The sequence below is a fragment of the Sceloporus undulatus genome, chromosome 1 (assembly GCF_019175285.1).
Source record: "Sceloporus undulatus isolate JIND9_A2432 ecotype Alabama chromosome 1, SceUnd_v1.1, whole genome shotgun sequence".
NCBI lineage: Eukaryota > Metazoa > Chordata > Lepidosauria > Squamata > Phrynosomatidae > Sceloporus > Sceloporus undulatus.
The window spans coordinates 111,496,970-111,569,058 of NC_056522.1; the positions used below are offsets into that span (position 1 = coordinate 111,496,970).

The 72,089-nt window shown below is 40.5% G+C and overlaps 1 protein-coding gene across 1 annotated transcript; it reads left to right on the top strand.

The window, feature by feature from the left end:
- The first annotated feature begins 3,686 nt into the window (after positions 1-3,686).
- Positions 3,687-52,133, top strand: SEC63 (SEC63 homolog, protein translocation regulator). The gene is given in 22 exon segments (XM_042472694.1): positions 3,687-3,855; positions 13,884-13,983; positions 15,814-15,928; positions 21,382-21,494; positions 23,555-23,616; positions 26,564-26,622; positions 27,416-27,466; positions 29,234-29,342; positions 34,361-34,455; positions 34,545-34,677; positions 37,122-37,138; positions 37,140-37,215; positions 37,687-37,841; positions 39,130-39,277; positions 40,172-40,254; positions 42,073-42,132; positions 43,266-43,436; positions 44,498-44,656; positions 45,451-45,552; positions 48,523-48,621; positions 50,312-50,416; positions 51,723-52,133. Coding segments are annotated over 22 exon segments (2,280 nt in total). The 5' UTR covers positions 3,687-3,731; the 3' UTR covers positions 51,867-52,133.
- The last annotated feature ends 19,956 nt before the right edge of the window (positions 52,134-72,089 follow it).

The following is a 72,089-nucleotide window of genomic DNA, read 5'->3' on the forward strand; positions in this document are numbered from 1 at the left end:
TTATTATTACTTTTATTGAGTTATTAGAATATAATTGATCTATTAATCCCTTTATTTTTTCTCCAATTCCAAATTCTTTCATAATTATTTTTAATGTTGGCCATTCCAAACAGTCAAATGCTTTGAATATATCTAAAGCCATAATTTCAGCTCGTAATTTCATTCATTAAAACAAAACAAAACAATATGTGTGTGTGTGTGTGTGCGTGTGTATGAAACAAGCTCAGGTTGTATTTACTTCAGACATTTTTCAGGTACAGTACTTGGAATGACCACTCATGGCATACTCCTAGGAGAAAATGTGCTATTACCTGTCTACTCTGGTTTGTATAGTTGTGGATTCAGATGCCATTCCATCATTGTAGCTGGTGGTGTCCACTGGATAATGTGTGTGTGTAATTAAAATGTTTCTAACTAGCCCCTCCTTCATTTTGGCATCTTCCAGAATGGTGTGCAATAAAAAATACAATAGAAACAACAACACCTATCCACCTTTCAGAATAATAAGATTAGCAAAACCTGTAAAAAATACTAGGCAGAACTGAAACATAAAACCAATTTAACATGCCTAGGAAAACAGAAGAGTCATGGCCTGGTGTAAAGAGAATAATTGTGTAAGTACCAGTTTCTCTTTTGTGATTAGTATTGTTATTTTGTTTCTGGCAATTGTGTTTTATAACTCTTGGTTTTTGTTTTTTTTAAAATCAATCTTGAGACAATTTGTCCATGATATTCTTTATTGTTTTTGTGTGTGGAAAAGGGAAGGGAGCTACCTCTTTAAAAACCTTCCTGAAGGATATCTCCTTCACTGCTGCATTTGTATCTATTTCACATGTGTGTAGTGAAGATTTGGCCTTTTTAGGGCATTTAAGGCAAGACAGTGTAATTTATGAGGATTATTAGGTCCACTGGGACATTTGGCTGAAGGGATTTAACCTTATGCTAGATGTCTTTGCTTGCTCACTACTGGATACTACACAAGTAGCATAATAGTAGTTGTGAGCCAGAGCGGTATAGGCTCAGCCATGTAAACTCACTGGGTGACCTTGGGCAAGTCACACTCTCTCAGCCTCAATGGCAACCCTCTCGGAAGAAATCTTCCAGGAAAACCCCATGATATGTTCCCCATTGGGTTACTATAATTCAGAAATGACTTGAAGACACACAACAATAACAACAGTGGTTGTATAGTCAACTGGATTTTAAGAATCTGTACTGCTAGCCACACTGAATTTGAATAAACTTCTTGCTGTTTTAGAGTGATGAAAAAAAATTGCTTGTTCAAATAAAATACTGTGGTATTTTAATTCATGCATGCTAAGCCTTAATTGTGTTTGACATACAGGGTGAGTCAAAAAGAATTACACAATATTGAATAAGAACAGCTTTACTTTTCTACCATTTTCTGGTATATTTAATTACTGGATTTCCCTTTTCCCTTTTTATTGTTATAGTTGAAGAATATGTACAGTACTCCTTTGTTGATGACTTTGCTTTCCTCCCAGTCAGTGTTACAACTGAACTTCTGATTATACAAGGTTTCTAAAAGGAGACTTGAAACTGTGCAATGCAGCTGTTACTTAACATGGCCTTGGGACCTCCTTTTTTTAGTCTTTGCTTCCTGACTCTACTTGTTCTTTCATTTCCAAAATCTGCTCTAGCTATACAGGCTTGACCTGGATTCTGCACAGTTTTGACAATTTAATCCCCCATTTGCTATGTTCTTCTCGGACATCATCACCATGGGTAGTGAACAATACTCATTTTATGTGGTCCTTTGTAAACTTGTTTGTAGTTATATCATCACTTTATGCTACATACAGTGCTGAATATTATTTGTTTATCAGCTCACATTTCATTGCTCTGATGGCAAATTTGCTTTCCAGTGCCTGTAAGCAAATGTCACCTGTTAGGCATTTCAAGTGTCCTGGCCATATTGATTATATTCAGAAATACTCAAGAATGCTAGCTGAGAGACACACACCTGATCCAATACTTGTTTATATTTTCCTATGAAGATTTTCTAAGAGCTACTGTGGCAGTTCCAAGAAAGTCCCTGGTATGTATGTTATTTCTGTTATAAGCTCCAACAGATCGGGGGGAAAAACAGCAATGAAGAGAGGGAGAAGGGTCTCGGACAGTACCCTTCCTTTTGTTGTTTGCCTTCAAGTAATTTCCGACTTATGGTGACCCTGTCATGGGATTGTCTTGGCAAGATTTGTTCAGAGGTTTGCCATTGCCTTCCCCTGAGGCTGAGAGCATGTCACTTGCCCAAAGTCACCTGGTGGGTTTCCATGGCTGAGCTGGGAATCCTAGCGCTCTCACCCTTGACACCGAAGTCCACAAGATAATCTGATGGACAAATTACCATCAGGAAATAATTAACTACGATATCACACTACATTTTTATAGCGCTATTATTCTACTTTTACTGCTCTGGCTGCCTCCTGTTGCATTCTGGAATTGGCAGTTTTGTTGTTGTTAACCACTCTTGAGTCGATCTTGACCCTCTTTAATAGAGTCCATCCATCTCGCATGTGGCCTTCCCCTGTCTGCTTCCCTCCATCTTTCCTAGCATCTCAAATGAATTGATTTTCTTCCTATCATCTTTCTTAACTGTCCAACTCTCACATCCATACATGGCAATAGGGAATACAATGGCTTGTGATTCTGACTTTTGTATTCAGGTGTATATCTCTGCATTTTAGCATCTTTTCCCACTCCATGTAACCTACCTCCATCTTTGCAGGCTACTATTATTAATAGTCATTTTAACAGATTGAATTTTAAATTGTATTGTGTTTAATTCCTTTTTTTTTGGGGGGGGGGGCTAACTTATTCTTTCTATTGTTTGGACGTATTGTATACTTTTGATATAAGCCACTTTGATTGCTCCTGTAGCAGGAAAAGTGGGCTACAAATAAAAGGTTATGTATTATTCTTTAGCCTTCTCTGTCAGAAAGAGCTCTGGTGCCACAACAAACCACAGTTCCCAGGATCCCCTAGCACTGAGCCAGGGCAGTTAAAGCGGTCTCAAACTGGGATTATTTCTGAGGGGACTTTTGGACCAGGGTCCCTTTCAGAGATTTTGGCCTTCATTTCCCAGAAGCCTCAGCCTTGGTAGCCAGTAGTCTGGGACTCTGGGAGCTGGAGTCCAAAGAATTCCTTTACAGAGTACAGTTTGGGGACTACTGCTATAATATGAAGGGTTCAGCAATGGTCCTCAAACTGTGGGTCCTTTAATAAGGGATGTTGGACTTCATCTCCCAGAAGCCTCAGCCTTGGTGGCCAAAAGCATACAGTACTCTTAAACTCTCCCTTCTCTTTATTGCGCACGCGCGAAGCTCCCAGCGTCGGTTGGACAGCGGGCGCCTCGCGCAGCCAATCCGAGCACACCGCAGCAAGAGCGCCGCCGTATGACGTCACGATAGTAGTGACGGCGCTTGCGCAGGGACACGTCTCCCCTTTTTTTCTCTTTCTCCCTGGAGAAGGAGGGAAGGAGCTGGGGGAGGGGAAAGCCAGAGAGGACGAGAGCGCGCACGCGCACCCAGCAGCTAATGCTCTCGCGAGATCGGCGGAGAGGCCGCCGCAGCCGCCGCTGCTGTCGGGGCCGAGCTCGAGAGCGAGATTAGGGAGAAGGAGGAGGAGGGGTCTCGAGAGGGCAAGCGCGAGCCGGAGGAGGAGGGGGGCGGGGCGAGGAGGAGGAGGAGGAGGAGGAGGAGGCGGCTGTCATGGCGGGGCAGCAGTTCCAGTACGACCACAGCGGCAACACCTTCTTCTACTTCCTCACCAGCTTCGTGGCCCTCATCGTCATCCCCGCCACCTACTACCTGTGGCCCAGGGACCAGCACGCAGGTGAGCCCCAGGGAGGGAGGCAGGGGAAAGGTAGCCTTCCCTCTCCTCCTCCTCTTCAGCCACTGACCCCCTGTGTCCCCCTCCCTTCCTCCCCTGTAGGCCGGGCTTGGCCCTCCTTTGCCTTGCAGGCCTTTAAACAGGAAAACGAAAAGCACAGATATAGGATGGGTGACACCTGGCTGAATGAAACTACGTGTGAAAGGGATCTAGGAGTCCAAGTAGACCACAAGTTGAACAGGAGTCAACAGTGCGATGCGGCAGCTAAAAAGGCCAATGCGATTTTAGGCTGCATCAATAAAAGTATAGTGTCTAGATCAAGAGAAGTAATAGTGCCACTCTATTCTGCTCTGGTCAGGCTCCACCTGGAATATTGTGTCCAGTTTTGGGAACCACAATTAAAAAAGGATGTGGAGAAACTGGAGCCTGTCCAAAGGAGGGCGACAAAAATGGTGAAGGGTCTGGAAATCATGCCCTATGAAGAACGACTGGGGTTGTTTAGCCTGGAGAAGAGAAGATTAAGAGGTGATATGATAGCCCTGTTTAAATACTTGAAGGGATGCCATATTGAGGAGGGAGCAAGCTTGTTTTCTGCTGCTCCAGAGACTAGGATCTGGAACAATGGATGCAAGCTGCAGGAAAAGAGATTCCACCTCAACATTAGGAGGAACTTCCTGACAGTGAGGGCTGTTCAACAGTGGAACAAACTCCTTCCTCGGAGTGTAGTGGAGTCTCCTTCCTTGGAGGTCTTTAAGCAGAGGCTGGATGGCCATCTGTTGGGGATGCTTTGATGGAGGGTTCCTGAATGGCAGAAAGGGGTTGGACTGGATGGCCCTTGCGGTCTCTTCCAACTCTATTACATTCTATGACCTGCCTTTCATCTCCATCTCTGCTTTTCCTGGCCCAAAACCTCCTCCGTTTTGAGCCTGACAGCCGAGAAGTCAAACAGATGGTTCCTATAGCAGATAAAGCCATCAAGTACAGCAGATCAAGTATTCCCTTTTACCATGCTAGACCTCGTAAAACTAAGAATGGGGAATGTGGCTATGAAAGAACTAGAAAAGATCCTAAAATGTCAAGATATACAACTGAGCACAAAAATTAAAATCATACAAGCCGTTGTATTCCCTATTACCACACACAGATGGTAATAGGGAATAGGTTCAGCTCAGGGTCACCATTTGTCAGAAAGGACTTGAAGGCACACAGCAACAAGAACAACAACAACAGCATAACATGTATAGCACCTTGTGAAGTTGATTTCTGTTTCTCTCTTTTTGCTGCCATCTAGCATGTTGACCCTTTGGGCACTGGAAATCCAGAGAAGTAATACGCTTCTGCCTCAAGAATCAATGTCGTTTTTGTTTTGTTTTCTTTTTGCATGGCTTCTGGATTTTTCATGGAGTCTGTGGTTCATAGTATTATAGCATTTGAAGGGTCTTCTGAGGGTCCCTTTTTGGGTTCAGAGTGGTACTGCATGGTGTATAGGGCCAGTAGGGTCTCCCTCTTCCCTGCAACAGACCAGGGACTGGCACCATAGTTATTATATCTACTGGATACAACTGTTTCTTTCTTTCCAGGAAACTTGTTACAGAGTGGCAGCCAATGGCTCATGAATCACCTCTGGTCCACAGAAAAATGTACTTTGAATAGCATTGCTATTAGAAGGCATAGAAAAATGTATGTGTATAGTTGAGCCTCCCCCCCCCCCCCGTGTAAGGCAAATTTTGCCTATGCTTGAGGCCCATTCAAATAAATGGGCACGGTGATGGGCGCACCCCCTATTCATTCAAATGGAACGTGCCACCCCTTGCGCCCTGTGCGCTCCCCATGGCTTGAGCATGTACGCTCAAAGCCACGTATAATGTGGACACACTGTATGCATAACTGCTTTGAGAGCCAGTTGGCATAGTGGTCTGAGTGTCGAATTACAACTTTGGCGACCAAGGTTCAGTTCCCCACTGGGCCATGAAACCCACTGGGAAAGTCAGACTCTTTCAGCCTTGGAGGAAGGCAATGGCAAACCTCCTCTGAATAAATATTGGCAAGAAAACCCCCATTATAGGTTTGCCTTAGAGTTACCATAAGACAGAAATGACTCAAAGGCACACAACAACAAATGTGTAACTGCTTAGTATGCATACTAAAGCTTCAGGTGAACATAGCACAACCAGTCTGGGTGATACTGTATGTTCAAGACTCTAGTCTGGTCACATATGCTGTGCTTCATTAACCTGGGGAAATATTATCTACCGCAGCTTGGCTTGTAAATTGGATTAGCAGCTTCCATGATGAAAAGAGGATGCCTGCGTTTGTGCTTTCTGACAGTTCAAATCCAATAGAGTTTAAGGGACAGGTAGCCTTCATGTAAATAGCCTTGCCTATGCACCCTGACTCTGCCTAGGGAATATAAGCCTTAGACCTACAGATGTCACACAGATGTAAAGCAGTGATCCATGCCATTTCAAATTGGCTTCCAGAGCATGTGGGATATTGATACAAGCTTTCATTCATTGTAGCCTTTGTATTAGTGAGAAGCAAATGAATGTGCAACTTGATACTAAACCACAGTCTGTGCACTATCACTGGTTTCAATTCCAGGCCCCTAAGAAGCTATTGGGAAAATTCCAAGAAAGCTCTGGAGTAAACAAGCCATGTAGTAAGTAGTCACTGACTCCAGTCATGCTTCTGAAGATCTCTTCTACCTTGTTTTATATCTGTATTTATTTGACTCCTACAAAATGAGTCTCAATCATTATTTTTCACATCTTTGCCACAGTACACCATTGTCAGATGGCTACACACTCTTTTACTGCTATGCCCTGTCATTTCCAAAGGATACGTTTCTCAATGGGCTGCAGCCAATAGTGCTGTTTTCCTACTTCCTCTTATAAGGGGAGTAAGTACAAGCCAGATGGCTGCTCTTTATATTACCTTTATTTTATCATGCTTACTTACTTACACTCACTATTAGCCTTGTATACTCTGTTCTGTAGCTTCTTGTTGATAGGCTGGCTTCCTAGCAGACTCTGTGAAATTGGAAATTTGAGGTAGTTAACTCAGTGTAAGAGGGAGCACAAGCAGCAAGAGATGATATAAAATGAGGTCTTGGAAAAGAAACAAAGAAAGGCATTTTCTTAATATGTTTAAATACATATTATTTCAAAAGCTAGCATGGTGTAGTGGTTTGATCGGTGGGCTATGACCTGAGAGACCAGGGTTTGATTCCCTGCTCAGCCATGGAAATCTACTGGGTGACCTTGGGCAAGTTTCAGATTCAGGGGAAAGGGAGGGCAAAATCCCTCTCAACAAATCTTGGTAAGAAAACCCTGTGGTAGGTTCACTTTACGGTTGCCATAAGTTAGAAATGACTTGAAGGCACAACAACAACAAATAATGTGGTGGGTAGCTATATGCATAATATTCGGTAGCAAAAATTAAGAGCCATCCAAATGGCCTGAATGAGAGTGAGAATAGATATCTGATCTGGGACAGAAATTCCTACAGTTGTGTATTTTGATGGGAAAAAAATTCTCATCTTCCTGTCACCTATTCCTCTGGTGATGAGACTGGAGCAGAGCCTGTCTTAAAGATCAGAGTGAACAGACAGGAGAATGTGGGAGCTTGTAGTTTTTCAGATTACTGTTTCTAAGCTGTTGACAACTGTAAAGTTAACAAAGTCTTGAGTTCAGTTGAAAATAAAAACACACAGTCAGTTCATTGGAGTAGCAGTTAAATTATGTGCTTCATGAAACTGGCTGTTAACTGCAGTATTTTGCATTAATTTACACTTACAGATACATCTCAAAGACAGACTCCAAGTTGCATTAGAGTACTGTACTTGATATAATTAAGGCATATGTGATTATGTCCAGTTCTGTCTGCTGCAGAAATAGATGCAGCTGGGCAAAACTTACCTGATAAAGTTGTCCTGCAAGCTTTCACAGACTTTAAACCTTATTCTTCTGGACGATGCTTCCTTATCCTAAACTGACTATATCACTATCCATGTCTTGGTACTCCCTGTAGATTCCACATGTAGTCCATTATTATTATTATTATTATTATTATTATTATTATTATCATTATTATCATTATTATCATTATTATCATTATTATCATTATTAATATAGCACTGTAGATTTGCATAGCACTGTACATAAAACAATAAATATATAAGAGTAAGCCTGCCTATGGCGTACAATCTAAGAAATAATAGGTAAACTTATTAGGTAAACTCATTAGCTCTTTTGGTTTTTCCTACCATCTGTATGCCAATGACACCCAGTTGTATCTTTCCACCCCTGACCTTTCTCCAAGGCTTGAACAGCAAGTCTCATCTTGTCTCACAGCTGTCTCACAGTGGATGTGCCATCGGCGATTGAAGCTCAACATGTCCAAGACGGAGCTTCTTGTCTTTCCTCCTAAGTCCACCCTTCAACACTCCTTTTCTGTCTCTGTGGACAACATTTCTATTCAACCAGTCCAGCAAGCCCGCAGTCTTGGTTTTATCTTTGACTCTTCCCTGTCGTGTATCCCTCAGATCCAGACCACAGCCAAGGCTTGTAGATTCTTTTTGTACAATATTGCCAAAATCCGACCTTATCTCTCCGTCTCTACTGCCAAGATCCTGGTCCATGCCCTAGTGATCTCACGACTTGATTACTGTAACGTCCTCCTGGCTAGGCTTCCTCTTTCTCACCTCCGTTCTTTAATCTCTGTCCAGCATTCAGCTGCACGCATTATCACTTCCACCCACCGCTCTGACCACATCTCTCCTGTGTTGGCATCCCTTCACTGGCTCCCCCTCCCTTTCCGCATTCAGTATAAGCTCCTGCTGTTGACATTTAAAGCCCTCCATGGACTGGCCCCTCCTTACTTATCAGACCTTCTTTCTCCTCACCTTCCCACCAGGGCCCTCCGTTCTGGTAGTCAAGGTCTGCTGTCTCAGCCCAGGATTTCCTCTGCCCCATCTAGGATTCGCCCCTTTTCACTCGCTGCCCCTCACTCCTGGAACCTTCTTCCCCCACAAGCAAGAGCCATCACTTCTTTAACCAGCTTCAAAACGGAGTTGAAGACCATCCTGTTCAGAGAAGCCTTCCCAGGCATTGCGTGATTGTCACTTGCTATCTGATGTTCTTTTTGTTGTCTGTTTTATTGAACCATTTCCTGTATTGCTATGTGTTTTATTTGTATTATCCTATCATTTCTTAGATTGTATGCCATAGGCAGGTTTACTCTTTTATATATGTTTTTATGTACAGCACTGTGCAAATCTACAGTGCTATATAAATAATAATAATAATAATAATAATAATAATAATAATAATAAATAATTGACTCCTACAGTCTGTCAAGTGTAGTTACAGCTAGCACGTCCCAGTTTTCTGTTAAACTCATTATGTTGCACTTTTTGGTGTTGGATCATTGGCTGACATATGTTTCTGCTACATTATTCTATTTGCATATTGAGTGTGGGGACAAAATCTTTCAAGCACTTGATAGGATGGTACTGCTACTAAGGCAAGCTTCCACTTTTATAAGTGGCTATGTCATTACTGGAATTTGTGTTGTGCATGTATATTTTCCATTTTTTGTTCAAAAGCAATTATAATAATTCATTCATTTGTATCAAGCCTTCCCCAAAACTGGGACTCAGGCTGGCTAACAAAAAAATAATGAAAAAATACAGATAACAACTAAAAATACAAAAAAAAAAAAATTACAATTAAACTATTCATGTAATTAAAACCATTTTTAAAAAGTCTTTAGAGTCATGGTCGTTTTATCTAGAAAAGGGCAATTTATTGTCCACCAAAGTTATGTACCATTTAAATGCAGGATAAAGAGTTACTTTGTCAATATTCATTTATATTATTTTCTTTGGTACAGTATAGGATTTCTTTATGTTCATGTGCACATTTATTTTTCTTTAGCTTTTAGTCCCAGATGATGAAAAAAGACATGGCTTGGTTGGATACTTAGTCTTACCTAATGGCAAGTGAAAATTACTTGTAGTGACCAGGCATGGAAGAGTTCCAAATATTAGAGAATAAGCACATACATTGAGGTTAACAGAGAAGCAAACAATTTTATGGGCCAGAAACTTTTTTGTGTACGTACTATTTCCTTAGGACTTGCACATGACCAAAGTTGAGGTGGTGTTAACATTTGTCAGCATATATAGTATTTGCATGAGTGCATTCACACACAAATGAATATGACATGGTAGTCTTATTTTTCTTAATAAGTGTTGTCAGGAAACCTGTTGAGCCGTCCTGTTGAATTAAACTTCCTTCAAAAATGTGATGGATAGCTAGTTAACAAAAGTAACTAGGAGATTCTGTGGGAAGCAATAATTGTAAAAAGAATAAACATATATTTACAATATATAGTATATTTTTGTTTATTGAAAGTGTTGCTATGAGTTGAGATCGACTCGAGGGCAGTTAACAACAAATTGTATATTGGACTCATTAATTAGCTCAAGCTATAGTTTGGAGGCGGTGCGGACATGACGTCGTAATGGCGACGCCTATGTGGACAGGGCACCGCCATTTTGTACATACTCTGTACGTACTAGGGTTGGGGGCATCTAAAAGAGACGCCCCCAGGCAACCCTAGTACATATGGAGTACGTACAAAACAGCCTGTTTGTGCAGGGCCTAATATTTTCAGGTGTGTGGATAAAAAACAACAACACCTAGGACACTTGACTATGTAGAGAGAGCAAAAATTATGACAAACATGTTAAATGGATACTCCGGTAAAAATTTCAGTCTGGACAACTGCAGATATTAGGGTGTGTTTCTCTTTCATTAATGGAATGACTCTTTGAATCCCTACCCCAGCACAAGGGTAGGAATCATGCAGCTCTCTTGCTGTGTTGTACTGCAAGTCCCAGCATCCTTAGGCAATACAATCAAAGTTGAAGAATGTTGAGAGCTGCATGCCAGCAACCTCAGGAAGGCTACATGATTCCTAACGCTGCTGTAACAAAACCATGTGCTAGTGAAAGAGGTAGGTAAGCTGTTCCTACTACCTGTACCATTTCCACACTGTTCTTCAGGGTCTCTGAAGGGAACTGATGGGTTAAGAGGTGATATGATAGACCTGTTTAAATATTTGAAGGGATGTCATATTATGGGAGCAAGCTTGTTTTCTGCTGCTCCAGAAACTAGGACCTGGTGCAATGGATGCAAGCTACAGGAAAAGAGATTCCACCTCAACATTAGGAGGAACTTCCTAACAGTAAGGGCTGTTGGACAGTGGAACACACTCCCTCGGAATGTAGTGGATTCTCCTTCCTTGGACGTCTTTAAGCAGAGGCTGATGGCCATCTGTCAGGGATGCTTTGATTGAGAGTTCCTGCATGGCAGAGGATTGGACTGGATGGCCCTTGCGGGCTTTTCTGACTCTATGATTCTATGAAATCTCTTTTTCTCCACTTCTGTCAGTAGAAGCATCTGCTAGATTTGTCTTCGCATGAAAGAAAGAGCACTTACTAGGTAGATTGAAAAATGAATGGGAATCTATGATCTTCCAGATGTTTTGGCCCCAACTATTGTTAGCCTTCCCCAGCTGCCTGGGTGCTCAGAGGTAATGGAATTTCTAGTCCAACGTTGCTTGGAAAGTTACACATTCTAGACTGTTCTTCTAAAGTCATCTGCCAACACAATGATAAAAGGACATTTAATTAGGTGAAAACAGAACAGACTACTACATCATGTCCTTTAGGTATACTACCCAACTAGAGTGAAATGTGTGTGTGTGTGTGGGGGGGGGCAATTGTTCAGTCATTTAGCCCTAAGTGGTACTAAGGTCCAAAACACACTGCAGAAATAATTCAGTTTGAGACCAATTTAACTGCCCTGGCTCAATGCTAGGGAATGCCAGGAACTGTAGTTTTGTGAGATGTTTAGCTTTCTCTGGTGCCACAATAAACTATAGTTGCCAGAATTCCCTAGGACTGAGCCAAGGCAATTAAAGCAGTCTCAAGCTGGATTATTTCTGCAGTGTGTTTTGAACCTAAATTAGCAAAAGGGTGCATGATCCCTTGATTCAGAAGCTCTTCAGAGTAAGTCATTTGTATATGCTTGCATATTGCATGCACATTTATTCAGAATTGCAGTATTACTGTTGTATGGATCTACAACAAATGTATTGGTATCGGACATGAAAATAGTGAGATTTTCCTAGCCATCTTCAGTAGTTTAGTTTCAATGGTCTATGGTTTAACAGATTGAATGTCTGTTATTTTCATGTCAGTAAAGATCTTGCATTCAGATGCAGATAATTCTGTGCTTAAGAATTGTGCCCAGAAAATGTTTACAGTTTAATATAAAATCTCATATTTTCTAGTTTGTGCATGTTTGTTCTGAAGGAATATAACTTCTTTGTTGGAACAGCTTCACTGGTTACTGGTCCATTTCTGGTTTGGACTTAGAAATTGCTGGTTTTGACTTACCAAACCCTTTAGGTCCAGACTATTTGAAAACCTTTATCTCTCCATATGAGTCTTACGATCTTAGAAAGAGGGATTTGTTTCCATCCATCCCACCACCCTCCTAGGCTAGGTTGGTAGGGACATGGAGGCAAGTGTTCTTGGTGGCTGCTCTTAGGCCTTCGAACCTCCACTTGACAAGTTTCCATCTGCCTCTTTTCTGTTGTCTTTTTGCCAGCAGCCAAAGAGCTCCTTGTTTAAACAGGCCTTCAGTCTTGGCTGACTGGGGTGGTGTGACGTGTAATGGAGTGTGCTGTTTTAATATGCATTGTGCATTTTAAGCGGTTTAATTGTTTAACATTTTAATGTTTTAAAAATTGTGTTTAAATTGGGGTAGGCAGGATATAAATAGAAGTTACTATTAATATTAAGTTATTATTAATGCTTTTTTTAACTTTTGTACTTCATATTGTTTTAACTGCTTTTTTAGTTTATGCTGTAAGCTGCTTTGAATCCCAATCAGGAGAAATGTGGGAGGATGGTGATGATGATGATGATGATGATGATGATATAAAAGAATGAGCATAAATGGTGTAGTTTGGCATAATGAGTACACTTAAATAATTTTTTCAGCTTTCAGCTGAGATTTATGTCGCAACACTGAAAAGACATTTCAAACTGCATATTTGGCTTAATTTGTAACTTTAATATAAGGCAAGAGGATGAGGTATGAACATGCACCTCTTTTTGGGAAGTAAAAGAATAATTTCTTTGGACTGCTGCTGGGAGAAGTATTTAACCACATAGGAGGCATGAGCTGTGCCGCCCTTTTCACAAACCTGCTGTTCATGTTGACAGAAGAGCAGAAATATTTTCCTTCATAGGTTGCATCCACACTGCAGAAATAATCTAGTTTGACACCACTTTAACTTCCATGGCTCAATGGTATGAAATTCTGGGAATTAAGGGCGGGTTACAGACCGCCATTTGGGACGTCCTTAGGACGTCCCAGTTTAAAAAAGGGGCGTCTCTTATAGACACCCCTACTCCTGTTACGGACTCTGTCCGTAACAAATGGCGGCGGCCGTTCCACACAGCCACCGCCATTTTGACGTCTTGGACGCCTAGCGTCCAGACATGTCACGGCGGAAGTGATGCCGCGAAAGCACGCCTTGCGCTTTGCGGCGCCACTTCCGCGGGCCAGGAAGGAGCGCGATTTCCGCGCTCCTTCCTCGCAGTGTCCGGGAGTCCCGCGGTTTAGAAGCTGCGGCTCCCAGACGCTGCAAGCGGCGCCGACAGCAGGCCACCGCAATTCAGTGGTCTGTAACGCGCCGTAGTTTGTTGTGGCACCAGAGCTCTCTGACAGAGAAGGCTAAATATCTCAGAAAATTACAATTCCCAGAATTCCATAACATTGAGCCATGGCAGTTAAAGTGGTGTCAGACCAGATTATTTCTGCAATGTGACAAAATACAGTACTTTTTTCTTTAAGGTTTCAGCAGATTCAAGACTAGATCCATGTTCACAGGTTGTTCTGCTGCTACCCAACATTAAAATGTTTTTCCTTTCCCTCTTGTTCCATCACCAGAGCAAATTCGCTTGAAAAATTTAAGAAAAGTGTATGGAAGATGCCTGTGGTATCGATTACGGTTGTTAAAACCCCAGCAGAATATAATTCCCACCATAAAGTAAGTATGTTGTAGTATGTAAGATGTAGATTCTTATTTTTTTGATAAGAGCCGTATTAATTTTATATTAAAATTTAAATCAAACGTTCAATAATACTACGCCAGACACTTAATGTTATTACAGGAGTAGGTCCTAGAAGACTTGTGAATGGGCTTTTCAGGTCATAAATGTAAAGAAGCTGAGGAAGATGATCCATACTTCAAAGACTGAGTTTCTAATAATAATATAATTTTACTAGGTGAAAGGTTTTAGGATTCATAAATCTTCTTTAAACAATTGTATTCATAGTCACTTTAAATCTAGTACTGTACTGTAGTTATAGAACTGCTTTGGAGATTCTGGGATTAGGAGCTTTGTGGGTGTTCCCAAGGATAAGTCTTTTCCAGAAGGACAGTTTCTTTACCACTGCTGATAACAGTCATAGAGAAGTAGTGGGTGGATGTATTCTTGTTTGGACTTGTGTGGACTTGGAAACCATTGGCTTAAATTAATAGTAATGTTTACTGTGAAGGTCAGTATTGAGGAATCCACATTGGTTTCAGCATTGCTTTCAGGATTCTACACAATTTAAGGAATAGGGATAAAGAGTTTAAGCAATTAAGATCTTTAGGAGAAACTGCTGTGGAAGCCTAGTTGATGGACAGGCAGAAGAGGACTTTTTGAAATGTGGCTCTCATACTGTTGAATACAGAATACACTCTTCCAGAGTTGCTGTCAGTTTTCCTTTTCATTGCCTTTAGGAAGGGTGTGCAGACAGTGCATCCTTTTAAAATGTTTTAGTATTTATTTTTATGAGGATCTTAATTGTTTTGTTGTTAAATCTTTTTTTAGTGAGGTTGTTAGCAATCTTTTTTAATGGTATGTCTTAATAAATAGAATTTAAAACTGAGAATATATTCTGAACATTTTGGGGACTATCAGTTTATTCAATAGGCAGTGCTGATCTTGTGTAACTGCTTTAAAGATTCTTTTATCGTTGTTGCCTGTAATAAAACACAACATATACTGTGAGAGTAAGCAACTTACCGTATTTTCCGGCGTATAAGACGACTGGGTGTATAAGACGACCCCCAACTTTTTTTTGGTTAAAATATAGAGTTTGGGATATACTCACTGTATAAGACTACCCCTCATCCAAATCCAAGCAGGGAGCAGGCCAGTGGTGCTCGTGCCGGCCGCGCTCCCTCGCGACCTCTGCGGAGGCCTTGGCCTCCTCAGAGGCTGGAAGGAGGGAGCAGCCTGGCTGCGATTGTGGCGATCGCGGCGGCCACACGCTCCTTCCAGGCCCCTGCGGAGGCCTCAGCCTCCTCAGAGGCCAGGAAAGAGGGAGCAGCCTGGCCGCGATCGCGGGGGCCACACACTCCTTCCAGGCCCCTGCGGAGGCCTCAGCCTCCTCGGAGGCCAGGAAGGAGGGAGCAGCCCGTCCGCAACCGCGGGGGCCCTGAGCTCCTTCCAGGCTCCTGCGGAGGCCTCAGTCTCCTCAGAGGCTTGGAAGGAGGGAGCAGCCCAGTGGTGATTGCGGCAGCCACGCGCTCCTTCCAGGCCCCTGCGGAGGCCTTGGCCTCCTCAGAGGACTGGAAGGAGGGAGCAGCCCGGCTGCGATTGCGGTGATCGCGGCGGCCATGCGCTCCTTCCAGGCCCCTGCAGAGGCCTGGGCCTGGGAAGGTGGGAGCAAGCCGGGGCTTAACCCCGCGTACAAGATGACCCCCAACTTTGAAGAACATTTTCATGGGTTAAAAAGTCATCTTGTACGCCGGAAATTACGGTACATTCAGAATTTTAAACATTTAAAAATGGTTCTTTCGAAAAAATCTTTTTCTTTTTCTCAGGAAGGCAATTCTGCTTGCTGGATGGGCACTCTTATTGTTTCTTGCTTACAAAGTTTCCAAAACAGACAGAGAATATCATGAATACAACCCATATGAAGTATTAAGTTTAGACCAAGTAAGTCCTTCACTATTTATTATTTAATTCTGTTTGAAATAAATTCCCAGGTACATTCAAGAGTACATGAAGTAATTAGGCACCATCCAGTGTCATGGGAATAGACTTTCCCTACCTCTCCCCTCCATTGTGCCCCTGTTTGCATCAGATGGTCTAGAGCAGATAAGTGGGGTTGGCTGCAGAAGAACGGGAGAAGTACTGTAGGTCCATTTCAATTGATAAATGCCTTCTAAATTCAGTCCTTTTGGAGGCTAAAGTATTATCAATATGTAGTATTTCTCATTTGAAAACTGGCACAAACTACTTTATGTAAAAAAAATGTATTTTGATGTATGTTAAGCAATTCTAGCTTCTGGGTGTTTTTTTGTTTTACTTAGAGATCCGATGCTGTGGGGAGAAAACTGTCACCCCCATTTTCCCCAAAGCCCCTCTGTTCTGAATCACTAGCTGAATGCAGTGATGATGGACTGTTTATGGGCACAGAAGTTGAGAATTAATATATACAAGACTCTCTCTCTCTCTTTCTCTCTCTCTGTGTGTGTGTGTCTGTGTGTGTGTGTGAGAGAGAGATTTTTGATCTGGGCTTGGACATGTGGGTTGTCTTGGATGAGGTTACATTCCCCTTAAATGATCACATAATCACATCTGTGTTGGATATTGCAGCATGCTCTTCGTGGGACTGTATTTGAAAGTTATTAAGAAACGTAATGGTAAAAATTGTTTGTCAAGTTGTTTCCGACTGTAGTGTGTGGTGCATATCTCTGTCACTAAACCAAGGGAGACAGCGTTGTTAAAGACTACTCTGCGGGATGTGTGGCCAACATGATTGCTTGGAATGCTGTTACTTTCCCACCGAAGTGGTACCTGTTTATCTACTTGCACTTTTACATGCTTTCAAACTGCTAGGTTGGCAGAGGTTGGGTCTAGCAATAGGAACTCACCCCATCATGCAGCACTTGGGTCTCGACCTGCCGATCTTGCAATCAACAGAATTGGCATCTTAATGGCTGAGCCACCACATCTCTTTATTTAAAAACTCAGGGGGGATACAGATGGCTCCATGCCGCCCATTTTTTCCCCTCGTTGGTGCCACGCCAGCCACATGTCACAGCACCAACATGCTCCCTAGCCAGCTTCTTTTTAAGGGCATCATAAGGGCATGTATGGACGCCCAGCCCTACGGAGCCCTAAAATTGGCCCCAGGCTAGCGCAGAATGCCAGTCTGTACCGGGCCTCAATTGATGCAAAAAGTGGAAATTTCAAATGGTTTAAAATATAGCCGTTCCTGGGTTTAATCTTCAGTGTATATTACATGAGCTCTTTTTCATTTCCAGTTCTGATTTGTTTCTGTGGACAAGTCATGATTGATTATTACCTATAAAGCTCTAAGAAAGTTACCTACATGAACATATTTGCATGATACGTTCAACATCTGAGGCCCTGTTACAGGCTTCACCACCTTCAGAGTTGGCTGTGGTGGGGATGTGTGAGTTGTACTCCTTAGTAAGCCTAACATGAACTTGAACTCCTCGTACATCAAAGCAAATATGATATAATAGGCCTCACTGAAACCTGGTGGGATGAGTCTCATGATTGGAATGTAGGAATAGAGGGGTATAACCTTTTAAAGAGAAATAGGCCAAACATCAAAGGAGAAGGAATAGCATTATATGTCAGGGATATTTACACCAGTGCAAAGATCCAGGACATCAATACTGGAAGCCAGGTGGAGAGCGTCTGGATAAAAATTAAAGGGGAGGGAAACAACAGGGATATTATTGTGGGAGTTTTCTACAGAACCCAAGTCAGACAGAGGAATTGGATGATGCCTTTCTAGAACAGATGACCAGAAAGGAGAAATGTAGTAGTGATGGGTAACTTCAGCTATCCTGTTACTTGAGGAAAGTCAAACTAAGCCAAATCCTCAAGGTCTAGCAAATTCCTCACTTGCCTTGAAGACAATTTCATTGTCCAAAAGGTGGAAGAGGCAACAAAGGGGTCAGCTATTTTAGATCTGATCCTAACCAACAGAGATGATTTGGCTAATGGGGTGCAAGTGGTGGGATCATTAGGTGGAAGTGACCATGTTTTCCTGGAGTTTGTTATACAGTGGAAAGAAGAAGCCAGGCATAGTCAGACACGCATTCTAGACTTTAGGAGAGCTGATATCAGTAAACTTAGAGAAATGCTGGGGGTGATCCCGTGGTAAGGAATACTAAAAGAGAAGGGAGTTCAGCACGGATGGGAGTTTCTCAAATGGAAGATACTGAAGGCATAATTTAAAACAGTTCCAGTGAGAAAGAAAAATGGGAGGTGTCTCAAGAAACCAGGATGGATGACTAAGGAACTTTCAACTGAGCTAAGTTTTAAACGGAACATGTATAAGGAATGGGAAAAGGGGGAAATCACGAAAAAGGAATTAAAAGAAATAGCAAGCACGTGTAGGGGTAATGTCAGAAAAGCTAAAGCACAGAATGAACTCAGGCTTGCTAGAGAGGTTAAGAACAATAAAAAGGGCTTTTTTGGATATGTCCGCAGCAAAAGGAAGAAGAAAGAAATGATAGGGCCACTGCATGAAGAAGATGGCAACATGCTAACAGAGGACAGAGAAAAGGCAGAATTACTCAACATCTTCTTAGCCTCAGTGTTCTCAGAAAAGGCAAAGGTGCTGAACCTGAGGATAATGGAGCAGAGGACAGAATAGGGGAAATTCAGCACAGAATAAGCAAAGAGAAAGTACAGGAATACCTGGTTAATCTAAATGAATATAAGTCTCTAGGACCTGATGAACTACATCCAAGATTATTAAAAGAACCGGCAAATGTAATATCGGAGCCATTGCCAAAAATCTTGGAGAACAGGAGAAGTCCCAGCAGACTGGAGGAGGGCTAACATTGTCCCCATCTTCAAAAAGGGGAAAAAATCCCAACAATTATCATCCAGTTAGTCTGACATCAATACCAGGAAAGATTCTAGAGCAGATAATTAAACAGAGAGTCTGTGAACATCTAGAAGGCAATCACAAAAAGTCAGCACGGGTTTCAGAGAAACAAGTCATGCCAAACAAATCTTATCTCTTTTTTTGATAAAAAATAGCAGCTTGGTAGATGAAAGGAATGCTGTGGCTATAGTATATCTTGATTTCAGTAAGGCCCTTGACAAGGTTTCCCATAACATTCTTGCAAACAAGCTTGTAAAATGTGGGCTAGACAAGGCAACTGTTACATGGATTTGTAATTGGTTGTCCAACCGAACACAAAGGATGCTCAGCAATGGTTCCATTTCATCCTGGAGAGAAGTGACCAGTGGGGTCCCACAGGGCTTTGTCCTGGGGCCAGTGCTATTCAACATCTTTATCAATGACTTGGATGACAGAATTGGGGGCATACTTATCAGATTTGCAGATGACACCAAATTAGGAGGAATAACTAATACTCCAGAGGACAGGATGAAAATTCAAAATGACCTGAATAGACAAGAAAGCTGGGCCAAAGCTAACAAAATGATATTCAACACAGAAAAAATGTAAGGTATTGCACTTAGGGCAGAAAAATGAAATGCATAGATATATGATGGGGGATACCTGGCTTTAGGAGACTACATGTGAAAGGGATCTAGGAGTCCAAGTAGACCACAAGTTGAACATGAGTAAACAGTATGATGAGGCAGCTAAAAAGGCCAATGCGACTTTAGGCTGCATCAATAGAAGTATAGTGTCTAGATCAAGGGAAGTAACAGTGCCACTCTATTCTGCTTTGGTGAGGCTTCACCTGGAATACTGTGTCCAGTTCTGGGCAGCACAATTCAAAAAGGACATTGAGAAACTCGAGCATATCCAAAGGAGGGTAACTAAAATCATGAAGGATCTGGAAACCATGCCATATGAGGAATGACTTAAGGAGCTGGGCATGTTTAGCCTGGAGAAGGAAAGGTTAAGAGAAGATGATATGATAGCCCTGTTTAAATATTTGAAGGGATGTCATATTGAGGAGAAACCTCCTGACAGTAAGGGCTGTTCGACAGTGGAGCACACTCCCTCAGAGTGTAGTAGAGTTTCCTTCCTTGGAGGTCTTTAAACAGAGGCTGGATGGCCATCTGTCAGGGATGTTTTGATTGAGAGTTCCTGCATGCCAGGGAGTTGGACTGGATGGCCCTTGTGGTCTCTTCCAGGTCTATGATTCTGTGATTCTATGAACTCAGATTTCAGAACTTTTTCCTGATCCGGGTTCACGTGGACCTCTTGCTCTTCATTTTTAGTGGATGGCAAGACCATGCCGTACATTTAATTTTTTTATCCTCCTGTCTAAGCACTACATTTTAAAGTGAAATTTATGTCTCATGTTGCTATTTAAATAAGGTCATTGGTATATTTGATTATATCAATATTTTGGGGGGGGGGGTATTTAATCCGGATGCCACTGGATACCTTGTGGAATGTCTAAAATGTGAGTAGGTAGTAGGAGATTTTTGTAAAATAAAACATATTATTATTATTAAAACTTAAACTATTCAAGAGCTTAGAAATAGGGGACAGACTAGAATGACTGCATATATATATATATAAAAATGTCTTAATGGGCCTAGACAGACGGGGAGAAAGGTCCTTTCTCCCCCAGATAGAGGTCATAGCAAACAAATGCTGCAGCCTCCGTGAGGCTTAAAAAAAAACCCTGCTCCTGGCGGGTTCTTTTTGCGTCACATGTGGGGCGCCATTGCCGCCCTCGCATGCACCAATGATATATGTGCAGCGCAGCACCTTTGGATGTTGCGCTGCATGTACATCATCATCGTGGTCCCTATGGATGGGGGCGAGCCATGATAGATCCTGGACAGCCAAGTAGGGCCCGGGAGCATGCGAATGCTCCACTCGCCCGAGCCCTAAAATTGGCCCCAGGCCCACGCTTTGCGCCAGTCTGTACCGTGCCAATATTATCCTTCAACAGAGTTTTTAAAATGAGTTACAGAAGCCAGAAAACATAAGAAAATTGAAGTAAATTAAAATAAATATGCATATGCATATCCAAAAGCTGAGAAACAGCAGCAAAAGGTTGCTGTGGCAGCATAGAGGAATATACTTGGCAGGGGGGGGGGATATAGAAGTAGTATCCATTGTGGCACAGTAGTCATGTGAAGGGTTTTTTGTTGTTGTTTAGGTTTTGGCAGCTTGATGTATTTTGCAAATAACAATACAAATTGCAACATACTTTGAGTGGTACAATTGTTACATGCGTTTGATCATCATTACACAAAAATCATTTGAAAAATATTTGTGTATATGAAGCCTGGTATGTCTTTCCTTCAAATATGGTACTGGTGCTGAAGTTCATAGTGCAGTTCCAAACATATCTACTCAGAAGTATTGAATTCAGTAGGAATACATACAAATAAATGGTGTCTTGGATTGGAACTTTAATGTACTTGAGCTAACTAATATGATCCTCTTTCTTGAATAGGGAGCAACTCTGCAAGAAATTAAAAAACAGTATCGTTTGCTGTCACTGAAATACCATCCAGATAAAGGAGGAGATGAAGTTATGTTTATGAGGATTGCAAAGGCTTATGCAGCGTAAGTTTTTTAATAAATTTTCTTCGTGAGAAGAGCAATTGATGCAAGTGAATACACAAAAGATACTAACATCCTGATTGAAATCTTTGAACTAGTTGGTCTGCTTATGGCATCTACCAGTTGCTGTAATTCCAGCCTAATGTTACCTGCATTAATTCTGTATTACCCCAACTCATTTCTATACTTCCTCCTAACATCCTAGTGTGATGATGAGGTGTAGTACTTACATCCATTAACCAGATTAGAGCTAAACTTATTTTTCCCACCAGACTTTTTAAAGATTGTACATATTTGTGGCCAAAATGGTATCTGCATTCATGATAAACAAGGATTCTAGAATGTCTTAGCTTATTGTGAATAAATTGCCTGCTTATCCATTCACTCTCACTTTGTTCCTTCTGTTAGGGTTACATCTAAACAATCTGGCAATGTTTGATTTATGATAGGGGCAGGGAAAATGTTGCCTATGGGCCACATATAGCAAGTAATAGCAAGTACATTTCTATACCACTTATCAATGCACTTAAGCACTCCCTAAGCGGTTTACAAAGTGTAAGCTAATTGCCCCCAACAATCTGGGTACTCATTTTAGTGACCCCAGAAGGATGCAAGCCTACATTGAGCTTGAGCTCTTTTTCTGGTATTGAAATCACAACCTTATGGTTTGTGAGTAAGTGGCTGCAGTACAGGCATTTAACCACTGTGTTACCAGGGCCCCTATTGCAACCCTAGCCTGCAGAAAACTGCTACTAAAATTTTGCATCATACCACTAAAATGCCTTAAAATAAGCAGAAAAGGCTTGCTTTAAATGTTTTTTGGGACCATTTTATGAAAACTGAATAGGAAACGAGGAAAACCCAATTAAACAAGAATCTCCTGCTTGTTTTAATGATCTCTTCCAGTTTGCTGCTAAAATTTGGTAGTACTTAGCAGGTCATAAGATGGTTGTAGTCCCTTAGACCCAGTGAATTTTCCCATCCCTGGTTTAAGCGTACTGTTTGAGCTGGGAATCTTGTTTGGTTGCTTCCTTGATAAGCCAGGGTTTGTAAACCAGTGATAAAAACTGTTTTTTGATTCTGGCTTTTAAAGGCAGCAGCAAACCAAGATTCCAGGTTTGCATAGTACACTAAACAAAACATCAGCTGGGTACATTTAACTGGCATGTTTGCAGGAATGAACAAAGTGTGAACCATGGGCTGAATATTGAATTTTCTGTGCAAACTATACCCCTGAGTTGCAAAATGTATTGCCAGTCATGTGTAAGTGTCTGTTTGGGTAGCTTAAAGCATGTATATTGTAGCAAAGAGAGGATTGCAATGTTGTTGGATTGCTGGTGCCACTATTCTTCACCACTGACCATGCTAGCTAATTCTGAGGGGAGTTACACTCTAGGAGAGCCACATGTTCCTCATTGCTATTTTAGCACGATAGGGCAGTTCAAATGAAATGAGAATTTTTGTTTTGCTAGCATTTACTTTGTGTTCTTTGAACAGACAGTGATCTGCTATAACACTAAATGGTGATTTATTTACATTTACGAAACTCAGAAATATGCACTCCCCCTACTTTAGTGTAATTCTGAGGAGAAAGTTGGAAGCTTTTACTTTACATTTTCCGTGTACTTTATCTTTAGTCTGAATTGAGGATAGCCATCACTGTAGTTTAGTTAAACAAGTCATTTTGATTCAGTACAGTAATTTTATGACAAGTTCTATTTTGGTTTAATTAGAACACAAGGGGACCCCATTCCAACTGATTCAGGCTGCAGCCATAAGCCACTAGAGACCATTTTTCTTTATATAGTAATTATTTTTTAATCTTATATTTTATTATTATTATAATTACAGTGTTACTCTCCTACAGTTAATTCTGAATAAGCTGATTCTGAACTTATATGCATTTTAGCAGTGTTATTGGACCTCCTGTGCCTCTTAAGGATTAACAGTTTAAAAAAAAAAATACCGCAGTCCTTAGGACCAGAATATATGAATGAAAAAGAAAAAGATCACCAAGCAAGGAAACAATCTTTCTAACATGCTGTTCTCTTTTTTTTGGTTAGTTTAACGGATGATGAATCTCGAAAAAACTGGGAAGAATTTGGCAATCCTGATGGTCCACAAGGTAGTCCTGCACATTATTCTATGTATCTCTTTGTTTAATAAGTATCTCAGCCTTTGCCCTGTGGTTTTGTTTTATTGTATTGCTCATTCTCTTTGTTGCAGGTTTACAGTTGCCTTATTTGTTTTGTGTCAGCTAAACACAAATTTATTAGCTATGTTGGCTTGGGATTCTGAGAGCTGAAGTCCAAAATATCTAGATACTAAAGTCTGAGAACTACTGGTTTAGAAGTAGTGATATAGCCCAAAGTTACTTGGGCAAACTGCAGTTTTCTGTTCTGTGCACTGTACTAGGCCTTATTGCTAGATTACCTCTTAAAATAAAAGATTGTTCAAAGAGTATTATACAACAATACATAGGAAATAATTATATGAACATGCACCGAAAGTACAGACACCAATCTGTCACCAAACTATGAAAAACCACATAGATGTACTTCTTCAAGTTTCTTCTTTATAACTTTAGTGGTTACATATAGAATTCTACCTGGCTTGTATCACAGAAACCTGGCTGGGTGTGACTTGGACTAAGGCCCTCCCAGCTGGGTATGCCGTTCAGGAGCAGGTTAGGGAATGTGGGCAAGGGGAGGGAGTTGCCTTGGTCCACAAAAGCACCATCACGTTGACCAGGAGACCTGTCCGGAAAACAGATCATGTTGAGTGTATCTACCTGACTCTGAAAGCTAAGGACAGTCTGGGGATTCTGTTAGCATATCATCCATCCCATTGTCTAACAGACTCCCTGGCCGAGCTGTCACAGCTGGTCTTGGAGCTGGTGTTGGAGCCTCCCAGGCTTCTTGTTCTGGAGGACCTCAACATCCCCTTCAAGGCCGGTTTATCAGATCTGACAGGTGCAGCTCGGGAGTTCATGGTTTCCATGACCACCAGGGTCTGTCCCAATTAGTCTCAGGTCTAACACATTGTGCTGTTAATACACTTGATGTGGTCTTTAGTACAGATCAGGAATATCCGTGAGCTGGGGTAATTCAGTTGATCCAAAACGCTGCAGCCAGACTGGTCACGGGAACATCAAGATCAGACCATATTACTCCAATATTAAAATGTCTTAATTGGCTGCTGATCAGCTTCTGGGTGCAAATCAAAGTGTTGGTCATTACCTTTAAAAGCCTACATGGCTTGGGCCTGAGTTACTACACAATCCGCCCCGCACTCTCAGAACATCAGGGAAGAAATTATTGGAATATACGAAAACTAGACTAATTACAACTTTCCATAGGATTTACAGCTGCGGCCCCTAAACTATGGAACAACTTACCGGAAGAGATCTGTCTTATTACCACCCTAGAGGTCTTTAAGAAGGCACTTAAGACGGATCTCTTCCAGCGGGCCTATCCGTCTGACCTTCTATAGCTGATCTCAAAAAACACTCCCACTTCTGACTTTGATAGCATGGAAAACAGACAACGATTTGGTCATTTTAGTGATTGGTAATAGTTTTGTTGTTTGTTCTATTGACTGTATTTTCAGTTAATACTGTATCTTGTATTTTATTGTTGATTTTATTCTCTATTGTAATCCCGCCTCGATTATTTACACCTTCAGAGCCAACTTTGGGGACCAGTCACAAGCTTTATACAGAGCTAGTGGTATTGCCTCCATTGCTTGAACAGATCCATTACACTCTCACTCTCTCTCTCTCTCTCTCTCTATATATATATATATATATATATGAATGACCCAGTAGATGGGGCAATACCTTCCTACTCATTTATAGTATCAGGCCCCACCTGGAATATTGTGTCCAGTTCTGGGCCCCACAATTCAAAAAGGACATTGAGAAACTGGAGCGTGTCCAAAGGAGGGCAACTAAAATGGTGAAGGGTCTGGAAACCATGTCCTATGAGGAATGACTTAGGGAGCTGGGGATTTTAGCCTGGAGAAGAGAAGGTTAAGAGGTGATATGATAGCCCTGTTTAAATATTTGAAGGTATGTCATATTGAGAACAAGCTTGTTTTTTGCTACTCCAGAGAACAGGACCTTGGAACAATGGATGCAAGCTACAGGAAAAGAGATTCCACCTCAACATTATGAGGAACTTCCTGACAGTAAAGACTGTTCAACAGTGGAACACACTCCTTCGGAGTGTGGTGGCATCTCCTTCCTTGGAGGTCTTTAAACAGAGACTGGATGGCCATCTGTCAGGGATGCTTTGATTGAGAGTTCCTGAATGGCAGAAAGGGGTTGGACTGGATGGCCCCTGTGGTCTCTTCCAACTCCATGATTCTATGATTAAGACAGGGAACTTGCTCTGTGGACATCTTTCTTCAGAGAGTTATTTAATTGTTCAGTCCTCCTGTAGTCCTAAATTGAAAGAGATTCAGATCATTACTCTCATGTAGAAGGCTTTGCACATTGCTAGTCCTTTCAGATCTTGAGCTGTTTTTATCTTTTCAACTGGCCAATAATTATTAGTGTTCCAGATTCAAATTATTTTAGTAATAGTTTAACAACTTCCCACTTCAAAGCAACAGGGATAACCCCATCTCACAAGAAAAGCATTTGCTGCTTCATGGGCCCCTCTGGAATTTTCCACTAGTAGCAAATTCTTCGTCATCTGTGCTTTTACACAGATTAACATATCCTTCCATTGCAGATACGTCTAGGTCTTCAGGAGGGCATTTCTTTCATGTTAGCTGTGAAGAAAATTAATAAAAAGGTGCTAGCCGTCTATCAAGACCTCCACAAATATTAATCTTCATAAGGAGAAAGAACCAGAGTACCTGCTCTATGATTAAAGCTCTAGAATGTCTGTATGGTTGGTTCTCCATAAGTATAGAATCCTCTGTGTGATTTTACAGATGGTTTTTTGAAGAAGCATTCCTCTTTTTCCAGCATGAGGAAAGTACAAGGACTTTAAAGCTGTATGATATATGCAGCTCATACAACTACTCCACTGTATTTCATAACTTTTTTTCCTTCTTCCTTGCAGCTACAACCTTTGGGATTGCACTACCAGCTTGGATTGTGGATCAGAAGAATTCTATTTTGGTAAGGTAACACTCTGTTCAATGATATGTCAAGCTGAAGGCCACAGTAGATATTATCTGAAAAGAATCTTATTTGTTCCATTCACAGTTGGGGCCCAGTTGTGGAGGCTTTTTATATTATTTGGCAGTTCTTGGAAGGGTATGGTGTAACATGATGAGTAGCTGCAGAGTTTCTGGTTCTCTGACTTAAATGGGATGCATAAAAAGGAAGAAGGGAGAGTAAGGGGGGGGGGAAGGAAATGTGGCAGTGTCTTTGAGAATAACTGGGTTTTTTTGATGAGCTTTCATGGATATGAACCCACTTCTTTGACTGCTGTACTGAATTATAATCCTTCACAGATGCTCAAGAGAATGGTTGTACCCCATTAGAAGTAAGGTCTAGATTCAGTGTCAGGCTAGAAACTACAATAAGAATTTTCCTCAATTTTTTCCTGTTTTCCCCAACCTGTGAGTTTCCCAGATCTGTGGAACAGGTTTTGATGGTATATGGAGGTCTGCAAGGGAGAAGATGGATTCTTTCTGTCCCTGCCCCGAGTTCTGCTAATGGAGGCATTCAATTAGATCTTGGCCTATAGTGTTTATCTCTCAAATAATTTTATACAATCTGCCAAGAATAGTATCTTCTAGTATATCTTCTACGAATCCCTCCTTAATTGTTTGTAGGCTTCAGAATTTTTTCTATGCTTAAAGGTTGTGATCTTCATCTTAAGAGAGAGCTGTAAAAGTTACAAGTCTGTGATAGCTTTACCTGTCTTAAATAATTGTTGGTTTATCTCCTATCTTAATCCTTCTAGGTTTTGCTGGTTTATGGATTAGCATTCATGGTTATTCTTCCAGTTGTTGTAGTAAGTATTTCTTTGAACAAAACGGGTAGGGTACATCTTGGTAAAATAGGGTAATGACAAAAGTATTAAGTCATAATTACCCTGCCCAAAGCTCTGGTGTGGTGATCATTTATTGGTCCTGTAGCTTAAGTAATATATTTTGCTACTCTGTGTAGCAAGTGTACTGTATATATTCATGTATAAGTCTAGAAATTTAGGTTAAAAAATTGACCCAAAAACCCGAGTTAACTTGTCCACAGGTACCGTACTTTAACTCATCTATCTATCTACAGCATCTATCTATCTATACATACATATACATAAAACCATCCTCTGGTCAATGGCAAGAATTTAATCTGCCCTGGAAGCACTGATTCTCTCTACTATCTCATCCATCCAGCCTTTTAGTATGAGTACAAATAGTTATGCCTGCTGGAATTTTGTAAGTACTTTGCCATTGTTTTCCTTTGCTTTATTCTTTACATCATTCATTACATGTCTCTAAGTTTTACCCTCAACTTATCCACGGATCATATCAAAATCCATAATTATGGCCCTAAAACCTATTCTTGACTTATATATGAGGTTGACTTATAGTCGAGTATATACGGTAATTTGAATGAATGTATAATTTATTCATTCAGAAATATAGGCTTTTAGAAGTTTTACTTTTTATTAACTGGAGCTGTGTCTTCTGTTTCTGACCACAACAGAATGGTTGGAGGCTGAGTAGAGTCACAGGAATGGATCTGAATGTTCAGAAGCATGTGTCAGTGTTCTGCATCTTGCACCCTGATGTGTGCCTTAGGAGCTTTCATTTATAAATAGTTGGTTGCTGGGTGCAATTGACAGCTTGTTCTGCCTGCTTGGTAAAAGAAAGAGAGGAACATTATGTCTTCCAAGGCAGAGATCTGGCATTCTGAGATGGCTGCGATTCCCAGTAGATTATTTATTTATTTAAATATTTATACGCCACCCCATAACACAAAGATCTCAGGGCATCTTACATACAACATTAAAACAAGTTAAATAGATCTTGTGCCTTCACCCCATTGCTTTCTGTATTGTCCATTGCACAATTCACCAACATGATATGTTCATGATGAATCTTTAGCTCTTCCGTTTTTCCATCCTTTTGAGAACTCCAAAGTTTTCTGCAGCTCATATTGTTATCACTTAGGAATTATTCATCTTTTGATCTTGGTAGAGGTGCTGAATAGACTTAACAAATTTATGGGTACTGCACACTGAAAAACACTTCATTTGTAGTCATGTGCCTTCAAGTTGATTTTCCCTTATGGCAACCAAAACCCTATCATGAGGTTTTCTTGGCAAGATTTATTCAGAGGTGGTTTGCCATTGTGTTCATATGAGACTGATAGAGTGTGACTTGCTTAGTGGGTTTCCATAGCTGAACAAGGATTGAAACCCTGATCTCTCAAAGTCCTAGACTTCATCCGTCCTGCAGAAATAATCCAGTTTGACACCACCTTAACTGCCATGGCTCAATGCTATGGAATTCTGGGAACTGTAGTTTGTTGTGGCACTAGAGATCTCTAAAAATGTCTCACAAAACTACAATTCCCAGAATTCTATATCATTGAGACATGGCAGTTAAAGTGGTGTCAGATGGTATTGTTTCTACAGTGTGGATGCAGCCTTAGTTTTTCATTTAAAACTTACACCATGCTCTTTATATTTTATTTATTGCATCTTAACATGCAAGGATATCCATACGGTATTTTGAAATTAATCTCTCTCTTCTCCCCCCCCCCCCAAATGGTTTAGGGTTCCTGGTGGTATCGATCAATACGTTACAGTGGAGACCAGATTCTCATTCGTACAACTCAAATTTATACCTATTTTGTTTATAAAACAAGAAATATGGATATGAAAAGTAAGTTTCAAAACACAGTGAAGCATAAAACGATGGCTTGTTAATTTCTGTACTCACTTCCTTGCTTTTATAATGATAAAAATATAAGACTCTGTGATATGTACCTTGAGGATTATGATTTTTAGTAGTGTACTAAGCTGTATATATACTGGGCTTTCTTTTCTGTGCTGCCTGTCTGCATGAGTGTATTTTTCCCAACTTGAATCCCTACTGTTTCTAGATAGCCATTGCTGTCATTGTCAGCCTTTGGCTGTCCTATCTGGGGTTAGTGGGGTGTGTGGTCTGTGGATCCACATTTGGGAAAGGCATGTCATGTTCTTATCAGATGGGAACACTGTGCATAAGTTCTAATACTTCAAGTATTAGTTGGAGGTCATGTGAAAGAATGGATTCTACCATAAACCCCTCCTGAAATGTGCATAGTAAAAGAAAGACTAGGCTATCAGATGAAAGCCGGGTTGAAATTGTTCTCTCTGACATGTGTTGCTTTAAAAAATAAAGAAGGACTTTTTAATGTATGGATACTAATCAGCCAGGTAACATCCCTCACCCCACCCCAACAAAGGTCTGTGGTGATACAGCTCAGATGGAGGCTTAGTGTGGTGATTGAAAGAAAGGGAAACCAAAACCTCTGGCTCTACTGTGTCTCAACTTCCTTTTCTGGAAGGAGAGAGAGAAGGAAAATTTTGATTATGGAAGAACATTAGGAGATGGTGGTGAGCTTTACAGGTCTTAACGAAGTATCTGCTAAAGAAACCCCTTTTTTCAAAGTCATTTTACGCCCATCCAGCTCTTCTTTTTCCTTCTTGTCCTCTGTCTAACTGGATGTTTTGTAGCACTGATATTGGGAGGATGGTGAAGGAGAGCTGCAGAAACACAAACTTACAATGTCGGATTGCAGCAGCAGGTCTGCAGTAAGCAATATACAGTAGAACTTGAGCAGGACAAGAATAGGATTCTTCTCTAGCCAATTCTCCTATAGCTGTCTGCTTGCTTGTAACAGGCAAAGTAAACAGCAGCTGCCTACAGATACCCTTACTGAGCATATGTGAACAGCAAAACAGAGGAAAGAGGAAAGCAGAAATCTATACCCAGCATGTTAAAGACGCATACATCTGTAAGCCTGGCCACCAAAATGGGAATCAAGAAAAGTAAAAGAAGAAAATAAATAAATCCCTGGATAGTAGTAGTAGTAGTAGTAAAATTTTATTTGGTCATTGACCAATACAAAAATTAACAATATAACAATTACACAGTACAGTTATTAAAATTTTTCTATACAATTTCAATCCCTGGAAAAATTTTGAAAGAAGTTTTCAGGTGCTCCCTAGAATGTTATGTTTTTGTTTATTTAAACAAGGTAACCTGACCTGATAGTTTCATTTCACATGAGCATATTGTTAGTTTTGGATTTAAATAATTGCTTAAACATGGTGAACTGTTCTTTTTTATGAGGCAGGAACTTATCCCTGTTCTTTCCATTTTATTTCTGCCTCTGGTAGCAATTTTTCTGTTTTGAAAGACTGGTAACTGAGGTACACTCGTATTGGCTTCTGTACCAACACTGGAGGGAACTTGGTTGGGTTTTAATTACTTCCCTTTATGCTGTCTTGAAGTTGCTCTGGAGGACTTTTGGAAATAGGTTTCCATTGGTTGTACAGGAGATAGAAAATGTAAAATGTGAACTCCAGTCCTCACAAAGGAATGGGTACCGAGGCATAATAATAATAATTAATAATAATAAGCATGAGTTTATACCAAATATTATATACATGTTATCTTTTTTTTAAAGAGTAAATTCTCTTAGTTTGAATGTGCAACACATTTTTGAAAATTGGAAAGGTTTTTTTTTAAAGCTATGGTTTTGTTTCTAGTTTTGAACAATAGTTCATTTTAATTTGGTTTTATAACCAGGTAACAAGACTGTGAGCTTTATCACACTAGCGAGATCCTGCAGGCAAACGGGAGTTAAATGCAATTTAAATTAAATTTGAATTTAAACAAAACTTGCAAATTTATAACACCGAATTGCTTCCAAAATGAAATAATGCGAAGTTAAACCGTAGTTAAAGCAGGGAAAACTGGCAGCTTTTTTACTTTCGGGTTGTTCCGAAAGTAAAAAGCTGCCAGTTTTCTCTGCTTTAACTGCGGTTTGACTTCTCATTATTTCACATTAACTGCGATGTTGTGTGATAAACTTTGGGCATTTCTGGGTTTTCTTCGTGTTAAATCACGTTTAACTGTCTTTTGCCTGTGGGATCTCGTCAGTTTGATAAACTCCTGTGTTAGGTTTTTAAGCCCTATACTGAATTTTTAAAGTAAGAAATACTTTTGAACATATTCTTTGAAAACCTTTCATTGTGCCTTTCCTATATGTAAGTGCAGTTTTAAATGATTTGGTAGAACTAAAAATACACATTAAAAATTCAAATAATAAAATCCAAAACGACTATTCTGTTTGCACAAGAACTGTTACTTCAGCATTGCACAGGTTCTTGTTCATGCATTTTATGGCAACACTAGAATCTGATCTGTTGCTGCTCAAACTTTGATTGATTGATCCTGTACATGTGCTCCAATAGATTGACAGGTGCTCATGTTGGGAGGAAATCTATAAATAAAACTATTCTTGTCTTGCCATTCAGACATGATATCCTGGTCCGTTACAAGAAAATAGAGTCATCTGCTAGTTAATGGGATACTGGTTATCAACAGCCTTAAAAATGACATTGATGCCAGAGAATAGTAGGGCAAGCAACTGGGTACCAGTAGAAGAATGGGTACCAGTAGAAGAAGATATTCTGGCAAAATGAAATAGCCTTGTGTTAAAGCGCTATGGTCTTGGTCAATGTGGTGTTTGTGGAAACAGTGCACATTAATGTTACAGTGACTCAAGCAGATTAATAATTTAGTGGATACCTTCTTTTTTTCAGCTTGGCTTCCCACTGGGAATTCTGAATACAGTTGTGTTCAAATTATTTGGGAGTAAATCCCATTGAACTCAGTAGGGCTTATTCTAAGGGGTTATTCACATTGTGAAATTAATCCAGGATGAATCCAAGATAAATTTGCATTGCTCACATACATCCCAAATGCACCCGATTAAGTTGGGGGGGGGGGTTGCCAAAAGCCCAATTAATCCGGGATAACCGGCAATGGCTTCCCCCCTCCCTTTTTTTAAAAAAGATCTGCATCATCAGTAGTATGACTAACCAATATGAATAGACCCAAATAGATCAGGGATAAACCACTGCATACCAAAAAAGGGGTTCCAGTGCATTCTCATAGTTGGCTCCATCTTTGTTTGAATGCTTGCACGTGTGAACAACTGAACTTGCATAGATGTGGTTCCATAGTGTGAATAACAAACTTGGAATGCGTGAGGGAGATGATTCACATCATTGTGCTAAAAAAACTGACACGTGAATGACCCTTAAGTAGACACGTCTAAGGCTGTGCTGTAAAGCTGTCACATCTACTCCTTGTTTCTCTTGACTTGTCTATGCTTTCAACAATACAACTTATTTTCAATTGGTTGAGTTTTCCTTACTTAGGTGCGTTACAGACGCGCCTAAAGTACGTACCGCGTACATACTAGGGTTGCCCAGGGGCATCTCTTCCAGACGCCCCCAACCCTAGTACGTTCACGGTACGTACAAAATGGCGGTGCCCATTCTAGATGGGCGCCACCATTAGGACGTCATGAATGTGCTGCCTGCAAATGGGGCGGCATGGACGTGACGTCCTTGTGCAGCGCGAGGGCGCCTGGGGTGCCCTTTTTGCGGCCCCGGAAGGAGCTCCAAAACGGAGCTCCTTCTAGGATTTGTGTTGCTGGCACAGCCTTTACACGGCTGCGCCAGCAACGCAAGGCAGAAAGGGGCCGTGGCCCCTTTCTCCTCCTCCCCGCCACCATCAGGTGTCCTTGGGGCATGAAGCCCCAAGGACACCCCTTTCCAGGCCGCGAGCCTGGAAAGCAGTGGATCGGGGCCTGAGAGGCTTCCGCTGTGGCAGCTGAGGCCCCAATCCGGCGGGGAAAGGGCCGGATACAGGCTGCCCCAAACGGGCAGTCTGTAACGCCCTCTAGTTATGCAAAAAGTGCAGCTAAAAAGTGTGGCCCATGGCCACAAACTGCCTCTCAAGAGTGCCAGTGCACATCTCATACCCCAGATTTTAATATTTTACTGGTTGGGGGGGGGGACACCTTGCACCCCCTAAGGCAAGGGTGGGCACCTGTGCTTAGGGCAGGGGACCCTTCCCCCTCCATCTACCCCGTGGCCCAAAACAGGTATGGGGGTAGGGGTCTGATTCCTTTGCCACTTGATTTGAAGGCATGCACGAGCAGACATGCAATATATATTTGTAGGTTCTAGGAAAGCTTTTGGTATAGGGCTGGAGGTCATTTTAAATCTTTTGGTGACTTTTGGGTGGTTTTTTTTGGGGGGGGGGCAAAACCACACAGTTTTGAGGAGGAGGGGAGGGCTGGAAGGCTTTGGGACACTGGTGGAGAAGGGGTCATCAGGGTCCACTGGACTAGAATCTATGGGCCACAGTAGCTGCCCTTTGTTTAACCAGTGCTCTAAAAGCGGTCAATTTTGCTGTGGTTTCAGCCTCCTTGGGTTTTTTTTGGGGGGGGGGGGGCGTTGTAAAGCTCCTCCTCCAACTGGAAACATTTTCTGGTAAATTTTCAATTTGGTAGAAAGCAAAACATATGCCATCCTCACCTCCTAGATAGTATGAAAGGCTTTGGAAACTAAAATATGTGGCAGGGGGCAGTTGTGGTGATAGTATGGTCCACCACAGCCTGATTGAGGGCACATACAGCCTCCAGATGTTTAAAAGTGGCTAACTGCTCAAGAAAAGTACAGTTATTTTTACATGATGAATAGCTGAAAGGGACAGTAATGTTAGAAACTCTTGTTGGTTCATAATTGGGAACATTGTTGTATATGTTTGCAATAGTCCTTTGTGCTTGCTTTTTGTTTATGTTGTGATTATATTGCTTTGTCTTTTCTTTGCAGGACTTATAATGGTTCTAGCAGGAGCTTCTGAATTTGACCCGCAGTATAATAAAGATGCAACAAGCAGACCTGTAGACAACATTCAGATACCACAGGTTTGCTTTTACTGAAAGATGTCTTATTCTGTGTGTTGGGGTGCAAATGTCTCTTAGTTACCCCTTCCCCTCTCTATTTTTCATTTTAGCTCATCCGAGAAATTGGCAGCATTAATTTAAAGAAAAATGAGCCTCCACTTACTTGTCCATACAGCTTGAAAGCCAGAGTGCTCTTATTGGCTAATCTTGCCAGAATGAAAATTCCTGAGACACTTGAACAAGGTACCTTGCTTTAGAAAGTGGAAAGGGTGGGGGTTGGGCCTTGAAGTGGACCTTGTCAAGTTACACATTTTATACTTAAGTTGTATTTATTTCTCCTACTTAAGGTTAAGGATATGCATGTTGTATTAGTGAAAATATGCAATTGGTTTTAAATTCTTTGCCAAGAAAAGTACAGTTTTGAAATCTATAAACTTATACAAGCTAAATATTATTGCCTGATGTATTTTTCATTTGCGCAATGGATTGTGTCACATCCAGTCCTGGAAATCATCCAGTTAGTGCTGTGTCTCTTTTTGTTTGGGTCTTTGTAGCAGCCTCTTTAGTTTTCTGAGATTACACCAAGCCTCAGTTAAAACAAGAATAGATTTTACACAGATAAGATATTTTAAACATATTGCTACCTTACCAACTAATCATCTCCTAGCATTGTGTTACTTGGAAATGTGTGACAACCAGTTCTGGAAATCAAGTTTTCAAATTCTTTTACAAAAATATAACTTTTCTGAGTTGAACGCTGTTGTTGCCATGGATAAGAGGCAATTAAGAGAATTCCTTTTTTTGGACTGTTTCAAGAAAAGATCTGCAGTCAGTTAGGACCTCACAATTCTCCTTTTGGTTCTCCTCTTTGAAGACTGAACATTTTAGAGCCAGATATTTGACTAAACTCAAGTCACCTACTTTAAGAATTGCCCCCACTGAGCTACGACTTCAATTAATGCCTACTGCAGTTCTAGATGGACGCTACAACAAAGTGACTTTTGAGAACAGACTATGTATCTGCAGTCAGTCTCAAGTGGAGGATATTGTTCATTACTTGTTAATTTGTCCATTGTACAGCGACCCTAGAAAGAAATTTTTAACACCCTTGCTGATAAAAGTGGGAGCTCTACAGTTGATACGATCTAATTCCTTTTGAGTGATACCAATGACTATGTAACACATAGAGTGGCTCTTTTTGCCATGGCTGCAAAAAAGATTAGAAAGAGAGAGTTAAACAAAATTGCCAGGGAATCACCAAATATTAATTAGATTTTATGATTATATCATATTTGTTTACTAATATCCAGGCAAGATGTCTCCCATCCATCCTTTTTAACAGTTAACTATTTTTAACTGTACATTAAATGTTGGGACATTTTTTTGTCCTTTGTATTCTGTGTCTTTTGTTTTAAATGTTAAATGTTTTATGCTTTTTGATAAGCTCATTTTGTCATGGCCTTTGGCTAGTACAAATGATAATGATGCTTATCTAGCTTCAAGCATATTGTGGGGATTACTGCTGTATGTTTTTTTTTTAGAAAAAAGGAAAAACAGCTGTAACAGGAGGGGCTGAAATTTATATTCTGTACTCCCCCTCGACTTGCTCAGAATGTCAATGTATATACACAGGCTGGTGCCTGGGATTCATATTAAGCCCCTCTTGAACTACATAATTTGAATATACCAGGTGTTTGTGAATTCATAAACTATGGTTCCTTCTCCTTACCTTTTGTGTGCAGCACTTGTATATTTTGTTGTGAAATAAGTATGAATATATACCCCTCTGTTACAAAATCTTGGCATTTGTTTGAAAAGAGAAGTGGGGGGCGATGTTTCTCCATCTGGGAGCTATTGCTAGTAGTGACAGTGCTTTTGACATTTTCACCAAAAGATCTTCCTGCAATGCACAATTTTTCTTTTCTGCATGCCTGCCATTTATTTAGAAACCAGTGGGGTTGGACTTACACATTTACTCTGCTCTTCAAACTCTGTTGCTGAAAACCAGATCTATTCCTGTCTGATAGCTCAGTCCTAGATTCAGTTTCTTGTGCTTCTCTAAAGTTTTGGACTGAAGGGAAGGAAATGTGATGTGTGAGGACAGAGGAGTGGGAAAATGAACAAAATATTATCTTAAAGGAGGAGAAAACGTGCATGCAAATATTTTTCACAGGTACACCTGAGGATTATAAGATATTTTTTCCAAAATCCTTAGTAGCTGGCTACTGTTGAGCAGCGGTTCCCAACCAGGGTGGGAGTGGGGGCAGGAGCGGGGGTAGGTTCGTAGATGTTGCATTATAGGGCATATTATCCAGGATGAGTAGTGCTGGCAGACGATGATGGGAAATATCACCTAACATCTAAGGTTAGGGCTGGGGACCAGTGTTATAGGAGGAGGAAGATGCACAGTATAATAAACATATAGCACCACTGTTACAGAGTTCCTTAAAGTTAACCAAATTTGCCCTGGAAAGTTGGAGAACATTCTGGGGAGGCTTTGGAGGTGTGTAGGGGACAGTTGCATTATGCTAGTATAAGTCTGCTTGTGTTAAATGAGACACCTGAGAACCATCTAGTAAAGTTTGAGTAACAGTTTTAACAGTAATAAATAAATAAAAAGATGAAGGTTGTAAGCATTTGCTATGTGGGTTTAATAAACTGGGTATTGAGTATTTCATGTCTTCCAGATCAGCAGTTTGTCTTGAAAAAAATGCCCTGCTTTGCTTCAAGAAATGGTTAATGTAATATGCCAACTAATAATCATGGCACGTAGCCGTGAAGGTAAGAACTAAGTTTTATTGTATGCCAAATCAATAAAATTATTTCTTTACAATATCTTTAGAGTTCTGTCCGCAGAGTTTGATGTTAGCAACTGTGAAGACAACTTACTTGGAAAATAACTTGTGTTTTGAAATAAGTAGCTAATATTCTAAGTGGAAAGAGAAACCTTGTGCTTATTTCCAGATTTTATGGTGTAAACTTTACATTTCAAAACAAACCTTTTGTTGACTTATTTTCTAAATATTGTGAATTTGAAAAATAAAAAATAAATGGCATTTAATACAATCTGATAGGAAATAAAATACCAGACACAGAGCAGTATTTTAAATATAATTGTGTTATAACTATACTGTCAGGTCTCAGTAAAGTTAACATTACTTTAAAGATAAGCAGAGAACTGGTTTCTGTACTGTGCTGCAGGCTTACACTTGAGAATTCAATTTGTTTTATTTTTCTTTCTCATTCCCTCAGAAAGGGAATTTCGTGCCCCGTCACTGGGTTCTCTGGAGAACTGCATGAAACTTTCACAGATGACTGTCCAAGGCCTTCAGCAATTTAAATCCCCACTCCTGCAACTCCCACATATTGAAGAGGATAATCTCAGACGGGTCTCTAATCATAAGAAGGTATAGTACTGGAGCAAATAGTGTGCCATCTTAACACTAACTTGCTTATTCCACAGCTTGCAGGTATTTGAAATGCTAGTTCATACAAGTTTTAAAGATTATATTTCAAGTCCAGAAGATGGAGAGTAAGCTTATTAGCATACTCAGTTCAGCAGTTCATCTTAGTAAGTTATAAGATGTCCGTATCTTTACTGGCAGTACTAGCAGCTACACTCTCATACCATTGCCATTACTTCTGGACATGAAATGTTTACAGATTGATGAATGCCAGATTGCAGCAGAGATAGAGAGATACCTTTCCTGCCACAGCTGGGCTTGTAGCAGAATTTCCATTCACTGTTGCTCCTGTGGCTTTTACTATCCTGTTAACTGGCATTGCTTTGTGGGGAGTAAAACCCGTGCAGAGTTTGCTGCTGATGTGGCTGTGAAAGAGGACCTTTGTGTCATGGATGGATATATGGGGAATGGAGGCCATAACTGTTTTGCAGCCTTTCTCTTTTTCTTTATAAAGACATTTGGCCTTGTTTGGTCCTGTTTTGCATGTTTGCATTCTTTCTTTTTGAAATACAGTAACAGAAGCAACTCTTTCAGAGAAGCACCTGTTTTATAACTTTCCTTCCAGGAGCACCCAGCCATATGTTCCCTTTGCAGTCTCTGGTGTACCTCACTGTAAGCAGAAAGGATGGGAGGACCTTTGTAAGAAAATTGGCAGGGCAATAATCTATTCAAGTCTATTTATAAATGTATCTTGACTATTTCAGTTTGGTTTTTTCATTGTTTAGAAGCCTTGCTGCAGAAGCATTTTTTGATTCTATGTGGAAACTTGTTTCTTTTATTAATAGCAGTCATTTACATTTTAAAATTAAAATAAATGTAATTTTTTAAAAAACATGCATAATTTGATGAACCTTGGCTGCATCTGAATTGCAGAAATAATGCAATATGACGCCATGGTTTAGTGCTATGGAATTGTGGGATTTGTAGTTTCTTGTGGCTCCACAGTTCTCTGACAGAGAAAGTTAAATATGTCATAAAACTACCAATCCTGGAATTCCATAGCATTGAGTCATGACAGTTAGAGTACTTTCAAATTACATTACTTCTGCAGTGCACATTTGATCCTTGACACAATTAATGATCCTTTCTGTAAAATCTGGTCTGGAGTTGAATTCATCCATTTCACAATTGTGCATTTCTGAAAAATCATGGGATACAAAATCTGTGTTATTGGTTATTGGAAAATAGCTGCTTCCCAAAATAAAGATTAATATCTGCTGTTTTAACCTAGTACAAAATCAAAACAATTCAAGATTTGGTGAGTTTAAAGGCATCAGATCGTCATAATCTACTGCACTTCCTTGAAGATGAAAAATATGAAGATGTTATGGCTGTCCTTGGTAGTTTTCCACACATCACAATGGATATAAAACCCCAGGGTAGGTGGTGCTAGGCCTCTTTTATTTGATGAATACTCATGTTTTAGATAATATATCTGTAACAAATTACACAATTTAACTTTCAGGGACTTCAGTTTTTTGTTGACTGACAGCCTTTCTTCCCATATTGAGAGACTGGGTTATGTAGTGAAGAATTAACTTACGCTAGTTAAGGTACTATTTGTTTTCTCAGGAGGGTCTAGGGTATGTGATTTTATTTACTGTATACTTCAGGTAACTGGGGAGAGGTCCAAAAGGCCATGCAAAGGTTTACACATGGAATGATATTGCGTCAATCTTTATCATACACTCCTTCCTCCCACCAAAAGGATCTGGATAGCATTAAGTAAGAGAAGACTGATTTAGAGGAAGGCACATACACTGACTAAACTTTGTTTGCCTCTTGAATTCTCCTGCTCTTAAAACCATCAAGCTGCTTTAAAGTTCTTCATGTTTAAAAGGGGGTGTATGGGTTTTGGGTCAGTGGGCTAGAGAAGTAACAGTGCATCACACTGCCTTTGAGCATCTGCCAGACCACTCTTGAAAAAGAACAAAAAGCAAGCAGCCAAACAACCAAACAAAAAGAATCTGCCTCTGAATTATTTAAGTCCTTTATGGTTATCTTTCTTTCCCCATTTTCTATTTGCAGTTGCTTGCATTGCAGTCTTAAGTTCAAATGAATTTAAGTTTTCTCACGTAGTGAGATGGTTATTCAAAGATGCAAATGAGGACATTGGTCATAAAGATCTTCTAACATGTTAAAAGATGTTAAGCAAGATTAGGCACACCCTTGATAGTTTAGAAAAACCTGTTCACAAAAGAGCTGTGTAACAAAGGAATCTAAATTGATATATGTGTTTTCCCTTCCTTTCCCCTGCCCTTCTTAAACTTCAGTTTTGGATGATGAAGATAGCAACAACATCACAGTAGGATCACTAGTCACGGTTTTGGTCACCTTAACAAGACAAACAATGGCAGTGAGTATTCTTATTTGTGCATATTATTCTTAGATCCACTGCTTTCCCCTGATATCCTATTGTCCCTTTATGAAGCTGGAAGTGACCTTTGAAGGAAGTTGGTGGTTGGCAGGACTTGGGAGGGGGCCTGGATCATTTCCTCTGCATCTGGAGCATTTTGGGATGAAATTTTGCATTCATTCTGTGACTTGGGGATTCATTTTCGGGGCATAGGATTGCAGCCTGAATGATTTTAAAAATATAGGTCTTTTAGAGTGTCTCTCCATATGGGTTAATATGCGCGTTTCTTCCTTTCCCCTTAAAAGCCTTCAAGACAGCTTAGGGCTGCATCCACACTGTAGAAATAAGCTAGTTTGACACCCCTTTAATTGCTCTGGCTCAATGCTGTGGAGTTCTGTGGATTTTGTTTTTGTGAGACATTTAGGCTTCTCTGGCAGAGAGTCACAACAAAGTACAATTCCCAGAATGCCATAGCATTGAGCCATGGCAGTTAAAACAGTGACAAACTGGACTATTTCTGCAGTGTGGATGCAATCTATGGCCTGTTACAGACTACCAAAATAAAGCTGCTTCGGGTCTCTTTGGAGGTATGCTATTTAAATGATGCCTGGGTCCTAAGAGTCCGGAGGTCGTGCCAAAGCCACACTCCATTCCTAACTAAGCACTGGAGTGCAGCTTTGGTGCAGCTTCCAGATTCTTAGGATGCATGAATCATTTAAACAGCATACCTCCAAAGAGACCCGAAGCAGCTTTATTTTGGCAGTCTGTAACAGGCCTATGTCTTGTCTGTACAGGTTGAGTCTCTCTTATCTGAAATACATGGGACCTGAATTGTTTTGGATTTTTGAATATTTGAATATATATATATATATATATATATATATATATATATATATATATATAAAATGAGATATCTTTGAGAAGAGACCCATTTCTAAACATGAAATTCATTTATGTTTTGTAAACATCTTATACATGTAGCCTGAAGGTAATTTTATACATAATATTTTAAATAATTTCATGCATGAAACAAAGTTTGTGTACACTGAACCATCAGAAAGCAAAAGTGTAACTGTCTCAACCACCCATGTGGACAATTTTGGATTTTGGTGTATTTCAGAATTCCAGATAAGGGATACTCAACTTGTACATTCCCAAGTAGACTGAAAGAGCAGAGGTAGCTTCTTGCACTATGTGCACAATCACACCATAGTTGCCTCATACATTCATCTCCCAGTTGTCAGTGATTCAGAACTCCAGCAGTATCTGTTAGCTCACATTTTATTTGATATTGTTTGGTTAGTTTTCTTGTCAGGTGGGTGGAAGACATAAAATTCTTGGGTCTATGGCATGATCCCAGGAGCATTCTTCTCCTTATGTTGTGTGTTTGTTTTGAACCACTATTTTGCACCTAATCTTGACTTTCTAGTAATATAAGCCAGAAAGACTCCAGAAGCATAAAACCTGCCTGCCCATGTGTAGACTGCTTGTGGGATGAACATCCTGCTCCTTTAATAACTAGCATGTTTAAATGTAGAGGTGTATATAATATAATCATTCTGAATACATGCAGTACAATGCAGTTAGGTATTCACCCACCCCTTTAACTTTGCCACATTGTGTTGGGTTACAATGTGGGATTGGAATAGTTTTTATTGGCATTGTTGTCTCTTGATATGCATAAGGTATTTGACACAGTGAAGCTGCAAAACATTTTTGTTGTGGTGCAAAAGTTTGACAAACAAAAAGACAAATTGGCATTCTTTTATATAGATGGCATGGAGAAGGCTAACCAACTGTCCTTGCTTCTCTATTTAGGAAGTGTTTGAAAAGGAACAGTCAACCTGTTCAGCTGAAGAGCAGCCTGCAGAGGATGGTGTAAGTTAAAAATCATTTTTTTCAGTGATTGTGCTGTAACTCTGTGAAATCTTTATATCAAATCTATTGTATGGAGATCTAGCTATACAGTCAACCCATCAGATCCACAGCTTTACAGATTTCGAAATCTGTGAATGCTCAAGTTCTGTTGCTGCCGTTAGGGACAACGGGACTTCAATGGTGGCACGAGCATCATCATTAGGGACAGACCCCATTGTTTCCAGTGGCGTCCATTGTCCTCAGTGGTGGCGTGGCCACATGCACATGCTGCCATTGGGGACAACAGAGGCTGTCACTAATGGCAGCGTGGCCATGTGTATGCACTACCATTGAGGACAACACGGGTGTGTTGTACGTAGATACTCAAATTGGCAGACGGCAAGTCTGTGGATACAGGGGGCTGACTGTATAAGACAATGCTCCACTGTCACTTGTATAAGTGCAGTACTTTTTTGAATCCTGTTGTTGCCAGAGCAGTGAGATCAGTGTCAGAAAACTGAGTGTTATTAGCCTCATCTGCCAAACTCTTTTACAGTTACCTACTGTTTCTGAGGTTCCTAAGGTCTTTTAAAAAATGTTCATAATTATCACTGATTTTTAAAAAATCTTTGATATGTTCATTATATTATTTCTATTTGGTTTATCTGTTCTTTTCTGCTGTCATGTGAATTTTAATGTATTGGGTATTTATGCTTTCTTGTTCTTGGATTATGAACACCTAATTATAATCACAGGAGTATACTGAGTGAGTGGCATATAGATGTTATTAAATGTGTTTAGGAAGGGAGGCTTGTCTCAGCACTGCCGTTTTCTCTTTCAGTGCCTTGAATTCCTTCTTAGCCAGCTAGTCAATTGCATGCATTAAGCAGCCTCCAAAGAGTCAGCTTTTCCCATATGGGATGTTTGATAAAGACTCAGTGGTGTCCTGACATAAGTTTTTTTGCACTTACTGGGAAAGTTACTTTTTAATCTCTGTTCCCAGAATCACAAGGCAGCGAGGTCAAGCCAGCTTAAGTTGCTACCTTGGCAGACACTTTAAAGAGTTTTGTTGAGGATATCCTGAGGTCCCGAGCATTTAAAAGTGGCTTGGCACTGAAGTAGTCACTCATAACCTTCTTTTCTAAATATTGCAGCAAGGCGACAATAATAAAATGAAGAACAAAGGATGGCAACAGAAGGCTAAAGGAACAAAGAAGGCTTCCAAATCAAAGAAGAAAAAGCTTGTCAAAAAGAAAGCAGCTCCTGTACCTCTGCAGCAAACAAAGCAGCAGAAGCAAAAGCAAGCAAATGGGGTAGCTGGGAGTGTATGTATCAATTTGAATGGAATCGGTTCCATCCGAGTTTGGCAGAAAGCCCTGATTAAAATCCTTGGAAAGTAGTTTCTTGAAAAATATATGATAGAAATTAAAAACAAGCCAAATTACCTGCAAATTGTAAGCTGTAATATTTATATCACTTTCTCATATTAGGCCCTAAAACCTTCATTCAGAATGTGTAGATGGGCATTAATGTTGATGGTTAGGCAGCCAGATCCGATAGGGAGGAGAAGATCAATGATTGACCGTGAATGGTTCTTGTGGAATAGGGAAAGCAAGAGGTGTCCCCCCCCCCATTTGCCTAATTTTTTTTAAAGTTCTGTCACCCGTTGTTCAAGCAGCTTTCCTCCCCTACATATGTACTAATTGGTTTTGGAGGATCTCTGAACTTTCTTGAGCAAGTGTGTGTGTGTAGAGGGGGTTAGATGAGGGGAGGAGGGAAAGTTCAGTCCCCTGGCAATGCCCATTCTGCTAGTGAAAATACACCATTGAACACAATCCAAGTCTCTTTTCTATTTTAGATATCATTATCATTTAATACTATAGCTTTGTTTGGTTGACTAGCAGATATAAACTGTAAGAGATTCTCCAACATAATTAATCCAAGTGACAGTTTGTAAAGCTTGATATATGGTATTCAGTGCAAAGTTCCTAACTGCAGATCCAGTTTAGCTATCAGCCGCTTGGAGTCCCAGTACTGGGAGGAAGGCAGAATATAAATAAACATAATAAACATAGTAGTAGTAGTAGTAGTAGTAGTAGTAGTAAATCCTATAACATCCAAACAATTATACCTTTATTGGGCCAACCAAAATGCACAATTACATGTTGCAAGCTTTCAAAGTCACACTGGCTTCTTTATCAGGCTAACAGGAAAAAAAATTGAAGATGAGAATAATAATATGAGAATATAAGAAGTTGAATAATATGAGAAACTGAAGATGATGATGATGATAATAATAATAATAATAATAATCGTGTTGGAGCTCTTCAATAATGTCAGTCCTAAATTTAAAAGAATAACACAATTATTACCTTTTTTTGTGTAGGAAGTTGTCAAGGAAGAAGAAGAAGAAGAAGTTTCTGATAAAGGAAGTGAATCTGATGAAGATGACACTAATAGGGACTCTTTAAGTGACAAAGATGATGGAAGTGATAGAGACTCTGACAGAGAACAAGATGAGAAACAAAGCAAGGATGATGAAGCTGTAAGGCTTTCTCTTTCTTTCTGGGATGCCATTACCATTTGTTGTTGTTGTTGTTGTGTGCCTTCAAATTGTTTACCATGGGGCTGGAGAAATAGCATGTTGGTCTGCTGGTTGTCTTTGAAAACTTGTATGCTACAAACAGAGTTCCTTGAATTACATACTGAGAAGAATATTATTTCTAGGTGAACAGAGCTTGAGACAATATAGACGAAAATTTTCTGCTGGTTCATGTTGATGAATGAACTTTCCATAGAATTCCCTGTATAAAATCTTTTCCTCTGTATTGGAAGTTACAGTAGTGCTCTAATTGCTGCATTTGTATAAATTTCACGTTACCTAGTTCTTAAAAATAGAACTCAAGAACACAGAGCCTTAGCAATAGTGTCTGAAATATGCTCCTGTCTGAAGCTGCTTGTTACAATAAAATGACACTGGAATTGGATGGAGTAAAATAACAAAAATGTGACACTGTGAAGCTGTTATTTTTCACTGTAGCAGAGAAATGTATTTGGTTTTTAAAAATGTGTATACTATAGGACAAGAATTCTTAGAGGGCAGTACAAGACAATAAAAGAACACATTTTGAGATTCAGAGACATTTTAGGGGATATTGATAAACTGCTAAAAGATTTATTTCAAAATGACCTATAATCTGTTCTTCTATAGTCGATGCTAACATTTGGATGCCTTTTGCATTTTTTTTCTCTTCTGTACTTTGTATTATTTTGCAAATTCAGTTCCTAAAATGAGACATAAATGCTAACGCTATTGAATTATTTTTGTCTTTTCATAAGGAGTGGCAGGAATTACAGCAGAGTATACAGAGAAAGGAACGGGCTCTCTTGGAAACCAAATCAAAAATAACCCATCCTGTTTACAGTCTCTACTTTCCTGAGGTAAGCAAAGAAATAACAAACTACTAAGATATGTAACTCACAATTTGACAAGCTCCAAAACCAGTTTTAATAATCAGTGGTGTTTTTAAATGTTGCAAGCATTTTTTTTTAAAAAAAATACCTTCACATTTTCTCTTTATTTTTGAAAGATCAATTCCATAATAGTTCTGTACAATGTACAATGTGAGTTGAATGGCTTAATGGTTAAGATGCCAATTCTGACAGTCGGAAAGTCAGAAGGTTGGCAGTTGAGTCCCAAGTGCCGCATCATGGTGTGAGCTCCCATCACTAGTCCCACCTTCTGCCAACCTAGCAGTTTGAAAGCATGCAAATGCAAGTAGATGAATAGGTACCATTTCATTGGGAAGATAACAGCATTCTGTGCTGTTGTGCTTGTCAGATGACCACCGAGTCATCTTTGGACAACGCTGGCTCTTTGGCATAGTAATGGAGATGATCACCGCTCCCTACAGTTGGTTATGATGAGACATTCATGTCAAGGGGAAACCTTAACCTTTATCTTTACCTTTACAATATGAAGTAGGGCTCAAAGCTCTATGCCAGTCTTTCTCGATTTTTTTACCCTAGAGGATCCCTTGAAGTTGTTTTCGGGTCTCAAGGAATTGATGCATAAAAATTATATCTACAGTTTAAAAAAATAACTTTGAACAATCACAATGGCAGCTATAGCAATAGCAGCTTCTTTTATATACCACTTCATACTACCTAAGCAGTCTCTAAGTGGTTTACAAATGTAAGCTAATTGCCACCAATAAGCTGAGTACTTATTTTAGCGGCCTTGGAAGGATGGAACTCCTAGTGATCTCCTGGAACTCTAGAGTTCTTTGTTTAGAAAACCTGCTGTATACTATTATAGTGTGATGGGCTGTGTGATTCACTGACTATCCTTATGGATAGTTATGCTCTTCCAATTCATTCAAGATAAGTTCTCAGTCTGTAACATCTAGTGCAGCCCCTAAGATCTGTCATTCTTGGTAATAACATCTTTAGACCTTCCATTTTGCTTTCCTTGTAGAATGTTGAGCTGGGTTTTGCTGTGATGTGGATGTATTTATGCATAATACAGCAGGAATAGTATAAAATGCACTCGGTTCACTCCCACTTTGTGCCTCCTTTTATATGATCAATTACACAAAGCAAGGAAGAGGAGAGCTTTGCATGATAGCTGCACTCAGTTGTATGTTCTATGACATACAAACAAATTAGAAATTCATAAGCTAACAGTAAATTGTGGTTTGAAGCTAGCTTATGTTCCTGGCTTGTTTGGCTACACTTAACTATAATCTCATGTTTGGATACCAGGCATGCTTGCCCTTTAACCTGAAGGATAAAACAAAGTGAGAGTGAATAGGCAATGTGCATTAACACTGCATGCACACTTCATTGTTTATCAAGCTTGCATTGCTTATGTGCAAATGCAGCCTAGATCATCTTCCTTGTTAGATAGTTTCTTGAAGTAAATTTAAGAATTATGTGAATTGCTCTTCCATTCAGCTCAGTATACATGCTGGTTCCTTGGCATGCCTGCATTTGTTTTCCATCTGTTTTGAAAGGAACGTTGCCCATTTGACAGTAATATGCCAGCTTAAGCTGGACATGTTCTTTAGATTCCAGCAATGATCTACTTGCACAGTAATTTTTTAGAACGTAAGTCTATACCTACAAATAAAGGGGGCAGCTGCTTAGCTTTGTCTGGATCCTGGAGCCATGCTGTGCACGTCCTCAGATTTGTGCCACATTTGTGTCCAGTTAACATTGACTTTCCATGAATAGTTTATTCTTCATCCATCTGCCTTAATAAGATACAGAATACTGTAACTGGCCATTGTGATATTTCAGTGATAGAACTGCCTGTATTTTTATTAATAGATTGTTCACTCCAATGTTTAAAGTGCGTTATATCATTCAGAGTGCTACTTAAGACACTTCACCTTTAGCGAGTCCTCTTTTGTGGAAACTGGAAACCAGTGGAAACATCTTTGAGTTGAAAAGAGATTAAAAAAAGCAAGACCTGCAAGTAAAGGTTACAGTGGACCCTTTCTCTCTGATAGGAGTGTCCTTGCTCAGGATCCCAGTCAGCTTGGTCATACAGTATGCTTTAAACTAGGACCAGGATGCATACAGCTCCCATGGTGCTTTATGCAGATCCCCCCTCCCAGTTTTTGGACTTCAGCAACAACCTCCATATCCCCTTTAAAACAAACAGGAACTGCTTGCTTTAAAATTCTGCAGCAGCTCATAAAAACCTCTTTAAAACATGCACTTTGTGCTCAATTTAAGACATTATTTCTTCTTTCAAATCAAAATCCTTTCTTTGGCTTATGTATATATTGAATGCTATTTTGATATTCTACAGAAGACTAGGCAAGCATTGGTTCTCTAGATGTTGTTTGGTTCCAACTTCCATCAATCTTACTGAGCATAGTCAGTGATGAGGGATAAATGAACACTGCAGCCCAGTGACATGTGGAGAAATACCTAAAAGGTCCTCCCTTCCTATTTTAGCTTTTGCACTTTTCCAGGAATATATTTTTCTTTATTTTGTGCTCTTCTTCCTTTTATACTTTCTCTATACTTTTGTGTAGAGCAGGAACCTATGGTCACACCCTCTGAAATATCTGACTGTTGTCTGGCTGGGGTTGATGAGAGTTGGAACCCAACACTGGGATGGCCACAGACTCCCCATCCCTGGTATAGAGGTGGTAATTGGCTTGTTTGTCCCTTTTCATTTTGAAACAGTGAAGTGCAATTGCTGTTAAAAGCCAAGAAGGCTGTCTATCCTTTTCCTTTTTGTTGGAATGAAGCAGCCCAACCAGAACATCTGCAGGTTTGAGGCAGTGAGCATGCAGAATCCAAGATTTGTTTCACTTCAATGCAAATTTCCCTCATAAGCCTGAGATACAGATTTCTCATACTCGCAAATGTTCGCTCTGTTTTTTTCCTCAACAGGAAAAGCAAGAGTGGTGGTGGTTATACATAGCAGATAGAAAGGAACAAACTCTAATATCCATGCCATATCATGTGTGCACCCTAAAAGACCGAGAAGAGGTAAAGTATCTTGTCAGTTTCCCATTTTCATTTTAAATGCTAGTAGGGCAGTTACTTTTTTTATCTAGCTTGTCAAGATGTGTAAGAAGCTTTTTGCTACTGTAAATTACAGTGAATTTTTAGGTGAGCCATGTCACTTGAATCAAAATTCCAGCAAATGAAACTCTTATCTTTTTCCCTAGAAGAAAAGACTCACAACTTTCTCAGCTGAGAAAAATCAATAAAAGCAATGCTTTTAGTTTTTTTGCAGTGTTAGTGTTTGAGGGATCATGAAAATTTGTAGAATGCCTGTTCCCGTCCTTGTGTATAGCAAGAAATCTTTCAGGTCTAGGCAGCAGAAACCAAGAAATTAAAGACATGTATTGACAAGCATGTCCAAAGAAGGGCGACTAAAATGGTGAAGGGACTGGAAACCATGCCCTATGAGGAACGGCTTAGGGAGCTGGGGCTGTTTAGCCTAGAGAACAGAAAGTTAAGAGGTGATATGATAGCCCTGTTTAAATACTTGAAGGGATGTCATATTGATGAGGGAGCTAGCTTGTTTTCTGCTGCTCCAGAGACTAGGACCTAGAGCAAGGGATGCAAGCTACAGGAAAAGAGATTCCACCTCAACATTAGGAGGAACTGCATGACAGTAAAGGCTGTTCGACAGTGGAACAAACTCCCTCGGAGTGCAGTGGAGTCTCCTTCCTTAGAGGTCTTTAAACAGAAGCTGGATGACCATCTGTCGGGGATGCTTTGGTTGATATTACCTGCATGGCAGGGGGTTGGACTAGATGGCCCTTGCGGTCTCTTCTAACTCTATGAGTCTATGATTCTATAAGCCATGAGATGTCCTCTCTGCTTCCATGGTTCCCAGATTACTTCCCCTCTATCCCATAAATCTGCCCTGGCTCTATTATTCCATGCTCCTCCTGCTCCCCTATCACTGACTAGGCCACTAGTTCTTCATACATTAGGAGGACCCATTATCTCTTGGTGCTCCTTTGGAGAGTGTCCACAACCATCTCTTTTTCACCATCTCCTCTTCTCCCGGTGAAGTTCTGATAGCAGATGGTTATTCTGGGATAGAAGCTTCTGAACAGGGATGGTGTATGGCTTAAAGATTAACCTTTTTCAAATGCCCAAGCTTGAAAAAATGAGCAATTAATAAGAAAGATCTGTGGTTACTACGAAGTAGATGTTTGTTATCATTGCTGTGTGCCTTCAAGTTGTCTCTAACCTACGGTGGTTGTATCATAACATTTTGTTAGCAAGATTTATTCAGAGGAGAGTTGCCATTGCCTCCTTCTTACACTGAGAGTGTGACGTGCCCAAGATCACCCAGTGGATTTTCACAGCTGAATGGGGATTTGAGCTCTGATCTCCAGAAGTCCGAGTCCATTGCTCAGATGACCACATCACACTGGCTCTGAATAAAATATTCCAACGGGCATTTAGTAGGAGAGTCATAATAAAAGGACTGATAATAAGAATACATTTTAATAGACAGAACTGTGTTTATAAACAATACTATAGATCGTTCAATTTTTTCTTAGAAGAATACTTTACTCAATGAATTTGATGGTTTTAAGCACTAGAAATATGGAAACTATAAAGTCTGGCAATTTCTACACTTTGTTGAAACTGTTTCATAGTTATGCTTATAAATGTTTATAACTTCAGCTATGTGGGTGAATTATATTTCTAGGTAGAACTCAAATTTCCTGCACCGGGCAAACCTGGAAACTACCAGTATACAGTTTATTTACGGTCAGATTCCTACATGGGCTTGGACCAGATTAAACCACTGAAGGTAGGATTTCTAACATTTCTTAATGGTATTTGTTCAGATTTCTTCATTTGCTCAGATAATGGTTTACATTTTCTGCTAAAGCACAAAGGTTGGCTCCTAAGATCTTCCATGCCTCTTAAAATATATATAACTTGTTTATCTTGCATTCATGGTGACCTACTATGTAATCAAGTTATGAAAATACAAAATGAAGAAAAATACATTTAAATAAAATCTAAAATAAGCTTGTATTTAGTCACCATAATCAAATGCAAGTGATCTAATTTGCACATTTATCTTTGTAATCAGATTTTAACACTTTAGGGCCACTCACTTGGCATCTGCTTGCCACTGATTCCATTTCCATTTATGAAGGGACATGAAGTAGGGCCTTCCCGCCAGATGGTGAAAGAAACTGGAAATGGACTCTGTAAACGGTGTAGATCCACTGTGTTCTGTTTTGTGCTAACCCTTTACAAGGAAGATGAGAGCTTTTCCTGGAGATAATGTTCCATAGAGAAAGCTACCAGATTAGAATGGGCAGCTTTTTGTTGACTAGCCTGGCACACTGCTCATTTTCTTGTGGCAGCAAACAGCTGTGTGGAGTGGCTATTTCTTTTCTGCTTTGCCTGGGACCATGACAGTTTGTGCCCATCACATTATTGGTAAGGAACACTTTTCCGTCTTTAGATATTCACACATGAGGTCATTATCTTCAGTATGTCATCCAGAGATGTTCACATGTGTGGTCATATTTCAGTAGTCATCCAGAGACTCTTATCCAGTGCCACTGTGAATGCAGTTCACTTGTGGGACATTCTTGGAAGAAAGGGGACTGACTGGAAGATGTGGGGCCAGAAAGTTCTCATGTGTGAGGGATTCCACCTAAATTAGCATTTAGGTGATTCCAGGATTGCTAATGTGACTTGTCTTGGAACCACTAAACTAGGTTATCCAGAGGCATAAAAGCCAACTGGTTATGAAAGTGCACCTTTCCCTTCTTTGCAACTACTCAGTGTAGTAAAATTTTTAGTAAGGTATTTAATAACACAATCTAGGGGCTATCCAAAGGAGCTAAATTTGTTGTAGTGGAGCCCTTTACATGGTTGCTAAAAATATGATTAAGAATTAGGCTGTTTCTTGCCATTTGGGGGTTTGTCCAAGCTACTGTACACTTTTCCTTGATGTTGATTGTGTATCACAGTGCATGTTATGGATAAAAAATGTTCACAAGTCTTTTGTAGGATAAACAATGATAATACCCGACAATAATTTGTGTTCCTCTCTTCTTTCCTTTTCTGGACAATCATCCAACCTCTTCTTGCAGTTGGAAGTTCATGAAGCTAAGCCAGTGCCAGAAAATCATCCGCAGTGGGATACAGCAATAGAGGGAGATGAGGACCAGGAAGACAGTGAGGGCTTTGAAGACAGTTTTGAGGAAGAGGAGGAAGAGGAAGAAGAGGATGACTAAACATTACTATGAACTAACTGTTTTACATGGGACAATTCTGCAAATCTTTAACCTGGGAAAGGATAAAATGAAACTGTGTTAGAATACGGAAGATGGATTTTCTTCTTCTTTTAGTTTCTCTATACCAATTATGAGTGCTTTATGTAACTTCCAAGTGGAAGTCTGTCAATCAGAACCTGGGAGATGCTTATGGCTCTTTATAGCCTTTACGTACAGGACGGTGCATTTATTCAACCTGAAAATAAAAGCTTTTTTATTCTAAATGTCCAGAAGTGTGGGCTATGTTGTCTGATTGACTTTTGGTCCAATATATTAAAAGACACTATTATTAAGTAGAAGCAATCTTTAAATAAACTTTTCATATTAGAAGATTTGTTTTACACATTTTTGAAGTCACCAGTTGAAATTAACATCCATGGAGTTTCTGTCTTAGGAAAACACAGAGCTCTTTTGCAGTGGCTTTACAAACATATTTGAAGCTGAGATAATTCATAGCTTTGAAACCTCTTGTTCCCTTTGGATTAAAGAAATTGGCATTCTACTCTCCGTTGGGTTCATTCCATATTGTCATGATGGCCAATCATCTGAGACTTAATCTACTTTAGGAGAAGGGGAATTTTATTCCAGGTTCTTATGCCGATTACACATATTTCTGTTTCTCAGTGGCGTAAAACATTTAGGTATCTAAGGTCAGCAAATCATACAGGATTTATTCCTTAGAATAAAACTGTGTGCATAAAATGATTGTGGGACCATGTGTTAAATTAAAGTGGTGGCTTAAATTTACTAAGGGTAAAACTATCAAAGCTTAGCTTCTAATCCACTTTACCCTGTTAAAAGCCTTTTTAATTGGACACACACACTAAGATTTTTTTTTGTATTTATTGAGAACAATTCAAAATAAAGTGGACTAAATTTGATAAAACTTTGCTTTGTAATAGTGCATTTTTCCTTTCTTCTGAGGGCTGAACAGGGACATTAACATAGAGAACCATGCTTCATTCCCAACATAAATATTTGCTTTTGATTTCCAAGGGCATATTTGGGGTTTTGGTGAAGGAGAAGCAAAATAAAATATTCTCCCCACATGTAAAGAAAATAACAATGTGGTCAGACGCTGTAGAAATAACATCCAGATGTCAATCATGTAGTAATATTTTATCACAAATATGTTGAGGAACTATAAGACTGAAATACTGTTAAAAAATTGTGACAAATTTGTCATACAGAAACATTTCCATATAATGGAAGCAACGCAAAGGCTGCTCACTAATTTGTGACCTTGTTTATGAAATAGAGGATTGTCACTTTAAATGCAAACTTACATTGATATATTTCTTTGTAATTGCAATAGTTGCAAATAAAATTTGAAAATGTCCTAAATGTGAAGATGGTTTCATTAAAAACAAACAAAACAGTTCTTCTGCAGTAATAAGTTTGAAATTTAAATTGCCCTGGTTTGGAGGTCACCTTTTTGTCTAGCAAGACATCATATCTACAGCACCAGATGATAAAGTTTAAAGTAACTTGTTTTTGAGAGCAGTTTAACAACAAAGGGGATTGGTACCACAGAAAATTCCCACCTTTGATTCCAGCGTAAACAATGTAAAGAGGCTTACTTGGATGACATGTTAGAAGTCTTGGATTAATGTCCACAGCTGATGAGAGATCTGTGACAATATTCCTTACCTTTTAAAAAGGGACTAAATGTAGTTACCATATGATGCAATTCATACTCTGGTTGTGGTTGGCCACTGCTGGAACAGAATGTAAACTAGATAAGCCTTTACTATAGCCCAGCTTGTTGGCTCTGACAAACATGCCACTACAGACCTCAGTTTTGAGATGATGTTTTGTGACTTGTGGCTTGAACATTTCTCCTTGGCGTGTTTGTCTAGGGACATAGAATTTAAAAACAGCGGTATCAGTCTGGAAAATAAGGATGCAAAGGGATCTTGTACAGTGTGCTTGGGTCACTTTTTATGCTGAAAGCCGCACGACAGGAGAATGGTGCAGACACCATGCATGAGCCCCATTATTTTGAATGGGGCTTGAGCATACACGCAATTTGCCTTACACTGAGAGGTCCGGAACTGATGCCCGTGTAAGGCAAGGGCACAGTGTACCTCCCTTCAGACTAGCTAAAAGAAGCTGGTAGCATGACTTTTTGTAGACCTGAGTCTTGCTTCCTCAGATGCATGGGATCTAAGGACACTTTCATATATAGGTTGAGCCTCCCTTATCTGGAATTCCAAAATCCAAAATATTCCCAAAAACTTTTCAAATCTTTTCATTAGTGGATGAAACAATGACACCTTTGCTTTCTGATGGTTCATTGTACATAAACTTTGTGTACATTGCACAAAATTATTAAAAATATTGTACAGTATATTGTATATGCTTATATATACAATGTACCTATATTGTTTAATTATTAAAAATAATGTACCATAGACTTCAGGCTCTGTGTATATGGTGTCAATAAAAAGAATCAATGAATTTTGTGTCTAAGTCCCATCCAAGATATTTCATTATGTATATATATGCAAATATTCCAAAATAAAAAAATAATAATCTGGTCTCGAGCATTTCAAATAAAGGAGACTCAACCTGCAGTGTTGCAACAGAGTTTGGGTTTCCATCTAATGTGACCCCTAGAGGGAGCTACAGCCAGTCCTACTGTCCTTTTCTTCAGAGGTGTATCTGACATGGGCACTTGGAACAACATCTAAGTGTCATATGTATACTTAGGCCCCATACAGACTGCCAAAATAAAGCTGCTTCAGGTCACTTTGGAGGTATGCTGTTTAAATGATGCATGCATCCTAAGAGTCCGGAAGCTGCACCAAAGCTGCGCTCCAGTCTTTAGGATTGGATCATGGCTTTGGTGCGGCTTCCGGACTCTTAGGATGCATGCATCATTTAAATAGCATACCTCCAAAGTGACCTGAAGCAGCTTTATTTTGGCCTGTCTGTATGGGGCCTTAGTTTCATATTAAAATGTGTGAAAAACCTTTAGTCCAGCCCAAACTGTAACTGGGTGGCAGGGAGAACTTTTCCCCATGTTAAATTCATAAAGATTTTCAAATGGGAGGTGTTTTCTATGGCTTTTAACCTCATTTTTAGTCATGTTTTTCCTATAAAATTGCACCTGCTTTGCTTTTGCTTGATTTTACCGCTTTTAGCCACCTTGTATGGCATTTGTTTGTAGATGGGCAGTGTGTACATTTAATAACCAACATAAAAAAATAAATATATGGAAGGAAATACAGTATGGTCTACCTCTCTTGGACTTATGATACAGCCGCGTTTTAGATCTGCTGTGGTTATACTCCCATATCCTCTCTTTTTCCTTAACAGTGGAGATAACTGCTATTTTCTCATCATCATCTGTTGCACACTTCCCTACAATATTCATCTTGGGAAGCTGCTCCAGTTATTTTGGAGCATCTTGGATTCAATGTACCTTTTGACTATACTTATTAAAAGGTTACCATTCCAGCTTCTGGCTGTCAGTTGTTAAAGAAATCAGAAATAAACCCATCATCTTTAACAAATTCTTTAATTGCAGTAACTCATTCATTCCGGCAGGGGGACACAAGTGCATAGGTTTATAATAAGGAACACCAAAATGTTTACTCAAAAATAAACAATAAAATATATTTCAAAGAAAAAAAAACCCAGTTCTTATTCACTGTTAAACCATCTGTGTTAATAGTAATTACAGATCCTTTTACAGAGATTGAGAGAACAGGTTCTCAGTGAGGAAAGATGGAGATTTATCACCTTCCAGAAGGTGTTAAACTATAGTTCCCATCATTATGACTAGAATGGACAGTGGTGAGGTGTGGACGGTGGAACTTATACTTCCACAATAACTTGGTAATCACAATCTAAAATTTGACACAGGAAACAGAAGTGTGGGAAATGGCAGAAGGCAAGAATGTATTATTTCTGTCCTACACACCTTGACTAAGTTACCAAAATGTATGCTTGGGCAGTGCATGGAGGTTGCTATTTATGTCACATGGCTGCTGCTGCTACCTAGTTCTGTACTGTTCATTATCTGTTCAGCTTTTTGACAAATGGTGGTGGTGGGGGACCATTATTTAAATGGAAAGCATGGTGCTCCCATGCCTTCTTTGCACTGGAGAGATTGGATAACCTTTCTTGATTCAAAAAGGGAAGGGGAAATGCTTTTGAAATTTAGAATTAAATTCAAAAATTCATCAAAAGCCTGCAAAATCTTGTAAATTAATTAATTAAATAAATTTATATCCAGACCTTCTCCCAGCATGAAATCCAAAGCAGTGTACAAGGTTTCAAGAGCCCAAAATAATTTAAAAGCTCTTAATACAAAAGTTTAAACATACTGAAAAACAGTATTAAAATATGCTTAAAAATAGTAAAATAAAAAGACACCCCTTCCGTTAAAAGCTCCATCTGCTGCAACACACTAAATGCAAAAGCTTCCTTAAATAAAAAGGTCTTTACATGCTGACAGAAAGAGTAGGAAGGGGGCCATCCAGACCTCCCAAGGAAGAGAGTTCCATAACTTGGGAGTAGCCAGTGAGAAGACTGTCTCTTGTAATCTTCACTCTAATGTGTGAGAATTAAATAGGTGAAGATTTCTCTTAACCACCATGACATTTGATAGCATTGTTCTTGTTGCTGTGTGTCTTCATGTCTTTTCTAACGCATGGTGACCCTAAGGCTCTGGGGTTTTCTTGGCATGTTTCTTCTGAGGAGGTTTGCCATTGCCATCCTCTGAGGCTGAGAGAGTGAGACTTGCCCAAGGTCACCCAGTGGGTTTCTATGGCCGATCCAGGGTTTGAACCCTGTCCTCCAGACATGTAGTTCACTCCTCAAACAACTACACCATGCTGGCTTTATTATCCTTTCAAAAACAATCATAGCTAGTATTCACCACAATTTGCAAAACCAACAGGAAGGCATATGAGAACACAAGGAGAGGAACAATTCATATGTATCTCAATGATTGTTTTCAAAGTATAATTCCTACTTCCGAGACTTCTAAGAACACAAAGAAAATATATTGAAATACTAATTCACATGTTAAAGACATGGAAATATTTCTTTAGTAACACCTACTCGTACAACATTTCTAATGACACAATGAACAACAGATAATAGCCATTGCAACATAATATATTTCGTTCAAGACAGGACATTTGTCTTGTAGCTGGTTATGTTTATAAGGAAATGGCTGTAATCTTTTATATTTGGGATCACTTTTCGTACTCATGAATTTCATGTGTGATATATCTACTGTGTGAATTGTTTTCATGTACACTCAGTGAGTACACACGTGCCTCTGTATATGTGCTCCTATGAACTACTACTCCATTTTCAAGGAAAAAGTTCTTCTAAGACCTCAGATGTGAAGAGATTGCTTCCTACTATAGCACTTTCTCTGTTTTTTTCTGGGAGTTTGTCCAATATGGACTTGTCCCAGAGAAGCTGACATCTTTACATCTCTACACAGGAGCCCCTCATCTGTAATTTTGAATCCTTGCTAGGATCAGGAGCATTACCACCCAGGGCCTTCAGTTCTGCAGCCAATCCTTTAGCCTAGTGTGCTACTTCAGAAGTGTGTTGGACAGTAAACTCCAGCATTCCTCACCACTGAGAATGCTGATAAGGGCTAATGAGAGTTGAATTTCAACAACTTTCTGCCAACCCACCAGACAGGCAATCCTGAAGTTGCAACATTATTGTTTTGTATTTGAAAGTTGCTGCAAGGTCAAGGAAGAGTGATAGACATGACCATGGCAGGTAGTGATGAATGCAAAGCTTCCCATGTTGTGATGCTTTAAAAAGAAAATCCATCACCTCCAATGCAACCTCCTTTAAACATGAACTAATCTGCTGCCAAACTAACCTAGGTTCTGCTATTCAGTTAAATGCTTAAGTGACTGGATTTAATTTAATTACTCCTCCTTGGTGGTTGAGCTGTTTGCAACAATGAGGTTTAATATGAAGTATAATTTTATGTAATTAGCAGCAGTGGGCTCAAAGCTGGTATTAGGAATTGTCTCTGTCAAAATGTGCTGGATTTGGCTATAATTCTTTCCAAAATGTACCAGAATGCATTTGTCTTTTTTGGTGTACAGCAGGAAATGAAGACTGAATTTTGGAGTCATCCCAAATTGCACTTTTAAAAATAGTAATAAAAACAGAATCAATCTTCACTTTTTAAAATATAAATGGATCAAAGAATGTGCCATCCAACTTCTTCTAATTTTCTGCTGCTTCTGTTATGTTGAAAACAGTAGTTCTACCTGATGGGTTTTTGTTGTACAAATGGAAGACAGCCTTAAGAGTTAGCAACACTAGTCTACACTTCCATCAAGCTGAAGAAAAAAAATATGTAATAGAGATTTGCTTGTCTGCTTGCCATTCTTTGAGGTTTGTAATATTAAGGGTGGGTCATACCTGGCTTTGCTAAGTACATGTGAAAGGAATCTAGGAATCTTAGTAGACTACAAGCTGAACACAAGCCAACAATGTGATGTGGTAGCTAAAAATGCCAATATGATACTAGGCTGCCTCAATAGGAATTTAGTGTCTAGACTGAGGGAAGTAATAATACCACTCTATTCTCCTTTGGTCCAACCTTACCTGGAATATTGTGTTCCATTCTGGGCACCACAAAAGAGGGATAATGACAAGCTGGAACACGTCCAGAGAAGGGCAAACCAAATGGTGAAATGAGAGGCAGCTTACAGAGTTGGGTATGTTTGGCTAGGAGAAGATAAGATAAAAAGCAACATGGTGTTTTAAATATTTGAAAGTAAGTTGTAATGAGGATAGTGCAAGCTTATTTTCTGCTGCACCAGAGACTAGGACATGGAGCAATTAATTCAAAGTACAGGAAAAGAGATTCCACCTAAACATTAGGAAGAACTTTCTGATGGTAAGAGCTCTTTGACCATGGGATACATACCCTCAGAGTGTGGTGGAGTCTCCTTTTTAAACAGAGACTGGATGAGCATCTGTTGGGAATGCTTTGATTGTGTATTTCTGCATGACAGGGGATTTGACTGGATGGCCCCTGTGGTCTCTTCCAACTCTATGATTCTAGAGAATAGTCTGCTTTTGTGAATGAGCAGAGGCTGGATGGCCATCTGTTGGGAGTGCTTTAATGGTGTATTCCTGCATGGTAGATGATTGGACTGGATGGCCCTGGTGGTAGTCAATGGGCGGCAGTAGGATTCTAAATAGCCTGCTTGTGTGAATGAACAAAAAGATGCCACAAAACAGAAAATAAGTTTCATATATATCAAGAATGATGAGTGTGCAGCTGTTTAGGTTTTGTTAGACTAACTTCTATCATGAACCCCAGAACAGAGAGTATGGATAGAGGGGGGCTTGAGGCCCCTAGGCTAGATGGGAGGGGTTGATGAGCTCCCCAGAAATGATCAGCCAAAATTAGACCACCAAGACTCCTCACTCTTTCCAAAGGCTTGTTTTTGCATAAACCGTTTTTTTGCCTTCTTGATTTTTCCATTTATATCTTTTAAAACTGTATTTTTAAAAAATAAATCTTCACCTTTCAGCTGATTTAAGCACATGAGAAGAACCATTAGACTGAGGGCCAAGATTCTGTTCACACAGTCAATTGACTATAGAAAGTTCACTATCAGAACATGAGCACAACTACACCATTAATCTTGAGCTCTCTAGCACCTGTGACAACCCTTCAAAGAAACTGCTCATATCAGCTTCTTTTAGGGAGTGGGTTGGTGCTGCAGCATGCAGCAGCTGTGACACTGACCTGGGGCATACAGAAATGACGTTTAGCCACCCCTCTGTATGGCCACTTGATCTCTCTATTCATCTCTTTAAGAGTTGTTGTTGTTGTTATCCACCCTCACGTTGATCTTGATCCATGGTGACCCTGTAGATGAAACATCTCCAAGACTCCCTGTCCTCCACTGCTCTACTCAGTCCCTGCAAATTCATACCCATTGACCTCTTTTATAGAGTCTATCCATTTAGCATGTGGCCTTCCTCTCTTTCAGCTTCCCTCCACCTTTCCTAGCATTATTGTTTTTTCCAATGAGTCATGGATTCTTATGCTGTTGCCAAAGTACAACAGCCTAAGTTTTTGTCCTCTTGGCTTCCAGAGATATTTCTGGACCCATTTGTTTGACTTCTTGGCTGTCCATGGTATCCTCAACATTCTTCTCCAGCACCACATTTTGAATGAATTGATTTTCTTCCTATTCACTTTTTAAACTGTCCAGCTCTTGCATCTATGCGTGGTAATAGGAAAGACAATGGCTTGTATTATTCTAACTATCTTGTTCAGTTGTATATCTTTACATTTTTGGATCTTTTCTAGTTTTTTCATAGCTGCACTCCCCATTCTTAGTCTTCTTATACTTTCTTGACTGCAGTCCCCACTCCTATCAATGTTTGATCCTAGGTATGAGAACTCTTACTATTTCTGTTTCCTCATTGGAGCTTATCACATGGGGAAAAGGATGTCCTTGTCCCGTCCTTATTGCTTGATCGCGAAAAGATTTTCAGATGACATTGTTGGTCATTGTCCCATCATTGAACTGAAACTTATTCTGTCGTTGAAGTGGAATTGGCCTGTCATTTTGTATTCATGGGAGTTCATGTTAATACAATTCCACTTAAATGACAGGACAAAGTGTGATGTCACTGAAACGCTTTCATGTAATCGTGATAAAAACAGGAGAGCAATCTGCTTCGCTCCCAACCCCATCCTGTACTCATGTGATAATCTCTATTGTCTAGGTTGAATTTGTGTACATTCTCTGTGGTCATCATCTTTCTTTCTTTATGTTCAACAGTACGCCTGCATTTGCACTTTCTTCCTTGATCTTCCTTAGTAGTTGCTCCAGGTCTGTGATGTTTTCTGCTAGTAGTATTATGTCATCTGCATATCTTAGATCGTTGATATTCCTTCTTTCTGTTTTCACTCATCCTTCTTCTGTGTTCAAGACTGCTTTTCAAATAAGATGCATACAAGCTAAATAGATAGGGTGAAAGGGTGCAGCCTTGCCTGACCTCTTTGCCAATTGGGAACCATTCTATTTCTCCATATTCTGTTCTAACAGTGGCCTCTTGTCCTAAGTACAGATTACTCATCCAGACTATCAGATGTGTTGGAACTTCCATGTCTTTCAGGGTGTTCAATAGCCTTTCATGATCTATGCAGTCAAAAGCTTTGCTATAGTCTATAAAGCACATGCTGATTTTCTTTTGGAATTCCTTGGTGCATTCCATTAGCCACCGTATGTTTGAATGTAGTCTTTAGTGCCTCTTTCTTTCCTGAACCCTACTTGAACCTCTGGGATTTCTCTCTCCATGTATGGTTGAAGTTTATGTTGCAGAATTTTGAGCATAATTTTGTTTGTATGAGAAATTACAGTTATTGTCCTATAGCTGCTGCAGCTTTTTGTGTCTTCTTTTTTGTGGATGGGGATGTATATTGATACATGTTTCCAATCTGTTGGCCATTGTTTTGTTTTCCAGATCTGTTGACATATGTTGGTTCTGTCACTGTAGACTGAAGCAGTTCAATTGGAATATCATCTGTTCCTGGTGATATATTTTTTCCCATTTCATTAATTGCAGCTTCCACCTTTAAGAGGCTTGGTAACAATTAATCACTGAATCTTTTAATATAGCTTTTTATCTATATGTATTCTTATATATTGCATTACCAACATAAACTGGCATTTTTGGCAGCATTTCAGGGCTATCAAGAATGGCCACTGTGGTTCATCAATAGCATCTTCTGTGTTTTAGGTGTGCTGAAAGCAGCCTGATAAGAGCTGTTTGTCAGCTTCTTTTTATTTCCTCCTTATGTCTACGCAGCTTGTCAGTCTGACCAATAAAAATAAACCATACCAGACAGGTTAACTACCTTTCGTTGCACATCTCTGATCTAGTTGGGGTTCAGTAGAAGTTGTAACTATCCTACTTGCCTCAGTTAGTGCATCTGTGAAGAGGTTCGTTTCCAGGCCAGGCTGACTCTCTTCCTCTTTTTTGTACAACTGTGGAGGCATTTTTAAATCTTTATTTACATTTCAGAGCATCTGGCATTGATTGCAGACTGCAGCCAGTTCCTTAATGAATCTAACTGTTACAGATTCAGATTTTCACCATTTAAACTGTTTAAATTAAATCTTATGCTATTTATTTCACATTCTATAAACTATACTTGGGTAAATTCAATTTTTTAAAGTTATATGAGTAGGCTGAGAAATTGGGAACTGAATATATCTGGCCTATAACAATACACCACTTAGATTTTGCCTTTTTTTATACAGTAGGCACACATTTTCACAGAGATATCAACCATAATCCCAGATCCCTTAGTCAATTGCTCCTGCCCACATCTTATCTGTGCATATGTGAAGGTGAATTTTTTTTGTTTGTTTTGGTTCCAGTTTGCATCTTTTAATATTTGTTTTCACTTACTTTTCATTTACCTTTTTAAATTCAATTTCCCCAGTTTAGAGAGTTCCTTTTGGAACTTTTTACAATGTTGTTTTGTTAGTTCTCAACACCCTAAATAATTTCTGGTCAACAAATATAATCATTTCACTATATACCCCTCATTCCAAGTTTTGTACAGTTTTTTTGCTGAAATACTAAAGACAAACCCATGATGTAATTATCTGCATGATCACTTGGCATAAGTCATATTGCACTGATTGGGACTTTCTCCCAAGTATGCATGCACTGGAAAGTATTCCAAGTCTGTAATCCCCTGACTGTGATTCATGTGATAAACCCACTTGGCAAAGACACAATGATTGTTGCACAATTATAATTTTAACTTTATCAATAACATTTCTGGAAGGGAAATGCATTTACTCATCCAATATTTACCATATATGCTCAACTATGAGTCAAATTCATGTATAAGTCGAGGTCAAGTTTTGGGGCCAAAATAAAAGATTTTGCCATGACCCATGGATAGGTCTCATTGAGCCTTTTCTTCATCATTTCAGCTTTCATTTCAGCCAGACACATGGGTGGGAGGGAGATGCTTAAACAGCAATATCAATCAATTACCCAGACTCTTTCTGCTTGGTTCTTTCTTGCTAAACTCCTCTCCACACTGCATGGGGAAATCTGAAAGAGCTCCTATCACATTTCCATAATGACCCATAAATATGTTGACCTGGGATTTTGGGGTCAATTTTTGGGCATACATTTTTAGACTTAAAGACGAGTATATACGGTGTATTAAGCTAATTCAGGATGTTTTGAAATGATTCAGTATTTTCAGTTAGCACTTTTATAATTGTCAACCTATACCTCTGAAGACATGAGAATGGGAAAATAAGTTTATAATAAATTAATGGATAAATTCCAAGAATTTAGCCATGGGGGCAATGCTTAAACCAAAACTTTTAAGAGCCACTAAATTTATTTATTTATTTATTTATTGAATTAATGCCCTGCTTTACTCCTGAAATGGAATCTAAGGTGACCTGGAATTATCATCTCAGAGATATCTCAGAAGCAAGGAAATGTTGTACTAAGACCATCTCATGTATTCTAAGTGCAGATGAAGGAGTTGCATTGCAACAGAATTGGGAGGGTGCATGATTCCTGTCTAGTTGCAGTATGAATTTCAAAGCTGTATTTGTTTTTAACCTTTGTAAGCCACCTTGCATGGGGGAAAGGGTGGGACATGTATGATGATCTTGATTATGATGATCTTGATAATGATATCTGTAAACATATTAACACTCTTCTCCCATTTGGGAGAAGAGTTACTTTATTTATTTATTTATTTATTTCATATTTACGCCCCCTTTCTCCCCAAAAAAGGACCCAAGGTAGTAGCTCACAAAATAAAACCTTTTAAAAAAGTTTACAGAAAAAAATATAAGCAGTTAAAATCATCTAATTAAGACAATATCAAATTAACATTAAAAATGTAAAAAAAATTAATTTAACAGAGTAGATAAGACATGAAATGTCGATAACCACACGCTAGAGAGAATACATAGGTAGCTGATGAAGTCCAGCTGACCTAGGCAACACCTAGTTTGAGGTGAGGCTTAGAATATTTCTGAGGATTTGCTACAATGTAAAGATAGTGCTTGGCAAACCAGAAATTGCAGAAAGGGTTTCATGGTCTTTTGTACAGGAGGGATGCCACTCCCAATGAGGTCGTTGATTGTCTAGAACAGTACACACATGACCTTCATCAACAACTTTTCAAAAGGAACCCTTTAACATTTGGTTTCAAAGGCATGTTGCCATCTTTCATGAACAGCTAGTCCATAGACTCCACTCCAGCATTTCTGCAGAACATCGCTGGAGCCCTGGTTGCATTCTTTCAACACTTCTCTTTTAATTTTTTCCCCTATTTTCTACTGTCAACCTCTACAGCAGAAATATATGCTTTCATAATTTAATTAATTGCCACAATTTGTATTCAGGTAGCATGACTGATTTATTAGCTTTCAAGGCTTCTGTAATTACTCTGTGTAAATCAAGTTTGGAGAGATTAGGTTGTAATGGCTGCAAATGTACATTACTCGTGACAGGGCAGGAGTTGGTCATACAAAAAAGGTTATTCAGATGAATGTATTAATGGCTGGGGTTCTAAAAAAAATAGGAGTTTAACAAAATCTTGGGGCAGAAAGAATGCATGAGATGAACATCAAAACAAAGAGATGCTGTATGCATTCAGACAAGTGGGAATGCTGTCAATAAAATACTTTATGCATTGGATGGTGGAATTCTTTATCTGAATGACTTTGGAGTTCTTGAGAATGGACTGGTGTTATCCAACTGATATAGAGCAATGCTTAACAGATACCATGAACTCTAATATGTGTATTGTGTAACAGAGGTGCTAGCTATTGGCTTTTCCTTCCATTCTTTTTGCTTTGGATTCAGAAATGTTAGGAATATATGAGCATATGGCTCAGTAAGTAAACAGAAAATAGCATCATACCAGTGTCTTGTGCAAATAGTTCCATTGACTCCCCTAGCACACGGTCATGCGTCTCTGTCAGTGGGATGAATCTAGCTCCATTTTGCTGCAAGAAGAATTCCCTGGGATGAATTCTGCTCCTGTTGGTAGAATAGGGTGATATTGGCCTCTTTCCTCATATGGTTTCTCTTCCTTATCCCTGGCAATCGGTCACAGTTTACTTCATTTTTGCCTGATCAATTATCTTCCTTAGATACACCACTCTCTTTGCCTCTTCCTCTCTTATGAAAACACACAAAGCTACCATACTAAATCAGAGCATTGGTCCTTCCAGAGCAAAGCTATATTTTTGCTAGATATTTCCATGGGGCTATAATGAATATTGTTAACTCTAGGTCTGGTCTACAGCCCAGAAAGTAACTTTGATCTCCCAAAAAACATTTGAGGCCAATAAGCCACCATAGCAGTCTCACACAAGCCTATCTTATCTGTAGGAATAAGCAGAAAGGTGTGTGAGCTACGGGGGAAAGCAATAATCAGTAAAGGGAGGGGAAGACCATGGAAACTAGTCCTGGATAAATGCTGTAAAATATAGGTAGTAGACTGATAGAGATGCAGAGGCAGCCAGCAGTGATAGAGAGGAGAAGCTGATTATTTAAGAACACTTCATTGTATCTCTTTGTAATTAAATATGTTGCTGCTGCCTCCTGAGCTAAAAGAAGGCCTTTCTGTTCTATATGGGTCACTCATACAATTTTTCTTTTTAAAATTTAAACAAAAAATGTTCAGCTCATGACAGATGGTGGTGGTGAAGAACCTTCAGATGGTGGCACAGTAAAAAAGAGATATGTGTGTTTAGTTTTAATGATGAATGGTACAAAGAAAGATGCATTTGAAATTGTTTTCACAAAGTCAACCAAATTGCAGCAGACTACCCTCTATGTCATCAGGGTTTTCAGTGAAGTATGAAAGAAGAAAATCAGTGAGAAGCCATGTTGAAACCATAAAACACAAGGAATTAGAGAAACATCAGAAAATAATGTTCATCACACTTATTGTACCAAAAGAGACACATCCCCCCCAAATCATGTGACAAATAGCTGAAGTAGGTAGTTCAGGTTCACCACAGTATTTCCCAGTAGTCATAAAGCCAAACTGGACAAGCAAAATACTACCAAGAATATAGTCTGAGTTTGATTCTGAAATATAGCCTGATTCTGAAGTCTCTTACCCCCCCCCACCCCCCATTTCTTGGGGACAGATAAAAACAGCTAGTATAGTCAAAAACATCTCAGCACCAAAAACACTAGAAATTTTGCTTATGGACTTAGATAGCATATAGTTTCTAAAATGTGGGTTTGACACCTATCACAAGGGGCAAAGGAAAGTCTTCCCATTCACTGCATTTCACTTTTTTGTGACAGAGGGAATTAAGCATGACAGTGTTGAGACAAGTGAGGCTACTCTGACATTGACCTCCAGGATTCTACAGAAAAATGGTGTCAGCATTATTAACATTCATCTTACATGGCTGACGATGCTTGTGTAAATTTGTAACAGCACACATTTGTTATCTGTCATTAAAACAAGACAATAATAGATTCATAGAATCATAGAGTTTGAAGAGACCACTAGGGCCATCCAGTCCAACCCCCTGCCATGCAAGAAATCACGACTTGATTACTGTAATGTCCTCCTTGCTGGGCTTCCTCTTTCTCACCTCCGTCCTTTAATCTCTGTTCAGCATTCAGCTGCACGCATTATCACTTCCACCCACCGCTCTGACCACATCTCTCCTGTATTGGCAGCCCTTCACTGGCTCCCTCTCCCTTTCCGCATTCAGCATAAGCTCCTGCTGTCGACATTCAAAGCCCTCCATGGACTGGCCCCTCCTTACTTATCAGACCTTCTTTCTCCTCACCTTCCCACCAGGGCCCTCCGTTCTGGTAGTCAAGGGTTCCTGTCTCAGCCCAGGATTTCCTCTGCCCCATCCCGGATTCGCCCCTTTTCACTTGCTGCCCCTCACTCCTGGAAACTTCTTCCTCCACAAGCAAGAACCATCACTTCTTTAACCAGTTTCAAAACGGAGTTGAAAACCATCTTGTTCCGAGAAGCCTTCCCAGGCATCGCATAATTGTCGCTTACTATCTGATGATCTGTTGTTGACTGTTTATCGATCCATTTCCTGTATTGCTATGTACTGTATATGTATTATCCTACTTGTGAGTATGTATTTTCCCTGAATAATGATTAACATTCCATTTTGAAGCCAAGCCCTCCCTTCAGTCCATCTGTCTTGGTCCAGGCCTCGGAGGTTGAGAGGAACTGCTGGACCTCTTACCCTTTTCCTCCACCACTCCCTTCTCCTTCTGTGTCATGTCTTTTTAGATTGTAAGCCTGAGGGCAGGGAACCGTCTAACTAAAAAGATTGCATGTACAGCGCTGTGTAAATTTACAGCGCTTCATAAATAAAGGTTAATAATAATAATAATAATAACAATCAAAGCATCCCCAACAGAAGGCCATCAGCCTCTGCTTAAAGACCTCCAAAGAAGGAGACTCCACTACACTCCGAGGGAGTGTGTTCCACTGTTGAACAGCCCTTACTGTCAGGAAGTTCTTCCTAATGTTGAGGTGGAATCTCTTTTCCTGTAGCTTGTATCCATTGCTCCGGGTCCTAGTTTCTGGAGCAACAGAAAACAAGCTTGCTCCCATCTCAATATGACATCCCTTCAAATATTTAAACAGGGCTATCATATCACCTCTAAACCTTCTCTTCTCCAGGCTAAACATCCCCAGCTCCCTAAGTCATTCCTCATAGGGCTTCATGGTTTCCAGACCCTTCACCATTTTGGTCGCCCTCCTTTGGACACGCTCCAGTTTTTCAATGTCCTTTTTGAATTGTTGTGCCCAGAACTGGACACAATATTCCACGTGGGGCCTGACCAGAGCAGAATACAGTGGCATCGTTACTTCTCTTGATCTAGACACTATACTTCTATTGATGCAGCCTAAAATTGCATTGGCCTTGTTAGCTGCCGCATCGCACTGTTGACTCATGTTCAATTTGTCATCTACTTGGACTCCTAAATCCCTTTCACATGTAGTCTCATTCAGCCAGGTGTCACCCATCCTATATCTGTTCATTTCATTTTTCCGCCCCAAGTGCAGTACCTTACATTTCTCCGTGTTGAAATTCATTTTGTTAGCTTTGGCCCAGCTTTCTAATCTATTAAGGTCATTCTGAATTTTGATCCTGTCCTCTGGAGTATTAGCTATTCCTCCTAATTTAGTGTCATCTGCAAATTTGATAAGTATACTCCCAATTATGTCATCCAAGTCATTGATAAAGATGTTGAACAGCACTGGGCCCAGGACAGAGCCCTGTGGGACCCCACTGGTCACTTCTCTCCAGGATGAAAAGGAGCCATTGTTGAGCACCCTTTGGGTTTGGCCGGTCAACCAATTACAAAGCCATTTAGCAGCTGCCTTGTCAAGCCTGCATTTCACTAGCTTGTTTGCAAGAATGTCATGGGGAACTTTGTCAAAAGCCTTACTGAAATCAGGATATACTATATCCACAGCATTCCCGTCATCTAACAAGCTGGTAATTTTATCAAAAAAAGAGATTAGATGTGTCTGGCATGACTTGGTTTCTGAAACCCATGTTGAGTTTTTGTGATTATGGCATTGCTTTCTAGATGATCACAGACTCTCTGTTTAATGATATGCTTTAGAATCTTTCCTGGTATAGATGTCAGACTAACTGGATGATAATTGTTGGGATCCTCTTTTCCCCCCTTTTTGAAGATGGGGACAATGTTAGCCCTCCTCCAGTCTGCTGGGACTTCTCCTGTTCTCCAAGATTATTGCCAATGGCTCAAATATTACATTTGCCAGTTCTTTTAGTACCCTTGGATGTAGTTCATCTGGTCCTGGAGACTTAAATTCATTTAGGTTAAACAGGTATTCTTGTACTATCTCTTTACTTATTCTGTGCTGAAATACCGCTATTCTGTCCTCTGCTCCATTATCCTCAGGTTGAGCACCTTTGCCTTTTCTGAGAAGACTGAGGCAAAGAAGGTGTTGAGTAATTCTACCTTTTCTCTGTCTTCTGTTAGCACGTTGCCATCTTCTCCATGCAGTGGCCCTACCGTTTCCTTCTTTCTTTTGCTGCGGAATACCCAACAAAGCCCTTTTTGTTGTTCTTAACTTCTCTAGCAAGCCTGAGTTCATTCTGTGCTTTAGCCTTTCTGACTTTACCCCTACATTTGCTTGCTATTTGTTTGGATTCCCCTTTGGTGATTTCTCCATTTTTCCATTTCTTATACATGTTCCCTTTAAAACTTAGCTCAGTTAAAATTTCCTTAGTCATCCATCCTGGTTTCTTGAGACATCTCCTATTTTTCTTCCTCACTGGAACTGTTTGAAATTGTGCCTTCAGTATCTCCCTTTTGATAAAGTCCCATCCATCCTGGAACTCCTTCTCTTTTGGTATTCCTGACCTGGGATCACCCCCGTATTTCTCTAAGTTTACTACAGTGCGTCCTTGGTATGTGGGGGATCCGTTCCGGACCCCCCCGCGTATACCAAAATCCGCATTGCTCAAGTCCCGTGTCCCCAATGCGGCGCGCGTGGACGCGCGCTGCCATTGGGGACAACTTCCCTCCCTCCCTCTCCTCCCCCAACTCTTTCCCTCCCTCCTCCCTCCTTACTTACCTTTCGTCCTGGCCCTTCCCTGGGGCTGTGCTGCCGCCGCCGCTGCCGCAGCTGAGCCAGGGGAAGGCCGGTGGGGGTTGGAGGCCAAGAAGCCCACCAGCCACCGGCCCTTCTGTGGCGGCGGTGGCGGGGCAGCGGAGCACCAGCGCCAGAGGCCTCTTGGCCCCCACTCCGCTGCCGCCGCCGCCAGCACCCTCGTGCAAGGGCCGGGTGGTGGGCTGGGGGCCTTTGGTCTCAGTTCCCCACTAGGCCCCTGCATCGAGTTGCGGCACCGGCGGCGGCGGAGTGGGGGCCAAAGAGGCCCCAGGCTCGGCTTCCTCCTCCCTCTCGCCACGGTGCCGCCACGGCACGGGGAAAGGCCAGGCGCTGCTCCTGGAGGCCTCCAGGAGCAGGCCCGCCTTTCCCCTGGCTGTAGCGAGAGGGAAGGCCTCTGGCGGCTGGAGGCCAGCCCAGAGGCCTCCCCTCCGTCGCCACGGCTGACGGGGGAAAAGCCGGGCGCTGCCTGGAGGCCTCCAGGAGCACGCCCGGCCTTTCTCCCGTCAGCCGTGGCGGCGCCATGGCGGGAGGAGGAGGAGGCCGAGCGCCTGGGGCCTCTTTGGCCCCCACTTCGCCGGGCCGGCGCCTCACCTTGAGCAGGGGCCGAGTGGCGGACTGGAGACCAAGAGGCCTCCAGCCACCACCCGGCCCTTGCACGGGGCCCCCAGGGACGAAAAGGTAGTAAGGGGGAGGGAGGTAGGGAAGGAAAGAGTTGGGGGGGAGGAGGGGGAGGGAGGGAAGTTGTCCCCAATGGTGGGCGCGCGTGCACGGGCCCCATTGAGGACAAAATCCCCGGATTTGCCATGCGCGTGTGCTTAACTTTCCTCCAGATAAATACACACATTTTAAAAACTGTTTCACTGTTCCTTCTATATGTATCAAAAGGCAGGTTAAAACAATGGACACAGTTGTGTGCAACCTGATCCTCTCTTTGTGTGGGCGGAGCTCCAATTGGTTGGGGGCAGGGGGAGGTATGGCGGTGGGAGAAGGGGACTTCCGTTCCAGGGGAAGGTGTGATCAATGCACCATATCTATCTCGCCTTCCTGTCCCCCCTCCAGCCTGAAGGACCTGGGGTCTCTCCAACCGTGCCACAAACCCTGTCGCTGCTCCTGTGCAATGCCAGGTCTCTTAATAACAGACCCACATCCTCCAAGATTGTTGGAGGACTCTAAGTGTGACCTGGCTTGCATTACCGAGACCTGGCTGGGGCCTGAAGGGGATGCTGTGTGGGCTCAGGCCCTGCCGCTGGGTACTCGGTGAAGGACCCAGCGCAGGTTAGGTGGGTGGGGTGTGTGTGTGTGTGGCCTTGGTACTAGGAACACCGTGTCCCCTCCGGAACCACATCCGACAGACCTCCTATATCGAGTGTATTACCTGACCCTAAGGCTGGGACAGTCTAGGATTCTGTTAGTGTATCGGCCACCCCGTGCATTGCGGACTCCCTACGAGCTGCACAGCTGGTCGCTGAGCTGATGTTGGAGACGCCCAGGCTTCTTGTCCTGGGTGACTTCAACATCTCCCTCACGCCAGCCATGTTCCATCCGGTGCGGCTCGGGAATTCATGGAGACCATGGCGGCCATGGGCCTGTCCCAGCTGATACAGGGTCCTACGCACTGTGCGGGTAATATCTCGATTTGGTCTTCTGTTCGGAGGCGGAGAATCCGTGGGTGGAAATAGCTAATGTTTCCCCCCGTCACTGGACGGATCATTTCCTGGTAAGGTGAAAATCAAGGTCTCTACCCAGATCCCCCCTGGGGTGGTGGACCTGTTAGGATGGTCCACCCTCGAAGGTGATGGAACTGAGAGGTTCCAAGAAGCCTTAGAGGGTTCACGGTTGGAATTGACGGCGACTCTGTTGATGCCCTTACCGGTATTTGGAATACCGGTCTTTCTAGGGCTATACACAGTATCGCTCCCAAGCGCCTCTTCAGGCCTGCTTCCAAACTAAGCCCTGTATACGGAAGATCTCCGGGCGAGAGAAGCGGGTTCTGCGACGGCTAGAGTACCGTTGGCGAACACCTTTGCTTACCGACAGGCTCTCCTAGACCAACTGTTAGAGGACTATGGAGAGGCAATACGGGCAACAAGAACTCCTTCTATGGTGCCCGTATTGCGTCCGCTGAGTCGCGTCCGGCAGAGTTGTTCAGGGTGGTCAGGGAGCTAACTCAGCTCCCTCCTGCCCTGAACCAGATCCTTGACCTTCTAAGGCCTGCTGTGTACTTGTTAAACGATTTTTGCGGTAAAAACCTCTCGTATAAGCGAAGGTCTGAACGCTGACATATAGCAGAACCGAGGGTAGAAGTGTCCAGAGCCTCCGTGGACTATGTTAAACTGGATCAGTTTGAGTTGGTGAGTACCGAGGATGTGGACAAGATCCTCGGAAGGTTCGGAAAACGACCTGCTCTCTTGATCCCTGTCCCTCGTGGTTAGCGGCCCAGGGGGGACCGGTGGTAACATCATTGTTACACCGGATAATTATACATCTTTGAGGGATGGGCTATT